This window comes from Sus scrofa, chromosome 12, assembly GCF_000003025.6.
Source record: "Sus scrofa isolate TJ Tabasco breed Duroc chromosome 12, Sscrofa11.1, whole genome shotgun sequence".
NCBI lineage: Eukaryota > Metazoa > Chordata > Mammalia > Artiodactyla > Suidae > Sus > Sus scrofa.
Genome location: NC_010454.4, coordinates 33,355,074 through 33,426,693, shown reverse-complemented (window position 1 = coordinate 33,426,693; position 71,620 = coordinate 33,355,074). Strand labels below are relative to the sequence as shown.

At 49.8% G+C, this 71,620-nt stretch overlaps 1 protein-coding gene and 1 long non-coding RNA gene across 3 annotated transcripts; one reads left to right on the top strand and one right to left on the bottom strand.

The window, feature by feature from the left end:
- Positions 16,299-30,221, bottom strand: AKAP1 (A kinase (PRKA) anchor protein 1). The gene is given in 12 exon segments (NM_001204773.1): positions 16,299-16,373; positions 16,763-16,825; positions 17,058-17,131; positions 18,837-18,904; positions 19,575-19,725; positions 21,030-21,207; positions 23,188-23,315; positions 24,136-24,262; positions 25,999-26,132; positions 28,600-28,785; positions 28,788-29,547; positions 29,550-30,221. Coding segments are annotated over 12 exon segments (2,616 nt in total).
- Positions 50,838-61,396, top strand: LOC110256033. Of its 2 annotated transcripts, none has more exons than XR_002337194.1 (3): positions 50,838-51,895; positions 52,088-52,315; positions 61,335-61,396. It is a non-coding gene; the product is annotated as an uncharacterized LOC110256033 (long non-coding RNA). The 2 variants fall into 2 exon arrangements; XR_002337193.1 differs by lacking the exon at positions 61,335-61,396 and adding an exon at positions 54,647-54,976.

Genomic DNA, 71,620 nt, shown 5'->3' with positions numbered 1-71,620 from the left:
GGAAGGACTACACCTTCTAAAATTCCGCTTCCTTAATTTGTTTAACAAAAGACATCTCCATGCGCTGTGGCCTCTTAATTTCCGCAGATGTTAAAGTGCAGAGAATTAAAGAATCAATGGGCAATTAAGGAGGCACCGGCAGGTTCTGGCCAAGAGCGTATTATTTATTTATTCAGCCAGCCAAGCTCATTTTTAAAGCGCTAACTTTCCATTTTGTTTCTGACATCAAAAATAAATCAAACTAAACTGTACACGTCATTGCTGAAAAAAAAAATTATTTGCGTGATGCATTGCCCCTCGGAAGGCGCAGGAGCCACCTGCAAAAGGAATTTTTGTCTGTGTCAAAAAAAAAAAAAAAGATATGAATTCATTCTGGCACTGGTCTCCCCTTAGGACACAGATAGGATTGAAAAGATAGAAATAAGATTTTAATACACTGCTGATTTTTCCACCTGGTCTCAAGGTTCTTTTCGAATTCTGAGCATCCATCTTCCTGAATTCTCTTGGGAGGGTTGCAAGGTTTTAGTCCATTAACACAGTGGTTGCTTTGGTGAAACCTTAGAATAGGCAGAAGTGAACAGCCAAAGTGGGAACTTGGGCTGGCCAGCCTTTGTGTTTCGGCACCGGGTCCAGGGCCTTTCATCTAAAGTGGGGGTTCCCTAGTGACCCCTCCTTTTCCCTCCATCCAGCTGAGAACATTTGACATGCCTTACCTAAAAAGAAAAATATAAAATTGCCACCTGGTCTCTTGTTCCTTAACTGCTCCCCATTTGGACGAATCCTGTGCAAATACGGACAGTTTGGAAATTGTGCCTGCACCGGGGACCTTCGCTCTCCCGCTTCCCAGCCTTCTTCCCGTCCCCCGCCAGCAAGCCCTCCATCCCTCCATCCCTTCCCTTCTCACGGTAGATTCTAGGACTGGGATTCTCAAACTTAAGCGTGCATCGAACCACCTAGGTGGCATGTTAAAACACCTTCTTATTCAGTAGATCTGGGATAGAGCCTTTGAATTTGCATTTCTAATAAATTCTGAGATAGAGACCGTACTTGGAGGACGCCTGTTCTAAGACAATCCGTTGGTAGAGGGAGGGAATACTTCCAGAAACTTGTGCTATGGCGCCATCTAGTGGTGGCTCCAGGCCACAGTGACAGCAATCTGTGCGCGGCGAATAGTGAACCCTGAAAATGAGCCAAGAAATTCATGGCTTGTGTGGCGTGCATTTCCCTTCGTTATCTCTCCTCCCCCCCCCCCCCCCCTTTTAAGGTAACCTTTTTATTGAAGTTAACTGTTTTTTTTCCCCTCCTCTGAACAACAACAAGGCAGAACTGAGATTGAAGGCTGTCTTTTGAAGCCAGGGGAGTTCCTGTGGTGGCTCAGCGGTAATCTGACTAGTATCTGTGAGGATGTGGGTTCGATCCCTGGTCCTGCTCAGTGGGTTAAGTTGCTGTGACTGTGGTGTAGGCCAGCGGCTGCAGCTCCGACTGGACCCCTATCCTGGGAACTTCCATATGCTGTGGGTTCAGCACTAAAAAGAAGCAACAACAACAAAAAGTTGTTTGAAGCCAGAAACTCAATGGTACAAACAGACTTTTGTGTTTTCCCCCCAGATTCTTCTAACCTAAAGCCTGCCAACCCTTTGTTTGTTTGCCTGGCGGACAGCAAAACAGCCACCCAGATTACACAACAATTAACCCCTAATTTAATTTAATCCCAAATAGTCCTCAACCCTTCCTGGCAGCCAAGTCAAAGTAGGAAATAAGAGTTCCATCTTGTCAAAATCTGAAGCAAGGGAGCATAGCTGTTAAAGAGAAAAATCAATTTGCCCCAAGTTCTAGGAGCAGCAGATCTCAAATTTAAGAGGGCAAGAGTCTAGCTGTGGGGTTTATTGAAAAGCAAATTCCCAGTCCCATTCTTAAGAGTGTCTGGGCAGGAGCCAGCACTTTGCATTTTTAACAGTCATTCTGAGTAAACTTGGAAGCAAATTGTATGAGCCCCTGATTTGTAAAATTTGCTGTCTGAAAGAGTAAGCTGCTATAATAACGTTCCTCTCCCTAGCACCATCTAACAGAAACCTGTGAGAGCCTGAGCAATCTTCATATGTCCACTAGCCACCCTTAAAAAGTACAAAGAAGGAAAAAAAGAAGACAAAAGGAAAAAAATTTTAATTAAAAATTTTAAAAGGAGAGCTCCTCTCTTAGAAGAAAACATAGGCCACTCTCCAGCGTAAACCACAGCGATATCTTCTCAGATCCACCTCCTAGAGTAATGACAATAAAAACAAAAATAAGCAAGTGGGACTTAATTAAATGTAAAAGTTTCTGTACAGCAAAGGAAACCCTACACAAAATAAAGAGACAGCCCACAGAATGGGAGAAAATATCTGCAAATGATGCAACTGACAAAGGATTAACCTCCAAAATTTATAAATACATTCTGTAGCTCAATACCAAAAAACAAACAACCCCATCCAAAAATGGGCAGAAGATCTAAGCAGACGATTCTCCAAAGAAGACATATGGATGGCCAAAAACACATGAAAAGATGTTCAACATCACTCATCATTAGAGAAATGCAAATCAAAACCACCATGAGGTACCACCTTACACCAGCCAGAATGGCCATCATCCAAAAGTCTACAAACAATAAGTGCTGGAGTGGGTGTGGAGAAAAGGGAACCCAACTGCACTATTGGTGGGAATGTAAATTGGTGCAACCACTGTGGAAAAGAGTATGGAGATTCCTCAAAAATTAAAAATAGAATTACCATTTGATCCAGCAGTCCCACTCCTGGGCATCTATCCAGAGAAAAGCATGACTCTAAAAGACACATATACACCGGTGTTCATTGCAGCACTCTATACAATAACCAAGACATGGAAACAACCTAAATGCCCATCGACAGAGGAGTGGATCAAGAAGAGGTGGTACATATATACAATGGAATATTACTCAGCCATTAAATGGAAAGAAATAACGGCATTTGGAGCAACATGGATGGACCTAGAAATTATCATGCTAAGTGAAGTCAGTCAGACAGTGAGACACCAACATCAAATGCTATCACTGACATGTGGAATCTAAAAAAAGGACACAGTGAATTTCTTTGCAGAACAGATACTGACTCACAGACATTGAAAAGCTTATGTTTTCCAAAGGAGACAGGTTGGGGGTGGGGGGGATGGGCTGGGGCTTTGGGATGGAAATGCTATAAAATTGGATTCTGATGATCATTGTACAACTATAAATGTAATAAAATTCACTGAATAATAAAAAATAAACATAAAAAGGAGAGTTCCTGTTGCAGCTCAGTGGTAACGAACCCAACTAGTATCCATGAGGACCTGGGTTTGATCCCTGGCCTTGCTCAGTGAGTTAAGGATCCTGTGTGCTGTGGTGTAGGCCGGCAGCTGCAACTCCAATTCAACCCCTAGCTTGGGACCTTCCATATGCCACAGGTATGGCCCTAAAAAGACAAAAATATATATATATTAAAGAAGAGAAAAAGTGCAACAGGTATGACTGTATTTTCTTTAACCCACTATATCCAAAATATTATTTCAACACAAAATCATTTTTCTCATAAAGTGTATATTTTACTTTGGACAAGTCACCTTTCAAGTGCTCAACAGCCCAGAGTTCCCTTCGTGGCTCAGCAGTTAACAAACCCGACTAGGATCCATGAGGATGCAGGTTCGACCCCTGACTTTGCTCAGTGAGTTAAGGATCCAGCGTTGCCGTGAGCTGTGGGGTAGGTCGCAGATGCAGCTCAGATCCAGTGTTGCTGGGCTCTGGTGTAGGCTGGCAGCTGTAGCTCTGATTCAACCCCTAGCCTGGGAACCTCCATAGGCTGTGGGGGTGGCCCTAAAAAGCAAAAAAAAAAAAAAAAAAAAAAAAAATCTCAATAGACACATTCGCTACCATATTGGACTGTGCCGCTCTTGATGCCACTAAAACACAATCCCGTCAAACGCTGACGTTGGAAATGTTCTCTTATCTGTGTTTAGGCATCATAGGCTGAGCGCTTTCCACCAGTCCCCGTGCTAAGTGCTTTCCATGCTTTGTTCAGCCTCTTGTCAATGCACTGTTAGTGCTCTCGAGACATGGAGGGTGCTGGGAATCCACGGCTGCCATGTCCACATGTTCCAGAGGGTGCAGGGGGCAGAACTGGGTCAACAGGCTGAGCCAGGCTGCTTGCTGCAGGTATTGAGAGCTCCAGCGGGGGCGACGGACACCGGGGTGGAGGCTAGAATCCAATCCACAGGGACGATGGGGAGCAATGTAAACACAGCAGTGGATTCAGGGGTGGGCGGGGAGTTGGGCGGGAAACACATCTGGTTGGACAGCGCTTACAGGGGGCAAGCAACAGAAATGGATTAGGGATTTGTTGGATGGTGTCTGGGGAAACTGAGTACAGCAGGTGGAAGAACTCAACAGCAGGACATCCGAGTCACTTGGTGAGCTTTTTGACATCCACAGATGCCAACAAGGGCTGAAGCTAAACCTATTCCTACCCAATGGCGCAGCTACCCTCCTCTCAGTTTCGGGCCCAAGAGAAATGAATACACACAGCTGCCAAAAACACAAGAATGAATCATTGCAGCTTGATTCATTACAGCCTAAAACTGGAAACCTAGGAGTTCCCGTCGTGGCTCAGCAGGAATGAACCCGACTAGGATCCATGAGGATGCGGGTTTGATCCCTGGCCTTGCTCTGTGGGTTAAGGATCTGGTGTTGCCATGAGCTGTGGTGTAGGTCGAAGACGTGGCTCGGATCCCACGTTGCTGTGGCTGTGGTGTAGGCCAGCAGCTGCAGCTCTGATTCAACCCCTAGCCTGGGAAATTCCATATGCTGCGGGTGTGGCCCTAAAAAGCAAAAAGCAAACAAACCCAGAAAACTAAATGAACCAAAGAATGGTTCAAAAACTTGTGACATTTCCTACGTGGAAGACACACAGCAAGAGAGCGAATGATGCCTCTCCCGTCTCAGACATCATCCGGAGGGGAGGCTGCAAGGTGCTCATGAACTTACTGGGTGATTCCAATCCTAGAAAGTTCTAGAATAGTTGAAACTCATCTTACGGTGATAAAAGAACAATGATTCCCTGGGAAGGGGGCATTGCCTAGAAAACGGCATGAGGGAAACCCCTAGAAATATTCCTCTTTCTTCACTGGATGATGGTCACCCAAGGTGTAATTACAGACAAAAAAAAGAAAAGAGTGTCACATTCTACACTCAAGATTTGTGCACTTATGTACAAGTATTGTGTACATGTTATACTCCAAAGGTAATCATTTTTTAAAATATATCTTGCATTGTAAATCAACGATAATAGAAAAAATAAAAATCTTAAAAACATGTATCTATCTAAATGCCCAGGCTGCAGCCCAGCTCACTTAAACCTGCCTCTCTGGGGGAGCAGGAGTCCTCAGGTATTGGTAGTTTCATTTTTTGTGGGTTTTGTTTGTTTTTTTTCCTTGCTTTTTAGGGCTGCACCTGCGGCATATGGAGGTTCCCAGGCTAGGGGTTGAGTCAGAGCTGCAGCTGCCAGCCTACACCACAGCCATAGCAACGCCAGATCCCAGCTGCATCTGTGACATACACCACAGTTCACAGCAATGCCGGATCCTTAATCCACTGAGCGAGGCCAGGGATCGAACCAGCAACTTCATGGATACTAGTCAGGTTCCGGTTTGTTAACCGCTGAGCCACAAAGGGAAATCCCACAATGGTAGTTTTAGAAGTGATTCCAATATGCTGCTGTTGTTGGATGGGGCCTCCCGGGATCAGTGCCTCTCAAACCCGGATGCTTGTGTGTGTCATGGTGAGTCTTACTAAGATCATGTGGGGTCAGTGAGGGAGGGGCCAAGAGTCTCTCCAGGCGCTGCCAGCCCACTGGGCTTGTGGATCACATTTTGCTGCCCCAACAAGGACCTTCCTGGTTCACCCCGGGGCTCTGGATCCATCATCTGCTCAGGAACGAGACCTTCAGCAGGGGGCAACCTATAAGACCCAGAGCTAGCCCTGCGGAGCATCTCAAGGAAGCTGAAGATTCTGTAATATTCTAAGTCTAAAGAATTCATGGCTGGAAGAGGCAGAATGTATTGATTTTTATTTATTTTTATTTATTTATTTTTTAATTTTTTTGTCTTTTTGCCATTTCTAGGGCCGTTCCCACGGCATATGGAGGTTCCCAGGCTAGGGGTCTAATTGGAGCTGTAGCCACCGGCCTACGCCAGAGCCACAGCAATGCGGGATCCGAGCCGCGTCTGCAAACTACACCACAGCTCACGGCAACGCTGGATCCTTAACCCACTGAGCAAGGCCAGGGATCGAACCCGCAACCTCATGGTTCCTGGTCGGATTCATTAACCACTGAGCCATGATGGGAGCTCCTGTGTTGATTTTTAAATTGCACACGTGTTTGCAGTGAGGGGTCAGCCAACTTCTGCTGTAAAGGACCAGGTATCTGGGGCTTTGCAGGACTGTCTCCTTTGCAGCTCTTGACCCCGGGGCAGCAGCAGACGCAGCCCTGCACTCATGTGTGACACTTGGCGGTTGCTGTGTGTACGTAAAACTGTTTACAAACCCAGGCCTGGTTGGTGAGTGTGGTTTACGTCACACCATCATTCATGCGCGCCCGAGAACCTAATAATAGTCTCTCTAGAGAGGAAATGTGTGCGTCTGGGGAACAGGAAAGGAGGCGGCCTCTCTCTGCTCTTTGTGTGTCTTTGGAACCGTGCATTGTGTATGTTTATCACCTATGAAAAGACAAAAAACAGGCGACACCCTGGACGTATCTGCAGACAGCCTACCGGGAAGACGCGTCTGCTCTCATTCTTACCAGATGCGTTTCCAAGTGCCAGGGAGCCAGACCCACAGGACAAGCCGGTCTCACCCTCTCAACAGGATGAGGCCCTGCTAAGCAGCATCTCCCTTGCTCTTCCCCCACTTCCCTCCGCCTCCTTCAGTGGCGCCTCGGGGGAGCCCACCTCCTGCCAGGAGCCCTCCCAGCAGCACAGGCATGGCCCCTGGCCGACTTGTCCACACGGCTCCTTTGGCTCCATAAAGAGAAGCAGAGGCACCACCTGAAGGGAAAAGCACAATCTGGAGTCTGGAAGGCCCGAGTTCAAGTCTGGCTCTGCGGATCGTGAGCTGCAAGGGCCCACCTCACTCCAGTTGCCAGGATCCCACAGGAAATAAGGGCATCTGAGCCCACCTCCTCAGACTGAGACCAGAGTGGGTCCCATCCTTGCAGCCCCTTAGCAGGATGCTGGGCATACAGTGGGTACTCACTGGAGAGGAAAAGATCAGTGGGAGCAAGCAGAGATCCTGTGGGTCCCCAAGACTGGGGGCGGGGTTGGGGGGGAGACAAGAAACCCACCCCTGGTTAAGGCTTCCCCGCCTCCTCACACTGCATCTGTCCCCTCCGGATGTCCCACGGTCTGTGTCTAGCAACAAACAGGTAACACCTCCCCTAGAGAGGTTGCTTTGCGTTATAAAAATACAAAATAAGCAGCCTTGTTCAGAAGAATCTTTAGGAAGGCCCTGACAGATCAGTCTAAAGTCAAACCTGGCAAATAACCCCCATACTCATCTAATTCGCCCAGCGTTTTACAGATGAGGATTATGGGGGCAGAGAGGACAAGGAATTTGCCCCAAGGCCATGGGCAGAGCTCCGAGGAAAGTCTGGGACCCAGAATGCTGCTGTTGACCAAAACAGGCTAGGATAAGCCACATGTAACCCCTAGACCTCGTGACTCACGACAGATCTGCTTTGCACACTGCACCCCAGGCTTGGGGCGGCTGCAGCTCTGGTCTACACCATCTTCACACCAGGACCCAGGCAGGCGGACTGGTCTCCTCCTGGAACTCGGTGGATCTGGGCCAGAGGGGGCCAGGGAGTCACACACTGGCTCTTGAAGCACCTGCCTTGGGACAAAGGTCACCTCGACCCACTTTTCGCTGGCCATGCTTAAGCACAGCAGTGCCAGGAGGTGCAATCGGACTGCGCAGAGCAGGAGGGAGGGTGAGGTTTGGGGCAAGGAGACGTGCGGTTCAGAGAGATGCTCAGCCTGACCACTGCCAGTGTGTCAGACAAAAAGACAGGTGCCAATCTCTGGGAAACATACAGAACCGGAAGCAGCGTGTGCTTCTCGTCCCTTCTGCGGCCATCGCTGAAGGGCCCAAAGGAAGTTTAATCCCTTTGTGACTGTCCACCCAAGCACGAACCGTGAAAGGCAACCCAGTGCACCCTCCCGCGTGTGTGGAAAGATTATGTCTCCCCCTCTTTCTGAAAAGCTGAGACAGGACTATGTTCTCTCCATGCCCATCTGAAAGGATGATGAAGTTCAGGTTATGCAAGGGCACGACCAAGGGCAGCACATTGGCAAAGTCGTCCAGGTTCACAGGAAGACATATGTCCTCTACATGGAATGAGGGCAGCGGGAGAAGGCTAAAGGCACGACCGTCCATGTGGGCATTCACCCCAGCGAGGTGGTTATCACTAGACTGAAACTGGATAATGACAGCATTCCCATTGTGGCGCAGCAGAAACGCATCCGACTAGTAACCGTCAAGTTGCAAGTTCGATCCCTGGCCTTGCTCAGCGGGTTAAGAATCCGGCATCCCTGTGAGTTATGGTGTAGGTTGCAGACACAGCTCGGATCTGCCGTTCCTGTGGCTGTGGGGTAGGCTGGCAGCTGCAGCTCTGATTCGACCCCGAGCCTGAGAACCTTCATAGGCTGCACCCGCAGCCCTCAAAAGCAGGAAAACAAATAAAAAGAAATAAAAGTGGACAAAGACTGCCGCAAGATGCTCTATTGTAAAGCCAAAGCTCACCAAGTAGGGAAGGAAAAGGGAAAATAAAAGGAAGAAACAATTGAGAAGACGCAGGAATAAAATAATCTTGAATAGAACTTTCATGAAAAACTTGAAAAAAAAAAGACAGGTTCAGATATACAAGGATTCATATGTGTTCTGAAAATAAACAAAAAACTCAGAACAGACCAAAGTGAATCGAAATAAAAAACTAAGAACAGGTATATACAAAACAGGGAGGAGCTCCTGCTGTGGTGCAACAGAATTGGCAGCATCTTGGCAGCATCCTTGGGCCAAAGGTTCAATCCCCTGCCTGGTGCAGAGGATTGAGCATCCAGCATTGCCACAGCCCTGGCTTAGGTTGCAGCTATAGCTCAGGATCTGATCCCTGATCCCTGGGAAATCCAAGTGCCGAGGAGCAGACAAAATAAACAAACAATCAGGGAGCCACAAAGCTCCCTACAGGGAATTATGCAAAATATATATATATATATATATTTTTTTTTGGTCTTTTTGCCATTTCTTGGGCTGCTCCCTCAGCATATGGAGGTTCCCAGGCTAGAGGTCGAATCAGAGCTGTAGCCGCCAGCCTACACCAGAGCCACAGCAACGTGGGATCCGAGCCACGTCTGTGACCTACACCATAGCTCACAGCAATGCCGGATCCTTAACCCACTGAGCAAGGCCAGGGATCGAACCTGCAACCTCATGGTTCCTAGTCGGATTCGTTAACCACTGAGCCACAACTCAGGGGAACTCCAGCAAAAGTCTTTTTTTGGTAACGTGATTGACTAAAGTTCAATGTCACCATGAAAAGATCCTTAAGATAGAGGCATATGTGCAAAGTTTGCAATTCTGGAGTTTCTGTTGTGGCACAGAGGAAAAAATTCCGACTGGTGTCCATGAGGATGCAGGTTTGATCCCTGACCTCGCTAAGTGGGTTGGGGATCCAGCATTGCCGTGAGCTGTGGTGTAGGTTGCAGATGAGCTTGGATCCCACTATTGCATAGTGTGGCTGTGGTGTACGCCGGCAGCTATAGCTCTGATTCGACCCCCAGCCTGGGAACTTCTATATGCCGCAGGTGTGGCCCTGAAAAAAGCAAAAAAGAAAGGAAATTTTGTAATTCTGAACTGTATTCCATGTGATTCCAACAAAACCCAGGGGACCGTGGTATGTGCATATGTGAGCACTTATAGGAAAGGCAGAAATCTGGCATTTGGCTGCGTTTCTTCTTGTTCGGGGAAAAAGAGGATAACAGAAATCCACTTATGATAACACCGAACCAAGAGGTCGAATGCTAAATTTACCACAGGGAAAAATTCTCACCAAGCAAATGATGAAGGCAAAAAGAGAGACAATTAGAAAAACAGAATAGGAAAATGAATTAAATGGCAAATAATAAGTTAAATTCATCGATTGACTTTCCAGATGTCACACACACACACAAAAACAATTCTAGCAAGGGGATGTTTATAACCATCCTGTAAAGTGATGGAGAGAAAAGATATAAGCAGGATATCAAAGATGATGAGAAAATATTGTTCACAAGCTTATGCTTTTTTTTGCCACACCTGCAGCTTATGGAAGTTCCCAGGCCAGGGACTGAATCCAAGCTGCAGCTGTGACACACGCCACAGCAGCAGCAACACTGGATGTTCAGCCCACTGCACCCAGCTGGGGTTCAAACTCACGCCTCTGCAGTGACCCAAGCCACTGCAGTCAGGTTCCTAATGCACTGCACCACAGCGGGAACGCCCATGAGCCTTTTTTTGGTTTTTGTTTGTCTTTTTAGTGCCACACCCGCGGCATATGGAGGTTCCCAGGCTAGGGGTTGAATCGGAGCTACAGCTGCCAGCCTACACCACAGCCACAGCAACATATGAATCCGAACCTGATCTGTGACACCACAGCTCCTGGCAAAGCGGGATCCTTAACCCACTGAGTGAGGCCAGTGATCAAACCCCCGTCTTCACGGATACTAGTCAGGGTTCATTAACTGCTGAGCCATGACGGGAACTCCTCCCACAAGCTTTTTTTTTTTTTTTGCCTTTTCTAGGGCTGCTCCCTCAGCATATGGAGGTTCCCAGGCTAGGGGTCCAATCGGAGCTGTAGCCACCGGCCTACAGCTACAGAGCCACAGCAACTCGGGATCCGAGCCGCATCTGCAACCTACACCACAGCTCACGACAACGCTGGATCCTTAACCCACTGAGCAAGGGCAGGGACTGAACCCGCAACCTCATGGTTCCCAGTCGGATTCGCCAACCACTGCACCACGATGGGAACTCCCCCACAAGCTTTTTTAAAACTAAGTTTCAACCAAAACTTATAAAAAGAAGCTGATGAGGAAACACAGGAAAACGTGCTAAGATCAATACATATGCAACCCTCTAATGTGCTTTTCTTAGAAATGGACAGATAATACAGGCAAATTTTTTAAAAGGTGGAGGGAGGCAGCAAATAAGAAAGACAGAGTTGAATGATTTATAAGTTGAATTTAATAAGGACATAGAACTTTATCCCAAACAACAATATGCATTGTTTTCAAAAATGGGGGAACATTTTCCGTGATCCCCTCCCCTAAAAATCATTTTAAAGTTCATCTAGAGAAATACATGCACAAAAGAACCTAGAACTTTTTGGAGTTCCCGTCGTGGCGCAGTGGAAATGAATCCGACTAGGAACCATGAGGTGGAGGGTTCGATCCCTGGTCTCCCTCAGTGGGCTAAGGATCCGGCATCGCCAGGACCTGCGGTGTAGGTCACAGACACGGCTCAGATCTGGTGTTGCTGTGCTATGGTGTAGACCAGCAGCTACAGCTCCGATTCGACCCCTAGCCTGGGAGCCTCCACATGCTGCTAGTGTGGCCCTAGAAAAGGACAAAAAGACCGAAAAAAAAAAAAAAAAAAAAAGACCCTAGAACTTTTTGAGTAAGACCATATCCATGAGGCTGTTCGTATGGGTACGATGGTGATCAATGGATAGTCCATTCTGGTGCTGTCCAGTATGCAGCCCCCAGCAACTGCTGAGCCCCTACGCTGCAGTCTGAACGGATAGGCTGGAAGTGAAAATACACACACCAGATTCCAAAGACTTAGTATAAAAACACGGTAAAATATCTCAGTATTTCTTGGAGTCCCCTGGTGGCTCAGCAGGTTAAGGATCTGATGTCATTGCTGTGGCGTGGGTTCAAGTCCCTGGCCCGGGAACTTCCAAGCACTGCAGAGTGTGGCCCAAAAAAGGGGAACCAAATAACCTCAACATTTCTAAAGTCCATTACACGTTGAAATCATGGTTAATGACCTATTATGACTTATAATTCATCTGTTTTCCCTTGTATGAGCTTCAGGAATTTCCACTCTACATGTGGCTCCCACTCTTGCCTATTGGATCGCGATGGTCGAGAAATGGGCCTGGGTTTCCAATTTTCTGTTTGTAACTTTAGACATTGTATGGAGCTTATTTTCCTTTAGAGATCACGAGTTAAGTTTACGCTTTGCTAGAGCTGCAGCTTTCTGATTTTTTTACATCAATTTTATTTATTTATTTATGTATTTGCTTTTTGGGGCCACACCTAGAATGGCGTATGGAAGTTCCCAGGCTAGGGGTCCAATCGGAGCTACAGCTGCTGGTCTACACCACAGTCACAGCAATGCCAGATCCGAGCTGTGTCTGCGATCTACACCACAGCTCATGGAAACACTGGATCCCCAATCTTCTGAGCAAGGCCAAGGATCAAACCTGCATCCTCGTGGATGAGTCGGATTCGTTTCTGATGCACCACAATGGGAACGCCATATAAATTTTAATTTTTCAAATAAGCAAAAGAATGGATCTCTGCCGTCGGTGTTTATTTACGAGTCAGGTTTCTAAACTTTCCCGTGGGCTGGTCAGTTAGCCACAGTGGTGTTGGGTGGACAGGGAACGTTGCCACAGAGCTGTGGTTGAGAACCCAGCTTTGGGTCTCAGCTCAGTTCTATCTGCAAACCACTGTCTAGTCCCATCGTCTGTGTCTGGGGTCAGGACCTGCCACAAGGGGTTATCAGTGAAGACTAAACATTACCTGTAAAACGGCATGGCACCTGCCAGGAAGTTCTCCGAAACAAGGTGGACCTTGTTTGATCTTAAGCCCGTGATGGTTAGATGCCACCTCTTAGCTGTACCAGGCGCAGGAATAACCTGCATCCATACTGACACCCCACTAGGTCTGGCCACTCCTCCAGAACCCAGCAGGGCTCCAAGGACAGCAGTGGGTGGGGTGACAGTCCACACAGACACCTGCAGTGAGAACAGCCTGCACCCTCTAGCTTCTGGGCTCAGTCTCCCACAGCTCCCACACTCATCTCTCTTCAGCCCCCGGCTTTTCCAGAGTTTAAGTTCACACTTAAGCTGTCCCTGGATGGCCCACAGGTAATTCAAAGAATGCATTAAAAATGTACTTGCCCAGAGGGCCGCCATCTGGCATGGTGGAGCAAGGACCCCTGTAAATCCACTCCTCAGTAAAAGCAACCAGATTACCAACAAAATTGTCAAAATCAACTTTTTTTTGGGGGGGTGGCATGCCCGTGGCATGCGAAATTTCCCAAGGCCAGGACTGAAGCCATGCCACAGCAGCAACCCAAACTGCTGCAGTGACAACACTGGACCCTTACTGCAACGCGCCACGCGAGAACTCCATCTTTTTCAGAATTCTGGAAATTAATCAAAGGTCCACAGCCAGCTAAGAAATATGTATTCAGTGAATACATGCCCTTCAACTTCCACATCACTTTTCCTCCGATATTCCAACCCTGAAAGCTGAGCCCCAAGACACCAACCACAGCCCACTTCCTCACCCCTCCACGGCTTGGCCTCCCCTTCCCCCCAAACTGGGGCTTTCCCCAAGGATCCTGACCCCATCACTTGCCACCCCAAGAGCCATCCCAAAGGAAGCATGTCTCTTGCTGGACCACCGTGGCTTTGGTCTCTCTCCGCTCCTCCACCTCCCCCACCCTCTCCCTGCACCACAATCACGTGGTTCCCAAAGAGAATGCCAAACCTGCGTGCCAGGCTTTGTAAGCTCACCCCAAACTAGCCTGAAGGCTCCCTGACACCCTTATCCCAGGCCAACGATGTAAGTTGTAGAGAAAAAGCTTCAACCTGAATATAGGCCGGCTTGGCCAAAGTCACACTGTTGCTGGGGGGTGGCGGAGATGGGGGGGGAGACTTAGGGCTGCAGGCAATTAAGACTGCATGAGAGCTAGCTGTGAGCCAAGCTCTGTACAAGCAGGGATATTTCCATGTCATTGCTTTATGAGGTTGGTACCATCATCTGACCCTACAGAGGGAAACTGAGGCTTTTATTTTAACCACTTAGTACCCACAGCCAAGGAGAGAGGCAGCAGCTCAGTGGGAGATGCTTTCAGTGGAAGGACCCTCGGGCTATCTCAGCTCTTAGGAGACCCCTGGAGGGGTGGGCAACCCAAAGAATTGAGAGGCTTATGCTCCCAAGGGCCTGAGCCTACTTTTAATAGAAGATCAAAACTTAGTTCTGCTTTTGCCATGTAAATGTAGGTATTTTTAATGTCTCTCTTAGCACTCCAGCACATTAAATAACCTCACAGATCCATTAAGAATACACAAAGGTGAAGGGGGGTCCCTTTGTGGCTGGGAGTTCCTATTGGGGCTCAATGGAAACAAATCCCACTAGTAACCATGAGGTTGTGGGTTCAATTCCAGGCCTTGCTCAGTGGTTTAACGGTCTAGGATTGCCCCTTGAGCTGTGGTGTAGGTCGCAGACACGGCCCGTATCTGGCGTTGCTGTGGCTGTGGTGTAGGCCAATGGCTACAGCTCCAATTGAACCCCTAGCCTGGAAACCTCCATATGCCCTGCATGTGTCCCTAAAAATACAAAACAAACAAACAAAAAACCAAAGAATTGGGGAAACTTGTGCTTTAACTCAAGCCTGGTTTTTTGAGACCATCTTTGGAGGAAGTCAAGAGGCTTGGCTGCCACCTTGTGGAGCAAAGGAGGGGAAAACGCCAGATGGAAATTTCTAGCTAAATCATCTTCTAAGAGCCAAGGGTCTCCTAATTTTTCGTTGTTGTCTTTTTAGGGCCGAACCCACAGCATATGAAGATTCCCAGGACTGGGGTCAAATCAGAGCTGTAGCCACTGGCCTATACCACAGCCATAGCAACGCCAGAGCCAAGCCGTGTCTGCGACCCACACCACAACTCACAGCAACACCTTAACCCACTGAGCGAGGTCAGGGATGGAACCCGCATCCTCATGGCTACTAGTCAGATTCATTCCTGCTGTGCCACGACAGGAAGTCCACGGGTATCCTGATTTAGATGGGACCCTACAGCCCACCACACTCACAACCACCCCTCTTGACTCCCCAGTCTTTTTCACCATGGAAAAAAAATGGACTCAAAGCTACAGCGTATACAATTTGAAATTTATATTAAGTTACTTAAATTGTACAATGCTGAAGTCAATCTATAAAAGGTGAAGTCAGTCTATAAAAGAATCAAACACACACCACTGCAGATAATTCAATGAGTTGCTTTTTTCTTTTTTTTTTTTTAACAAATTTGTACAGAAAAAAAAAAAAAAAAAATCCCCGGTTCACAACCTATACCGTACAGGCACCCTGTCCAGTACACAGGAAGGGATGGGAGGTGGGACAGGCAGTGGTACCCAGAACAAGGAGCCTCTGCTCACAGATGACTTGGGGTGTGGGAAAAGTCGTGAGTTCCCTTTGTTCTCCAGTGTATCTTGTACAAAATATTACAATTTTAAACATATTTACAGAGTTTGCACAAATAGAAAATGGTTACAAAGTACAATCAGGCTTGGCGAGATAACAGCTCCCCCCCGCCCCACGGACTGAGGCGGGAGGTGTGATTGCTTCGTATGTACATACATGTGCATTAAAAAGTCTGCCTTCTTAAGACACCTAGATGGAGTTTATAAAAAAGGGTTCAACAACATAAATTCATTCATAAGTTATGCAAGCGATTGATGCCAATCGGTCAGTTCATGTCTTGCTCCCTGAAGAAAGATCCAGAAGGTAAAAAAAAAAAAAAACGTCCCTGAAGCAAGCAACACAGCCAGTGGCCTGTCTTCTTCAGGGGTCTGGGTCTGGGTCTGGGTCTGGGTTTAGGAAGGGAAGAGAAGAAGGGAGGAACGAATGGAGGGGAAGCAGGACAACCTAGTTGAGAGTGTTCTTCCATTTTTTTTTTAAACAGCTTGCAACCGGGTTAAGCCGACTGGCCTGTTAGAGACCACCCCATGGCTTTGAAAAGAACCCGCAGGTCCTTCCTTGTCTCAGGGACGAAACAGCTCGACAGGACGACAGTAGAGAAAGAAAGGACTCTCTGGGGAGGACAATGTTTGATGTACATTAATTCTGATGTAACGTCTTCGCCTTGAGTGCCAAGCCCAAATTCAACAGTGCAAAAAAACTCTCCAGAGGTGGCGTGGGGACGGGGTCAGAGGCTCGCATAGTAGCTGTCCACCCACTGAGCAAGTCCTCGCTCCACCAGCGACCGGTTTATCAACACCACCTAGGAGAGAAAGTTCCCGAGAGAGCTTGGCCACAGCCACCAGGGGCCACTTCTCAGGCTGGCATGGGCTCCCGGGGCTGAGGGTCAGGATGGGCATGACTCATCTTCTGGGCCAACAGGGAGGGGATTTACTTACAGGCACTGCTGGCATGGAAACAGGCTTTTCAATACACTGAGGTCATCTACGCTTTAGTACCATGAGATGGAGGAGAAAAGCCAAATGGACCATGTCCAGGAAGGCCCACAGACTTTCTATTGTGGGGACTGTCACGTGCCCTGTAGGATGTTTAGCAGCCTCTACCCACTAGGTGCCACTAGCGTTATCACCCCCGACTACGGCCACCCAAAGCGTCTCCGGACATTAGAAGGGAAAGGAGGACAGAACTCACTTCATCTCCAATCACACTCCAGAGCTGAATCAGAGGAAGGCCAGTTGGGCTGTAACTCGTCACCTGAAAACACACACACCCACCCAAAGAAAACCCCCCACCATTATTGAAAAGCTTCCCCTTGCACCTGCCCCCTTAAAGACTGCCGGCCGACCCGGGGTGTGAGCCCCAGGAAGGCGGGCCCTGAAGGTCAGGTCCCAAGAAGCCCGGAGAGGTGAGCAAGGCCGTGTGGGGGGATGCCAGGTGGGGGGGGGGCTGCTCAGGGGGACCCCTGCCTCCCAGCCCGGCCGCACACCTGAGCCAGCAGTGCTGTGTTTCCTGTCATCTCGCTCATAGCTGCATCCGCTTCGGGGGAGAAGTGGTCATCATCTTTAGGGGAAGGAAAAGCAGCGTTTAGCCTCTGACGGCGGCCAGGCGCTCCTGCCACGCACACCACTTGCAGGTGCCTTCTGAGTAGAAGACGTCGCGCGCTGCCCTGGACTTCACTTCACAGGCACAGAGCCCCCACCTGTGCCAGGTTCAGAGCCGCAGGCCTCCCGGGGACCCCAAGCGGGTATGTTCAGGGTGCCTGCTGCCTGCCAGCCATGGGGGGGTGGAGGGTGGAAGGGACAGGAAGCCTGCCTGGGGTGGAGCTATCACCGCCAGCACCTGTCTGGTGGCCGAAGGGGCCGAGCCCATCGTGGGCGTTCGCGCACTGCATCAGGATCATAGCCTCACGGGTGAGACCACGGAGACGCGGACTGACGGCCGAAGGTCAACCAAGTCCCAGAGGGATGGAGGTGGAACTCAGCTCCAGGCAGCAGGCCACACAGCCCAATCTGGACAGTGACTAAGTGGGCCGGGCACGTGGACCACATTCTTTGTCAGATCACACAAGTCACGTACCAAGAGGGACCCAAGCAGAGAGACAGTGGGGGGGGCGGGACCTAAGGTCTGAGAACACCTTATGGAGGCCCCCCTGCTGGGCCTGGACAGTCTGCTGAGAAGGACACGACCAGAGAGGGAGGCCTGGCAAGGGCAATAAGGGACAACAAAACGAAGCCTGGGCCCAGGCGCCGGCCAACAGGACTCTGGCTCCACCACGGTGCTTTTAAAGCATCCCCGCGCTGTGGTCAAGTAAGAACAAGGTCAGGGAGGGCGAACCGGGCAAGGGAGGAGCGTGGCCCGGGCCCTACAAATACACCCTAGGAGCAGGCCGTATGCAGCTGCTACCTGACCATCATCCTCAGACCAGTTCCTGGGTGTATGGAATTCCCTTGGCCTGAAAGAAGGCGCTACCCCGTTTTCCAGAGGCCAGGGTGGGGCAGTGAAGCTAAGTCACTAGCTCAGGGTCACGTGCCAGTCCCCTTCCCTCGGGAGGTATGATCACTACAGTCTAAGACCCCACGCAGGTGAGTGAGTGTGTGGTCCCCACAGCCCCGGGGGCCTCAGTATCTGCGCTCGACCCTGGATCTCAACGTTGTTCTAGGAGGTGCCTCTATTGGAAGCCACTCAAAGTCGGAGGCCCGCGTAGAGTCTAGAGCATTGGCCTCACTAGAGAACTAGTTAGAAATGCAAATTCTAGGGCCTCAGCCCAGACCTATCCCATCAGAAGTGGAGTGGCAGCAATCTGTTCGCTTAAGCCCTGTAGGCAAGAATGAGGATCCCAAAGAGAAAGACCTACTTCGGGGACTTCCTTTCGTGGCTCAGCAGCTAACAATCCCAACTAGGATCCATGAGGATACGGGTTCGACCCCTGGCCTGGCTCAGTGGGTTAAGGATCCAGCATTGCCGTGAGCTGTGGTGTAGGTCACAGATGCAGCTCGGATCTGGCATTGCTGTAGCTCTGGTGAAGGCCGGCAGCTACAGCTCCGATTGGACCCCTGGCCTGGGAACTTCCATATGCCACGTACACGGCCCTAAAAAGCAAAAAAAAAAAAAAAAAAAAAAAAAAAGAATCTGAGAACTTGAAAACAGATTGACAGAGATTATGAAAGCTGAAGAACAGAAAGAAACAAACAAACAAAAAGAACTACTTTCGACACTTGCGTACATCCCCAAAGCCAGAGGGCCCCCCACCCTACCCTGCCGTTACCTGACAGGGGCATCACGCTGTCCAGAAGGACCTCTGCTCCCTGGAACGGCAGGGTCACAAAGTCAGACTAGAAAGGAAAGCAAGGCACAAGCTGAACATAGACCCCAAGGCCAACGCACCCCAGACTGATGTTCGCCTTCTTCTTAGCGCCCCGACCCCGCAACCCAGGGTGAAGCCACTCACGGGCACACGGCAGGCTGGAACTCCCGGCTTGCCTAAACCCAGCACCCGGTCTTGCCACGAGGTGGCTTCAGAGGTGCTGCTTGCACCCAAATCCCAAAGGGGAAGCCTGCCACACTTCTGCTAAATGACCCTTGGGGAAATTCCTCCACCAGACAGGCCTTTCCAGCTCTGTTTGACTGAGGCAAGCATGGAGTTTGTTTGTTTCTTTTTTAGGGCTGCACCTGTGGCATAGGGAAGTTCCCAGGCTAGAGGCTGAATCGGAGCTGCAGCTGCTGGCCTACACCACAGATGCAGCAACACCGGATCAGAGCCGAGTCTGCGACCTACCACCACGGCTCATGGCAACGCCAGATCCTTAACCCACTAAGCAAGCCAGGGATCAAACCCTCGTCCTCACAGACACTATGTCAGGTTCTTTACCCGCTGAGTCTCAACGGGAACTCCGAGGTTGCTGACATCATACTCTGCTCAAACAGAGTAGGCAGCAGCAAGGCAGAATTAACCCTCGTTCCAGGCTGCAGCTCTGCAGCGGTCACACCCCAAGCGCCGACTCACCGAATCTGCCGGAGCACATCTACTTTCACTCTCTTGTATCCACCGTAGTCAACGTAGCGAATCTCCACTTCGTTGGTCTCCTCGTAGGAGGCCACCACTTGGGCTCGCCACCAGGCACCGTCCACGCCCGGGGCAGCACAAATGACCGTTACTGCGGGGCAGGAAGAGAGCATGTGCAAAGGCCTGGCCAGGGCAGGGCAACAGCGAGCAAGTCCCCGATGCCTCCCCAGAGCTCAAGACTGACCAAGGGAAGGACCTGGACAGCCTGGCGTGTGTGCTGCCCAAAAAAGCCATCCAGAGCAAAAATTATTCGCCCAGCTCTGTTCATACTCTGAGAGTTCCTAAAGCCACAGGTGGACACAGAGAAACTAGAATAAACCAAGGAAATTCCAAAATTCATGGAATAGACCACCAGCCCGTGCTTTATATTCTTAAGGGAAAGTGCCAGAAAGCACTGGGAACCTCCAAGAGCCGCAGATCCCAGTGACTGGTGCCTAAGGACCTGCTCTGGCCCATGACAACTCAGTTCGAGGCTGGTTAGAAGGCACCCCAAATCCCACTTCTCTGGCCTTTACTTCAGGAAGGTGCTGAGAGCACTAAAGCCCAGGGCAGCCAACCGGGCCAGAGAGCAAGTGTCCCTGGAGTCACCAAACCCTCCCTGGGGCAGCAGGATGGGGGCCTGTGGCACAGGTGGCAACACCATGTCCTGACTCTTAAAAGGCAGCCCTGGTGCTGTCACCTCCTGGCTTCCAGTTTGGTCTCTACTGCGGGGTTGAAGCGATGTCAGAGAAGCTCACAAAAAAAGAAGTCCTCAGTCCTCCAAAAGAAAACCCATACCAAATTCAACAGGCATTTGAAAGGTTTTCCTCATGCCTTGAAGCCCACCGGGGGCTCCAGGTTAGGAGTCCCTGATGGAGGGGGGGATAGAGGGTAAGGGAGACGTTCTGACATTTGATTCCCAACACAGGTAAACAACAGGGAACACGTGGACAAGTCACTGACTTGAGTCTCAGTTTTCTCATCTGTCAGCTGGAGATGATTCAACCCACCCCAGGACTTGGTGGCCTTTCGGGCTCTGCTATGGGATCTGCACCCGCACCAGGTACCGTATATGTAACACATAACTGTAGCCAAGCCTAATTCCTAGATCAAGGGGGCACCAACCCCATTCAACCCCCTAAGTAGTGAGTCAGGACCTGAATCCAGGTGTACAAACTCTGAGACCTCCTCCCTCTGTTGCCAATGGAAACGCCTGCTTGCGCTAGCCAGGATTCAGCCAGTGCACGCTGTGCCAACAGCAAGAACTCAGGGAGGCTGTTCCCATGAAGGGCTCCAGAACAGCCTCCTCTGGGTCAAGACCAAGGGCAGAACAGCAGGGAATCCCCGCTCCAAAGTCCACCCCCAGCCTGGCCAGAGCTCAGGCTTCTTCCCTTTGACCCTCAGGGCACGACTTACTTTCTACTGGGGTGGGCAAGGTAGGGATCCCAGGCTGGGAGTAGCAGAGGTACATCTGCTGGTCCAGGCTGCGCAGAGCATGGAAGGTGGGATGCGTGTGCTGCTGCACAAACAGGTGCCCGGCATTGACCTGGTTGACCACGATCACCTCCACGGTGATGCCATCCGGGAGCATGAGCTGTATAAAGGGGAGGGGCAGCAGGCATTGGAGCAACCCTTCTTGGGCCTGGGATAAGAGACCTGGGGCGAGTCTCTGAACCGGCACATCTCTGAGAAAGCCACAACAACCTAAAGCCTCATGGCAACCAGATGGCAGAGGTTCAAGGAAAACTATTTCAGCAGTGGAAAGGGTTCGGCCCCACTGTGGTCCTTGCCCTGCAATACCACCGGTAACCACTAGAGGCAGCCTCAGCTCAGGGTGGGCACGGCTCCCAGGAGCTGTGATGTAGCGTCCAGCCTCCCACTGGCTTGGGCAGAGCCTCCCTCCCCTACTTCTTTTGAACAGTCAATCTGTAAGACCCAGGACAGGCAAACAGGAATAAGGTGGCCACTGAGAGCAAGAATAAGAGGTAGTCAGGCCCTTAGGACCCCCAGTCAGCTCCTTTGGCCCTGCAGCTGACCCCAAGAGCTACGGTTTGACAGCCATCTCTCTGCTCTGTCTTCTCACCAGCAAGCAGCAGCCTCAAGTCAGGTCCACTGTCAAAGGCCACAGAGTCTGAGTCACCTGCTTTCTCTATGCTCCTCCCAATTCATTCCCACTCTGGGATTTGGAACAGGTAGGTTTGCTCAGGACCAGGTTCCACACTAAAGACTGGTCCTTGGAATGCCCGTCATGGCTCAGTGAGTTAAGAACCCGATTAGTATCCCTGAGGACGTGGGTTTGATCCCTGGCCTTGTTCAGGGGGTTAAGGATCCAGCATTGCTGTAAGCGGCAGTGTAGGTGGTAGATGTGGCTCGGATCCAGGGTTCGTCATGGCTGTGGCGTAGGCTCCAACTGGACCCATAGCCTGGGAACTTCCATATGCCACAGATGCAGCCGTAAAATGGAGGGGAAAAAAAAGAACTGTACTTAAACATGCCAGTTTCCTGGATGCTAAGGCAACATCCAGGTGCTCTGGACACAGGAGGGCCTCTACTCCACCTCCCAGCCAGGTGGCCGCAAGGGGCCTCTGGCTGAGTCCTCCCCAGGCCCGCTGGGCTGCACAGGGTACATGGGGAGGAAGCCTACCCACCACTCAATTACTTAGAGACAAGTGGCTCCAGGACTAAGACTCATGGGCAAAACCCTACGATTCAGAAGTGAAGCAGCCCTCTCTCAAAACATCCACGGGAAAGGCAAGGGACGCCCACCTCTTCCCCCAGGACACAAGGGTCTTCTTTGTGGGGAGGAAGATACGGAACCAAAAGGCCAAGCGCCCTAAACAAAGTCCAGGGAGGCCTTCTTCCTGGAGCAGCACATGTGAAATGCCGTGTTCTTAGTTGAGCACCCTCTATTCCCAGTGAGGTGAGGCTCAAATAGAGCTGGAGGCACACAGCTCCTGGGACCCTGCAGCCCCAGCACACAGGGCCCCCGAACTGTCAGCTCCTCCTCCTGCCAGACTCCGGGGCTTTCAGGGATGGGTGCGTGATTCTTCTCCTTTCTAACCAAGCCCCCCACCCCCCACCCCATATCCCATGAAGAGAGAAGGGGAAGGGCTCTATCGCCAGGGCCACCACTAGATCTGGCCTAACAAGGAGGACATAGCAAGGTCACAGGAAGAGCCCATCCAAGCCCACAATGCCAGGACCTACTCAGGCCTCAGAGATGCTGGGCTGTGACCCCACACACAGCACCTGCTTTACGGAGTCCCAAGCCAGCCTGCACACACCTTGTCTGAACAGACTGTAAGCCTTTCTAGGCAAATGCCTTCAAAACACAAAGGGTGTCCAGGTGGCAGAGCCAGGGCAAAGTGGTCCTTCCAAGCAAGGACCCAGAGGCCTCTGGCTTCCTGCCAGCACTCCAGCCCCCAACCCAACCCAACCCAACCCCAGAGAACACAGGCTAGAAGCAGAACTCGTGCTCCTGGCTGTCCTGTTCCACGATCCTGGGAGTGTCCTGTAGGGGTAGGTTGGGGAAAAGAGGCACAAAGTGGCCCTGGCCCCCGGGGGGAGTGCTCACCCAGGAAGTCATTGGAAGAGAAGGCAGTGCCAGTGAGGGCAGTGGGGGGGCATAGATGTTGGTGAGGTTCAGTTCCTTGAACTTCTTCCCAATCAAGTTCAGCGCCTTGTCTACGTGATGCTGAGAACCTAAATGGGGATGGAAGCAGGACGGTCACGGGGAGTGAGACAAACAGCAAAACCAAACTCACGCACACAATGCATAAGACTTTAGTTCGACTGCATCAATAAGGTGCCAAAATGCCAAACACCGCCTTAGGACGAAAGGCTTCTAAAGAAGCTCAAAGCCTACTGACCTTTCAGATGAGACCTTGGAGTTCCCGTTGTGGCTCAGCAAAAACGAACCCACTAGTACCACGAGGACACAGGTTCGATCCCTGGCCTCGCTCAGTGGGTTAAGGATCCGGCGCTGCCGTGAGCTGTGGTATAAACTGTAGACACAACTCAGATCCTGCGTTGCTGTGGCTGTGGCGTAGGCCGGCAACTGCAGCTCCAATTCAAACCCTACCTGGGAACTTCTGGCGGATGTGGCCCGAAAAAGACAATCAATCAATAATAAATAAAAATAGAGAGACCAATTTTTGTAACTAGCCTCCTGAAGGCCACAGGAGCCTGCCAACAGGGAGGCCCGGCCTTCGTCCACCAAGGGGAACCTCACTTCCTCTGTGAGGGAGCCCAGGGGCGGCGGCACCACCAACCCAGGACCCCTGACCTGCCAAGTACCAACACTTTTCCAGGCCAGATGTGGGGAGACCCAGTCCCCCCCTCAAGCTCCAGAAGTGGAGATGAGGGTAAAGGGAAGATGCAGCCACCCCTTCACCTGGGGCGAGAAGCGGGGCTTTCTATTCAGACTTAGATTCCAAAAAGGGAGCACCGGGGACTCAACCTGCTTCAGGTTACTAACATTTCAGGGAAGACAGCTCAACACAGGGCAGCAGGTGCCACTGACCTTCTATGTGGCAGATCTGGATGTTCTGGGTGTAAGGCAGGGTGGAGATGTAGATCTTGGCACCAGACGTCTGCTTCAGGAAACTCACATACCGTCCCTGCTTGCCAATCAGCCGACCAACGAGGTGCTTCCAGGGAGAAAGACAGACAGGCACCTTAATGGGAAACCAGGTCCCTGCATCCCCAAGACGCGCTTTTGTTTCACACCAGGTCAGGCTCAAACGTGCCGCCAGGCACTGTTTTAAGCACTCACATGTACTCAGAGTAAATGCATGAAACCAACAGCATCTGTTGATACAGCCAGGGAACAGGCCCAGAGAGGCTAAGTGACTCGCCCGAGCTCACACAGCTACTAAGCGAGTGACTGGGCAGCATGGCTCCAGGACCTGGCAGTCCCCATTTCATCCCTGACAGCGGAGCCCCAAACGAAAAGCTGCCAAGGCAGTCGTTTCTCCTGCCAGATCCACATCATGAGATGTTTCATTAGCACAAGGTTCAATTTATGAGTCCTCCACCTCTCCAAGTCTTCTCAGGTCTGAAGATAAACGAGCTCGATTTGAAAATAAAGGACTCTCTGCTGTGGCACAGTGGGTTAAGAACCTGACTGCAGCAGCCTGGGTCGCTGCAGGGGCGCAGGTTCAATCCCCAGCCCAGTGCAGTGGGTTAAAGGATTCTGAGTTGCCGCAGCCGTGCCTCAGATGCACTCCCTGGCCCGGGAACGCCCAGATGCCGCAGGTGCAGCCATAAAAAAGAAAAGGAAAAGGTCTTAGAAAGAACCCCTGAGCGCCTGCTGCCAACTCCAGAACACAGACGCCCCGCAGGCCAGCCAGGTGGAGCCAAACTTCGCCACAATGTAGGGCAACCTTTGAGACAACTTCCAATGACCCCACCCATCGGGCTCCTAGGGACAAGGTCCTTTGGCCCCAGAACTGCCTGGATGTGCCCTTTGCAACCACTGAAGAAGAGGCCAGGGCTGCCAGCAGGTCCCTGGGGGAGGCAACAACTGAGGGAGCTGGCAGCCCGGGTCAGAGCAGCCTGCCTGACCCCGAGTTCAAACCCAGCCAAGTCTCCACCGAGGCAGGAGGCTAAGAGCTCTGGGAGAATGCAGTGGGCCAATTATTTCTGAGCTCCAAAGATAAACATCAAGATCAAGCTAATAAGATGCAAGTTCGAAAAGCAAGAAGCTAGAAACCGCGTCAAGCGCCCTGGAATTGGGGGAAACTGAAGTAAATTGACATTCGCACAATGCATAATGCAGCTAAGATTACATTTTCAAAGAATAACACAGGAAAATTAAGTTGTTAAATATTTAAAAGCATTAATTAAAGCAACATAATCTCAGTTTTGTTTAAAAACCACAGGGTGCAAGATGAGAAGGAAATAAAAGTCTTCCCAGTCACTCTCGGGGGTAGGATTAGAGCGGATTTTTTTATTTTCTTCATACATCACTGTACTTCTCAAGCTCTCTACCACACGGATTTATGCTGTGCTCAATTATAAGACACACTCTGTGCTGGTGAGCATGAGCAGAGCAGTGAGGGAACGCCTGGCCGGCCCCTATCCTCAGCCAAGTTTTGCCAGCATCCCCAAACAGATCTGAGCACCACAAAAAAAAAAAAAAAAAAAGCCCCAGAGGAGGGGAGTCCGGCTGGGGCTTTGAGAAGGACTCTCCTGAGGGAGCTGGAGGAATTGTCTTCGGCAGGGGGGCTCTCTGGACCTTGGCAAAGTTGAGCACTCCCTGCCCTCCAGCCTCTGGCTCCCTGACGGGGCAGCTTCTGGGTTTCCGGTGCCTTCTTCGGAACCCCCCCCCCCCAACAAGCCTGGTGACCCCAGGCCTGGGGACATTTCAGCCCGCAGCCCTTACCTTTGGCACCTCGATCTCCCAGATGATGAGGTCGACCTTCTTGGGATTGGAGCCCGCCTGGGCATTCTGGAAACCGTCGGGCTTCCGGGGGCCACAGCAGCCGTCCACCGAATCCATGCTGTTCCCGTCCGAACCTGCAGGGGAGGAAGCAGCGCGCACAGACACCGGCCCAGGGCAGTTAATAACGCACGACTTCCAAACTCACATTCCCGGGAGGCCCCTGCCCCACGCCCCCCTCCTCAGGCTTGGCAGGTGACTGTCCACTCACAGTCTAGAAGGAGCAGAGCAGCCCCACCGACAGGAGGACTGGGGGTGTAGCTACACCTAATTTTAGCCCGTCATTTACAGTCCCACTTGCTTTAATTGGCAGCCGCGCCCAGCACAGCTGCTGGAGCAGAGACAAGTGGTGAACTGGGAAGAAAGAGGCGCTGGCCCAGGAAGCGGGAGTGGGGGGGGGGTCCGTGGGGTGGGGGAGGGGACAGGCCAGCTGGTCCCGTGACCTCAGTGCCCGCTCTTAGGTGTGCAGGGCTCCATGGAGACCAAACGGCCTCAGCTGGTCTACACCCTTCCAACTATGCGGCCCCTCGGACGAAGGGCCCCTGGTCCCCAAGGCCCAGGCCCAGGCTCACAGGCGGTGGCTGCCCGCCAGACAGAGCCGAGAGCCCTCCCTCGCTCTCATCCCGGACCAGGCCCTGCCGAAGTGGGGGAAGGAAGGAGGCCCCCTTCCCTCTGCTGAGGCCTGACCGTGCACCGCTTGAAGGCTCTTCTGGGCTCACCGCAGGGCTTTAATCCCTGCTCCGAACTGAGTAAAAGCCGCTCCACTCCCACGCGGGGTTTGCCAAGTGGACTGGCACAGAAAAACAGGGGCCAGACCAGCTTGAGAGAGGTGGCTCTGGCTTAACCATGGACGACAACTCAATTGCCAGGACAAGATCACTCCTGAGAGCCTACCAATGAGATTATCTTCCACATGGTTTCGCCAAACCCTGGCCATAATCCTCGGCCAAGTAATCCATGTTCTGCCGGGATGCAGAGGCAGCAGGCTTTACCTCCTGCTGAGGAAGAGTCACCTCAACGCGACCTCCTCCCGCAGTACCAGGGGCTCAGGTGGGCTTCTTGCAGGGAAAACCACCCCTCTGGAGAGAAGCCTGCTTCCACCTGCCAGAACCAGAAGCAGGTTGACGTGACCCCCTCACCCCTGTCGGAACAAGGACAGAACAGGGCGGGCCTGTCATCCCGTTAACACTTAGACCCCACCAAGACTCCAGCAGGCTGCACTCCATGGCCAACTCCTGCACTCCACGGCCAGCTCCACTCAGCTGCGTGGTCCCTGGGCCACTCTAAGCTTCGACGTCCTCACACACAAGGCAGGGCTCCCAAGAGGACGTGTGGAACCTGGCACAGGTGAGTGCCGGGCGGCTGGCTCTCCCAGGCTTCCACCTGTCAGCCCTGCATCTCCCACCCACCACCATGGCTCTTGTCGCTGCAGCCTGAACACACCTGAGGAGCTACTACAATCGAAGTGGAGTTGGCGTGATGAGACTGAGGGGCAAGAGGCTAAGGGAAACGCTTTATGCGTAAAATGATTTTAAGATGCTTTAAAATAATTTTAAAGATATACACACATCCCTGAAGTTGGGTGCATCTCTGGCTTTCTACACTCATGATCAGCATTTTTTTTTTTCTCTTAGAGGTACACACAAAACAGTGGTGTCTTAATAGCATCTTACAGGTGACAAAATGTAGCGTGTGGTACATGCCAAATGCTGCCGAAAATAATAAAATTTCCAAGGGAGAGTCCCAGCCTTCCTGGAGCAGAAATGGTTACAGAATGGCTTCAGGACAAGCAGGCTGGAGACCCACAGAGGGCATCCATGGCCTCTTTCCATGAGATACATAAAAATACCCCAGGGAAGCTGCAAAACCAGGGTCAGGAGTTGCTGACCTGTGAGTTAGCGGTCTGAACTGTCTACGCTGGGGTCAGCACTCGAAAAACCCAGTGGACACTTCGTTACCAAAGTGCCCCTTTCCCGGGGGTGGAACCGCAGCTGCACAGAAAGGAAATGGCTGAGGCTCTCTGCGAAGGATTAGGTGACAACAACGCGCAGGAAGGCGCGAGCCAGGGCTGTGGCCATTCTCTGGGCACTTACCCCGAAAGAGCTTCTGGAGAAGGAAAGCAGGTGGTGAAGACATGGGAACAAGCATATGATTAAAAGGAAATAAACCATGAAAAACGCTTTCACCCATTCTTGGGATTCAAGGGAATTTAAGCTAAGGAGGCCTCTCCCTTAAAAATTAAAAAACAAAAAACACCTATTGAGAGGTCAGTGTTCGAGAGAAAGGCCCACTCAGGTTAATGGGTAAACCCAACTTTGAGCTGGTCCTTGGGAAGGGAGCAAGTTACGGCTCTTGTGGCTTTGGGGTTTGGGGCAGCTGAACTTCTCAGGGACTCACCAGCTCTACGCTGTACCCTGACTTTCTGCAGGGCGCCGGGACATGGCCTTGAGGAGAACCATCACTGCAGAAGCCGCAGCAGGAGAGGCAGCCCAGCAGCCTTTCCCAACCCCCTGGTCCTCTGAGGGACACCCCAGGCCCTCCTACCTCCCGAATGATCTGCTTCCACGTCCACGGTCCATCCATCCTCAGTCCCCAAGTCCGACAGCTCCCCCTTCAGCACCCCATTGCTGAAGGGCATAGCACTTTCTGGCAGCGGCGGGGTGAGGGCCTTGTCCCTGGGGCTGGAGGTGGTCTCTGGACAAGAGTCTTCGAGCCCCGACATGCTGATTGATCTGAGCACTGCCCAGAGGAGGCCACTGAGGGGACACCCTGGCTGGTGTTGGACACGCAGGTGACACAGGCGGCATCTTCCCCCAGGACGCCTGCCTCGTCCGGCGCCTCTCCGAGGGGGGCGGCCGGTGGGGGACAGGGGGCCAGGGACATGTGGTACGCGGAGTTCTTTGGTTTCCTGTCCTTGGTGGGGCTGGACAGAGGGCTGGTCAGGCAGCTCACATAGGTCTTTGGTGGTGGCAAGTCTCCTGCCGGCAGGTCTGCGGCGGGGAGGACGGCGTCTGCCCGGCCCACAGCTGCCTCCGCTGCGGCCAGAGCGGGCTCCGAGGCATCGTGGCCCCGCGCAGTTTTCTGGCTGGCCAGGGCACAGCTCTCCTCCTCCTTCTTCTGGAGCTGACCTGCCGAGGCCTGATAGATTCGATCGGTGATCCTGCCCATCGTGGTGGCCAGCACCTCCTCGGTGGCTTCCAAGATCACTTTGGAGATGATCTGGAAGGCGGCCTGCTCGATCTTCTCGTTTCTGTCCAGGGTCTCTTCTCGGCCGAGCTCCCGCGGGACATCTCCATGGCAGGCTCTGCCGCCTCGGACCCGGGGTGCCGCGGGCCCGTCGGCCGTGGCCAGCTCCACATGGGCGGACTCCACGAAGCCACTCAGCAACTTCCCCACAGCCTCCTGGTCCACCGCCGCCGGCGGGCTGCTCCTCCCCCGCTCTCCGCCTCCTCCCAAGGGAGCCAGGCCAGGTGCCCTGCTGCTCTGCAGCTCGGGCCCGGCTCCTGGGACAACGAACCTTCTTCCAGCCTATTTTCTCCCAGCACCGCGTCGCCAGTGCCCTCGGCCCCGCCCATCTCCCTGGCCTTCTCCCCAGGGCTGGGTGGCTCCACGGGGGCCGCGGACTGGCCCTGCTGGCCCTGCCCCACCGTCCTGGCCAGCTCCGACTCTTGCTTACACTCCTCAACCGCCTCGTGGGGAAACGGGACGCCCTTTGGGGATGGCAGGGGACACTCTAGGGGAACAGGCTTGGCTTCGTCGCCTGCCAGGGCTAGCTCCACCCTTGCACTGTCCTCTTTAAGTGCTCCTGGTCGAAATCTCGTGTCCGTGCTGTTCAGAAGGCTGCCAGAGGACTCTGATCTCCGGCGGGCGGCATGAGCCCGCAGCAGGGCTGACGGCTCCACGGAGGGCTTGCTGGCGGGGGTCGGCTCCTTTTCCGGTGGCTGGGTGAGGCCAGGGGGCATGGCCGCGACTCCAGGACAGGTGTCCTCCCTAGGGAGCGGTTCCTCGGTGGCAGGGCTGGCCCTCAGCTCCACGGTGCTGGCCTCCATCTGTTTGTCGTGGCTGCCGATGGGGTCTTTTTTACGAGAGAAAAACCACCACCAACCGAGGAGGGCCAGCATTCCGGGCAGTGCCAAGGGGAAAAGTGAACGGAATTGGATCGCCATCCTGGAGGCTTGAAGTAATTAGACCTAGGAGAACAGGGGAGAGAGAAGGAGATGCTATGAGAGCCCCGCGGGAAGATCCTGGGCAACTGCAACCAGTCATGGCAGAGCCTCTGCCCCCCTTTCCCTGCCCCTGGAAGGAGCACCCCTCCCCGGGCACACCCATGACTCTGGGTGACCCATGGAGGTGGGTGGACAGAAAGAGAAACCACCTTTTCTGCTCCCTCATCCATGCACACTCCCCTGAAACAAGCCGAGCCTTCTCTTGAAGCCAGATCCCTTCCTGCATCTCTCCTTGATGCCAAATTCTCCCTGTTTCCCCCAAAGGACTAGTTATGTTTAGTTCTTGAAACTCTCAGAACACTTGTCTGCTCAAGTGGTGTTGGAGCATTTTTAAACACCCGAGGAATCCACATGTACATATTATTATGTCCCTCACGTGTGCCCCAAGACCATGAGTCAACGAAATGGCAGTTACCCAGCAAGAGAGTCAGAAGATGAGAAGATTTTTTAAAGGACAGGGGATGCTCCAAGGGGAGGGACCAGCAAAACACACAGTGGCAGGGAGATTCGTGTCATGTTTGAGAATCAAATTATTTAGCGGACTAGATGAGGGTCGTGCACCCCCGGCAGAGTCTGGACTTTTTCCCATGGACAACACAGAATCTGCTTAGGTCTGCAAGGTATACACACCAAACTGTGTTTCCAACTTATTCTCAGAGCAGGACAAACAGTATTATCAAATGGAAGAGCCTGAAGATCAAGTCCTTTGGATCCAGACAAGGAGAAATAAGGGCCTGGAAAAAGGTGGAGACACATAAAGCAGACAGGAAAGTCAGTTCTCTTCACCTGTAAGATGGAGACACACCTGGTGAAAGATGGCTCGGTATAGGATGAGTTGAGATAAAAAGGCTTGCAAAGCAGAGTTAGCTCTCATTAGAAGTATGCAACCAACCTATTCTAGAATACACACTTGTTTTTTTGTTTTTGTTTTTTTGTCTTTTTGCTATTTCTTTGGGCCGCTCCCGTGGCATATGGAGTTTCCCAGGCTAGGGGTCGAATTGGAGCCGTAGCCACCGGCCTACACCAGAGCCACAGCACGCGGGATCCAAGCCGCGTCTGCAACCTACACCACAGCTCACGGCAACGCCGGATCGTCAACCCACTGAGCAAGGGCAGGGACTGAACCTGCAACCTCATGGTTCCTAGTCGGATTCGTTAACCACTGCGCCACGACAGGAACTCCTAGAATACACACTTGTATTCCGTGCCTTCCCCACCAGCAAATTTTATCCTGTCTGCAAAAACTATGCCTTCTTAAAACCAAAAGCCGGGAGTTCCCGCTGCGGTTCAGCAGGTCATGAACCCAACTAATATCCATGAGGATAGGGGTTTGATCCCTGGCCTTGTTCAGTGGGTTAAGGATCTAGCATTGCCATGGGCTGCGGTGTAAGTCGAAGACACGGCTGGGTCCGGTGTGGCTGTGGCGGTGGTGTAGGCTGGCAGCTACAGCTCCAATCTGACTCCTAGCCTGAGAACTTCCATATGTCACAGGTGCAGCCCTAAAAAGCAATAAATAAATAAATCAAAAAAACCCTTCCAAAACCCTCCACTGATATGGTGAATTACTCCTTAATTTAGTTTGTGCTTTGCTGCAGAGATATGTGTAAATGCTTTAACAGCTCTTACTAGTTTACTTATATCAACGTTCTCCAGAAAAACCACAGCATAAGGTTTCCCAAGTGGTTCCACAGTTCAGGTGAGGCTAGAAACTACCACCAAAAAAAAAAAAAAAAAAAAAAATCCTGGAGACTGTGTTTCTCAAAGTAGAGCCTGTGGATTAGAAGCGCTGAGCGTCACCTGAGAACTTGCTAGAAGTACAGTATCCCAGCCCCATCTCAGACCTACGTAATCACAAGCTGCCATTTAGTAAGACCAGTGAATTTACAAGGATGTGACAGCTTGTGAGAGAGCCCAGAAAAAGTGCTGTGCCCCAAAGTGAGGATGTGGGGAGGTGTCATCGCCAGAAAGTCCCTCATCTGTAAAGAGAAATCTTTTCGCTAATACCTTTTTTTTAGGCAAGAAATAGATTTACTAAGATAGGACGCTTGTTGGAGTTCCCGTCATGGCTCAGTGGTTAACGAATCTGACTAGGAACCATGGAGGCTTTGGGTTCGATCCCTGGCCTTGCTCAGTGGGTTAAGGATCCGGCGTTGCCGTGAGCTGTGGTGTAGGTTGCAGACTCAGCTCGGATCCCGCATTGCTGTGGTTGTGGTCTAGGCTGGCAACTACGGCTCCGATTAGACCCCTGGCCTGGGAACCTCCCTATGCCATGGGTGTGGCCCTAGAAAAGGCAAAAAGACAAAAAAAAAAAGATAGGATGCTTGTGAGAGATGCAAGCGGGACGGCAAGGAGGCTCTGCCTGCTCCCTAATGTCTGAGGATGAAGCAATGGGACTGGAAAATACAAAGTGGAGCTCAGGAGGGGCTGGGGCTCAGAAGACGTTGTATTAATAATCCCTTCAGCTATCTTAGAGCTCCAGCTTCCAACACGGAACCTCACTAGATACTTTCTGTTTCATCACTTAATCCTCAACCACTTGGTTGGGAATATGTATTACCATTCTAAAGGTTAAAACAACTCAAGGCCACAGAGCCAAGGATATTAAATCTGGAACACACATTAATGGGTCCATGTAGACGAGGCATTGCACAGGCCAATCAAAGAATTTTGTACTTCTCTTAAGACATTATTACCAGGAGTTGCCATTGTGGTTCAGTGGGTTAAGGAACTGACGCTGACTCTGTGAGAATGCAGGTTTGCTCCCTGGCCTTGCTTAGTGGGTTAAGGACCTGGCGTCACTGTGGCTGTGGTGTAGGCTGCAGCTGCAGCTCTGATTCAACCTCTAGCCCAGGAACTTCCATATGCTGCAGGTGTGACCATAAAAGAACAAAACAAAAACAAAAAACTTTATGACTATACCCTATGATCCCCAAATTCCCCATCTGGAATCTTTCCTTAAAAGAAACTACAGGCAGGAGTTCCCGTTGCGATTCAGCAGTTAAAGAACCTGACTAGGATCCACGAGGATGCAGGTTCAATCCCTGGCCTCGCTCAGTGGGTTAAGGATCCAGCATTCCCTTGAGCTGTGGTGTAGGTCAAAGACGAGGCTCAGATCCAGCACTGCTGTAGCTGTGGTGTAGGCCGGCAGCTGCAGCTGTGATTAGACCCCTAGCCTGGGAACTTCCACATGCCATGAGCGTGGCCCTAAAAAGCAAAAAAAAAAAAAAAAAAAAAATTGAGAGGGACAAAAGATTACAGGGGAAGGGTGCTCTCAGGATAAGGCAGTGTGATCAAGTCCCACCCAAGAGGTCACACGCAACAGGAAGTGGGGCTGCGGGGGTAGGATTTGAACCCAGGTTTTCTTCTAACTTTGTATCTAATTCTTTATTAACTAGGCAATTCCATTTCAACTGGTTTATTTTTTATTTATTTATTTATTTATTTTTTGTCTTTTTGCTATTTCTTTGGGCCGCTCCCGCGGCATATGGAGGTTCCCAGGCTAGGGGTCCAATCGGAGTTGTAGCCACTGGCCTACGCCAGAGCCACAGCAACGCAGGATCCGAGCCGCGTCTGCAATCTACACCACAGCTCACGGCAACGCCGGATCGTCAACCCACTGAGCAAGGGCAGGGACCGAACCCGCAACCTCATGGTTCCTAGTCGGATTCGTTAACCACTGCGCCACGACGGGAACTCCTCAACTGGTTTATAGTTGGGATTCCCATAGTACTGTAGCACTTCTCTGCTCTCAGGTAGAAGTTTAAATGGAATGGGGTGGAGAGGAAGAAAAAGAATCCTATGTCTTAACAACCCACAGGGAGCAGTCTCCCCATTTTACACACCAAGGGCCCAAGGCTACAGACTTACACTGGTGCAACCACTATGGAGAACACTATAGAGGTTCCTCTAAAAACTAAATATAGAACTATCATAAGATCCAGCAATCCCACTCCTGGGCATCTATCTGGAGAAAACCAGAATTCCAAAAGATGCACGCACCCCAATGTTCACTGTAGCACTGTTTACTGTAGCCAAGACATAGAAGCAACCTAAATGTCCATTGATAGAGGAGTGGATAAAGACAAGTGGTACATATACACAATGGAATATTACCAGCCATGAAAAATGCCACTTGCAGCAACAGGGATGGACCGAGAGATCATCATGTAAGTGAAGTTAGAGAAGGACAGATATCATGAGATCACTTATAATGTAGAATCTCAGAAAAAATGATACAAAGGAATTTATAAACAGAGACAAACTTGGGTTTCGAAATCAAACTTGTGGTTACCAAAGGGGAAATGTTGGGGGGAGGGATAAATTAGGAGGATGAGATTAACCTATACACACTATTATATATACAATAGATTCAGTAACAAGGACCTACTGTATAGCACAGGGAAATCTATTTGATGTTCTGTAATAACCCATACGGGAAAAGAATCTGAAAAAGAATGGGTGCATCTATGTATAAGTGAATCACTTTGCTGTACACCTGAAACTAACAAAACATTGTAAGTCAACTGTACTCCAATAAAATTAAAAACAAAAAAACAGCTGGGAGAAGCCCTCCAATCCCTTTGAAACTAAAAGTTGCCCCCAGGGGGTCTGCTCTCCAGCAGTTGCCCCTGAGATCTCAGAGGTTGGCTACACTGCAATAAGGCAGAGGCCCACACAAAGCACCAGCCTAGCTTTAGTTCTGCACCCTAGGAGACCCACACTGCAAGCCAGAGCCTGGCCCACCAATCCCAGGCCTCCTGGGCCACCTCTTATGTTGCTCCCTGTCCCAGTTCAGACTGAACACACAGAATCAGCCGCCTGGTGCCACGACTTATGCTCCGTCAGTTGCTCAGGAGCACCTCTGCCCCTCACCCACCTAATCCAGCCCAGCCCAGCTGGGTCCCCAGAGACTGAGGCTCAAGCCCCCAAATCCATGCCTACAGCTCCACCCCACCCCCAACAGGCCGCCCAACCAATTACAGCTCAGGAAACACTTCCTGCATTTCCAAGCCAGACAAATACCCCTGCGTTGCTGGGCCAGAAGGACCTCTTAGAAGGGGGCTGATTTAATACTGCAGCGTCACCCACCCCATCCACGGGATCCTGAAGATCCCCACCTGATGCCAGGGGCCCACCACTCCACTGGGACTAGAACTGAGGTACCGGGAGCCTCTGCTTCTCCGTGGGGAGGGTGGTCCCCCCTTCTCTCCAGAGGCCACAGGACAGGAACTGCCTTTGGCTCCAGGCACTGGAGAAGAGATCTGAGATCCCAGACAGGAAGGGAACACAGGGCTCAGCCGTCTTTTCCTCGAAACCAGAGGACTGAGACGACTGACAGGAGCCAGCCCCCCTGAGAACAGAGCCAAGAGCTCCCCTGCCCCTCCCAATCAGCTTCCACCCCACCCAAAGGGTGTGCTCAGGCTAGTGGTCTCCACTAAGGGCACGTCCCAGGGAAGAAAAGTCCTCACCTCCTTGGCCCTCCAACTTAGAAGGGTCCCACCGCCTCCGATCTCACCTAGAGAAGACTTGCTGTGAATTGCGAAGGTGCTGTTTACCCTGCTTTATGTGGTCTGATAAGCCCGCACAGGTGGTGCAGGGTGCACCCACCTTTCCTGGATCCCGACAGGGCCACCTTCACACACACCCACAACCTCAGCGTCACGAGGCTCATGGTACCTTCCTCGTCTGGGCACAGACTCAGGAGTTGCTCTCTTTGCCCTGGCATTGGGTGTATATGGCTTTTTTTAAAAAAAAAACAAAAAACAAAAAACTTGAACCTCTGAAGAGAGAAGTGCTATTTAACACTGTAGGTCTAACAACCTCCACACTCACCTGCTAATCACCCTGGGACATCCTACCAGAGGCCCAGGGCACTCCAGGCGGGCCTGCCTCCCGCTGGGCAAAGCCTGGCACAAGAATGCAGAGCCCGCCCTTGCACTGGTGGGGAGGAGACCTGGCTATTTTGAATCTGCTGGAACTGAATAGCTGCCTGCTTATTTTTAGCAGGTCCATTTGCTCGGGAAGACATGCAGGCTGGCTGGCTGCCCGGCGGTCACAGAGTGCCAGAGATCTGGGGGCAGGCACGTGCCATGGCCCCACAAGGCCGCAGCCTTCCCCTGGTCCCTCTAGGTTCTGAGGATGTCCTCCTTCTCCCAGAGGAACCTGCAGCTCCTCAGAACAGCTCACCTCTGGAGAAGTAATGGTCTCACTCCCAAGCCTGAGGGCCGGGCCCGTCACCGCCGTCTAGAGCCTTCTGCCCAACAAGAAAACAAATCTCTGGGAGATTTGCTAAACAAGAAAACCAAGAGTAGTGGTTCCAATGACTCAATCAATTTGGCTGTGGTTACTGTGGAAAAAGAGCTGCATGAGATTAACTGACTGGGGTGGGGGTGGGGGGTCGTGGGGATCGATCAGAAAGCAAAAGCTCAGGGAGCCAAAAACCTCACAAGCCAGGGTGGGCTGGGGACTGGCCAGTGAAGCCACATCTACTCCATGTTCTAAAGGGACTTTTATACCCTCTCCAAAGTGAAATCTGACTCTCTCTTCCATTACTCCAGCGATATATATATATGCATTCACTTTGCTGAAGAGGGCCCTGGGTGTTCACCAACAGGGGGCGCAAGACATCCCATCTCTAGCATGCCTGACACATCAAATTCTAGCTAAGGGGGGGGGCTTCTAAGGACGGGGACCAGCTCCATGACCCAGAACCTAAAGGCCAGCCCTTGCTGCCACTGCGTGCAGAGTCTAACAGCAGGCTGCCCATGTTCCTGGGTGCCCCCCCACAACCCCCCAAGCTTGCTGGGAGGAGGGCCACGCGCACACAGATCTTGGTCAAAGACTGCCAGGTACAAGGGTGCCTCCGGGTCTGCACAGGATGCATTTAACTTAACTCCTCATCAAGAGGAGGCTATGCTCATACATTCGAATACATTTAAGTCCCTGCAAGAAAAAGCTTCTGGCCACCAGAAGCTCACAATCCCCATGGAAGAATCTCTGTGTGCAGCTCAAACACCTGCACCAAGCCGAGCCCAATTTCAGAAGCGGGCAGAGAATTCAAGGAGGCTGCCTCAAAGACCAGGATTTCCTCAGGTTAATGCTGGGTGGGCTTAAGATATAAACTAAGGTTCTACACCCAAGATGGCTTGCAGGGTGGAGGAGGCAGCAGGTCCCAGAATAGAGCAGAATGAGTCCTGAGAGTCGAAGCCAACACGAACTGGCAGGACCAGACAAAAGGAGCCTGACCTTTCGGTCAAGACACGGCCAAAGCAGAGCAGGTCACAAGAGGCAAATGCAGTCCAGTACTGGCAGCCACTTAAGTCACAGGGGGCAGTATACTGTGCACTTGAAACGTGACCAGAGTCACTGAGGAAATGAATCTTAAAAAAAAAAAAAATTGGGGGGGGGCCTTATCCAAGGCATGTGAAAGTTCCAGGGCCTGGGAACGAACCTGCGCCATAGCAGTGACCCAAGACGCTGCAATAACAACACCAGATCCTTAACCCACTGCACCATGAGGGAACTCCCTGAATCTTAAATGTTATTTGATATTAATTTAAATCCAAATAGCCACATACAGCTGGTGGGTACCCAGTGGACAGTGCACTGCTAGAGGGTGTCCCCAACGAGCTGAAAGGCAACACGAGAGCTGGATAAACACTGCAACGGCCAACACCTACCTTGCTGGGCAGAGTTTGGTCCTGCCACCGAGGGTGGGGGACGATGTTGAGCCAGGCCACTCACCCTCAGCAGCATGGCTGGGGCCCAGGAATCAGAGTGCAGGGGCCATGCCTCAGGAGTGTTGGTCTTGCCCAGCCTGTGTTCACAGGGTTGTTACTTTCATCCTTCAGGGCCTTGAGTGGGCTGTGACTCATGCTGGCACCCTCAAGATTCCAAATTAGTTCACAGTGGGGACTGTCCCCCACACCCTCCATTGTGATGGCCCTGCCGAGCAGCCAGAGGAGCTGGCATGGCCAGACTAGCCACACTGCCTGTTCTGGGTGGACCAGCTGTCCAACAAAAGCCACAGAACACTTCCTGGTTGCCCTCCAGGAGACCAGAGGCTTCGCCCAGTAACACCTGGGTGGGGGTACCTGCTCAGTGAAGTTTTCTCCAGCCAAAGTGGAAACTTGGGGTCCAAAACAGGAGCCCCAGGTAAGGGGAATCAGAGGTGAAAAAAATCCCATCTGGACATGGGTCTCAAATTTAAGAGCTCTTCCTCCTCCAGCTCCATGAAAAATTAAACTTCCCAGTTGGGAAAACTTGAGAAAACAGGAACCCATGCAAGGTGACCTGCCCACCTGCTTCCCACTTCCTCTGACCAAACCCAGTCTTACTAGGCTTCAGATGATTCAGGAAAATCAGCATCTCCTACAAAGAGCTTCCCATTGCTCCCCCTGGGGACAGGGATGTGGCTTTAAAAAACAGCTGGAGTTCCCATTGTGGCTCAGTGGAAAGGAATCTGACTAGCATCCATGAGGACACAGGTTCAATTCCTGGCCTCACTCAGTGGGTTAAGGATCCGGTGTTGCTGTGAGCTGTAGGGCAGGTCACTGACTTGGCTCAGATGTGGCATTGCTGCGCCTGCAGCGTAGGCTGGCGGCTGCAACTCCAATTCAATCCCTAGCCTGAGAACTTCCAAATGCCAAAAAAAAAAAAAAAAAAAAAAAAAAAAGGCAGCTTAAACAACTATGTCATATCCATCCTGCCCCTCATCCCTGACTCTTGGCAACCTTCTGGCTTTATTTTTTTTTTATTATTATTATTATTATTATTATTTTTGCTATTTCTTTGGGCCGCTTCCACGGCATATGGAGGTTCCCAGGCTAATTGGAGCTGTAGCCGCAGGCCTACACCAGAGCCACAGCAACACCAGATCTGAGCTGCGTCTGCAACCTACACCACAGCTCACGGCAACGCTGGATCCTTAACCCACTGAGCAAGGGCAGGGACCGAACCCGCAACCTCATGGTTCCCAGTCGGATTCGTTAACCACTGCGCCACGACGGGAACTCCCCTTCTGGCTTTAGAAGTGAATTCTGACAGGTTTCTGAGGGCAGTCAAGCAGATGCCAAGAAGGCATTCCTGGGCACATGGAGTTCCCGGCCATGACCACCGAACACAAGACTGCCCAGGAGGTATGAAGGTGTGCTCTGACAACAAGCTCACAGGAAAGAGAAGAAGAACGCCATGTGCTAGAGTTCCCTTCGTGGCTCAGCTGTTAATGAACCCAACTAGGATCCATGAGGATGCGGGTTCGATCCCTTGCAGACTTGGCGCGGATCCCGAGGTGCTGTGGCTGTGGCTGGCAGCTGCAGCTCTGATTTGACCCCTAGCCTGGGAACTTCCATATACTGTAGGTACGGCCCTAAAAAGCAGGAAAAAAAAAAAAAAAAGAATGGCACGTGCCTTCAAAAGGCATCAGAAAAGATGCTGGCGTGAGGGAAAAGACCCTTCCCACCACCACCTCCAGTGGGAAAAGCAAAGATGTCAGACACTGACTTTTCAAATGGCAGACAGGGCAACACACCAACTCAGAAAAGCCCAGAAAAGGCAACTTCTATTCAGCAAATAGTTATTGGTACCGACAGCTCGGTGGGATACACACATGAATCAGACAAACGCGCTAGCCTCTTTCAAGCCTTTCAGATTCTTTGGAGGCAACCCCCCCCCCACCAAGGCCACTTCTCCAAAGGCCAGGTACCTGCCACCCTCTGCCACTGATCAACTGACAAGTTCAGCCAAGAGGCAGGCAAGTGTCCTGGCCGGAGGGGGACCAAACAGGAATCAGGCTGCCAGCCTCCCCATATTAGAATGTTTGAATGTCCTGGGGTGAGAGGTGGAAGGCATTAGCCTGAATGGCAGCACTGGGGGAGCCCAGGGGGGTTGGGGGTGCCCCACCCCGCATGCAGACTTTCATTTTCACCACTACCTGGTACTTGAACCCAGATCCGCTCTTATTTCAACTTCTCCTAAAGTAAAGCCGGGTCTTCCGCTGGTGTGGCAGGAGGGATCTGGGGGCCTGGTTGTCTTTGCCGACTTTCCACCAAACCCCCCAATCCCTGTAGGTCTTCAGGGGCACAGCCCCAACCCTGCACCTTCAAAGGGTTTTGTCCTCTGTGCAGGGATCAGCTTGCTTCTGGTTGGCCGCACAGCCTCGCACACTTTCTCATCAAGACAAGGGAGTAAAGCAAGAAAGGAGGAGGCTTGGATCCAAGAAGCAACACAAGAGGATAGGAGGAGGCCCCAAGATGCAGGGGAAGCAGAACCAGGGGACCTAACGGCTTAGGTTACAACTGTGGCTGGGATTCAATCCCTGACCCCGGAACTCCATATGTCACGGGGCAGCCAAAAAAGAAAAAAAAAAAAAGAAGAAAGTCAAAACATTCTGAAGGATTAAGTACAGTGGATGCTCTATTACCATACAGAGGCAGCATCCCAGGAGCAGCATGGGACTGCTGAGTATGTGTTGTGTTCAAGCAAGAAAGCAGCTTCCTGCCAAAGACAGGAGCTTGACCACAGAGGCAGAGGCCCAGGGGAGAGCCAGAGAACCGCCAGAGATGCAAAGACTAAACTAAAGAAACAAAGGAAATTAACCAGGAAAAGCAAGAGGAGAGGGGCAGACAGACAAGAAAGGAAACATGGAGAACTTAGAACTTTGCAGCCACAGCAGTATTTACATCCCAACACTACTGAGAGGATGAGGCGGAACGTGTAGCAATGAGCCAAGTCCTTATCTTCCAGAGGAGAAAAATAAATCACATAATATTTTTTAAAAGGAAGAAAGGAAGACATTATTTGGAAATACAGCCAGCCCCTCCGTCTCCGTGGACGCAGAACTTGAGGCCACACAGCCGACTGTAAGGGACTTGAGCATCCACAGCTTTTGGTATCTGCAGGGGCTCCTGGAATCAATCTCCCAGGAGATGGAGCGATGCCTGTCGAAAGGCACATGACAGGGAGGACAGCTGGCTCTAGAAGAGAGCAGGACAGGTGGGGCACCACTCAGGGCAAAGGACTGTTCTTTCAAACCTCAGCAGAGTAAAAACTCAAATCTTTCTACAAACAACGCTTTGATAAAAAGTTAATACAGGCATTCCCATCACGGCTCCACGGAAATGAATCTGACTGGTCTTCATAAGGACGCGGGTTCGATCCCTGGCCTCCCTCAGTGGGTTAAGGATCTAGCATTGCCGTGAGCTGTGGTGTAGGCTGCAGACATGGCTTGGATCTGGCGTTGCCGTGACTGTGGCACAGGCCGGCAGCTACAGCGCCAATTCGACCCCTAGTCTAGGAACCTCCACATGCTGTGGATGTGGCCCGAAAAAGACAAAAAAAAAAGTTAACACACTCTTGGAGTTCCCACTGTGACACAGTGGGATTGGCAGCATCTTGGGAGCGCTAGGATGCAGGTTGGATCCCCCGCCTGGCACAGTGGGTTCATGATCTGGAGTTGCTGCGGCTGTGGCCTAGGTTACCACTGTGGCTCGGATTCAATCCCTGGCCCCAGAACTCCATATGCCACGGGGCAGCCAAAAAAGAAAAAAAAAAAAAGAAGGAAGTCAATCCATTCCTAAAGATTAAGCACAGTGGATGCTCTCTTACAGAGAGCCATCATCATAAACATGTATTAGCATCAGTTCATTTATGCATAAATGTAATGCTTCATTTTTCCCATTATAACTGGTATCAATCTTGTTTCAGAGACCCCCACGTGCTTACTGACACATGGTAAGTAACCATCACAAAGAGATGCCTACTGACAGCTAGACCCTTCAGAGACAAGGCATTTGTTCTCCCTGCCCGCCCCCCCGAGGTCTAGACAGCTTCCAGTCTCAGGACCCATCAGGGATGGCCACTTAATAAAGATTTTTCATGCCCACGGTGAGCCAGGGTGCACTGGAGATGGGGGCGGGAGGTGGGGCGGAAGTCCTCAGGGCAAAGGTGGAGGGAGGAGTAGGGAGCAATTTCAGATAACAAGACAGGACTGGGAAGATGCAGCAACCAATGCAATAAACCTGCAGCCTCTCTCAGCAGGTTCAGAGGGCTGCGTTCTGAGCATCCCCTGTAAGGAACGAATTAATGATACTCCCGTGCTTCCAGAATAGCACTAGTTGGTAGAGTTGAGAAAGTCCCTTGGTCACTTTGGGCGCTGGGTAGTTTAAAGGAGGAATCTAGGCTGAGAAAGGCTGGGTAGAGTGTGCCTGGGAGAGGGGAGAGCTTTAGCAGAACGGTCAGAGCAGGCTTCTCTGAAGAGGTGGCGGCAGAGGGAACAGTGAAGAGCAGCTGTGCCAAGATCAGGGCGGACAGGGAAAGGAGACGGGGAGAAAGTTCCAGCAGGGAGAAGATGAGCCAGAGTCCTGCGGCAGGAACAAGCCCAGCTGACTCAAGGGACAGAAGGGGAAGCAAAGATGAGGCTGGAGGGCTGCTGCCAGAGAAACCACTCCCCAGCATCACTGGGCAGGAACCAGGTGCTAAAGGCTAAGAACCTGGAGGAACAAACAGGTTCACCCACACTGGGGGGGTGGGGGTAGGGGGAGACGGAGGACAGACACACACAGTCCCACAGAAGCCCTTGTCACCTCTTTGAATCAGACTTTGCAAAAACAACCTTGCTCTCTAGCCAACATAAACCATAGGCCACAGAGGACCTTATATGGCTCGAAGCTTTCTTAATCAGAAACAGAGAGATGGGCTGGAGTAGGCAGCTCCAAGTGAGAGGAAAGAAGGAACAAAAAAAAGGGGGCGGGGGAGAAAAGATGCTGGTGAGGGTGAGGAACAGAGCTTGTCAATCTCCTTTTTCATCCCCTCACCCTCAGGGCTCCTGGGTACGAATTCCCACGGGGTGCCAGGGTGTGCCTCCTCCCAAGGTTTTATCTTGGCTTAAGCTAGAAGTTAGCAGGCTGCCAAGGATCCACGGTTTGACAGAGATTTTAGGGGCCTACCCTCAGGCGGGCTGACTTCCCATGAAAGTGGGATGATGCGATTTCCTGAGAAACTGGCTGCCGGGTCGCCCACTGCCGGGTCGCCCTTGCCTAGGACAGCAGTCCCGACCTAGGAGTGCCCGCTCCCTGGGCGGCCTTGGTCACACGCCTGGCTGGCCCAGGAGGCTGGGCTGGGCCCCTGCGGCAGGGCCCGATAGAAAAGGCAGTCCCCAGGGACCTCTCAGGCGGCCACTCACACCACATGACAATCTCTACAGTGGCTTTATCCTCCTTCCTCCCCTGATTAGGAGATGCAACAGCTTCGGCACCAGGCCCTGCCCTGTACACTGAAGCCGCTCGAACTTGGCCCTCCTAAAGGATCCTACCTGCTAAAAATAGCATGACAGCACATGCTTGGCCGGGAGGGCCCCACCAAAGTCAAAGGACAAAGCAAGGAGGTTATTCTCAGCACGGCCTCTTCTCACTAGAGACACAGCTCAGGCCCATCCCAGGGCACGCCTCCTTCCTTCCAAGGCACCCTTCTCTCTGGAGGGAAAGGAGAGGGCTGGTGAGGAGGAGACTGTGGTCCCAGCCAAGGCTGGAGGGAAGGGGTGGGGGCGGGAGAGGCTGAGGGCTGGGCTTGAAAGGATCCTGCTGCCCCCCCACCCCCAACAGGGACCAAGCCACTCTCTGCTGAGGGCCAGGGGACAGTCTCATGACCCCTGCATGAGGTCTGACAGCCCACACTATTATTAGCCAGGAAAGGAGTGAGGGACTCCAAGGCTGCCTTTTCAGCCAGGTGACCAAGTTAAGTCAAACTATCTTCAGAGCAGTTTTCCAGGCCTTAAGGCATGGCTACTAACTAGTCTAGCAGGCTGTCTCTTAGTCACATTCCTTACTAGCACAGCTCGCTCGAAGGCACTGGATTGGTGGCATAATTCTGAGGATTAAACACTGCAAAGATAAGGGCACGAAGGAGCAAGATCCTTAACTTCTGTTTCCTGTAAAATGACACCATCCTAAGAAATGGGATATAAATACTTCCCTCCTAGGGCTGAATGAGGCTGGAATGACTGAACAGCCTGACTCAGTTTGTGGGATTTATGCTTTTACGCTTTAAAAAAACAAAAACAAAAACCCAGTTTCACTTTCTGGATGAGCAGAAGGGCTAATGGGGCAGTAAACAGACTGCCTCTAGGCATGGAACTAAAGATCCCAAACCCTGATCTAGGTCCCAAGCCAGCCCAGCCCTGTGTCCTGGGATCAGCTTACCTTCCTCAGGGCCTCAGCTTCCACAGTACAAACTATAAATTTTTAATCTCATAGGGTTAGGAGAGAATAAAAAGGGAACAATGTGAAAAAACCTCCTAAGTTATCAGGTATACAAAAGGTGCTCAGAAGTGTGTTATGCATCTGCTGCTGTCGCACTCCCAGAAATGAGAGTTCATGTGTATGCCAAAGGTCAGTCTAGCAGGGTTCGAACTAAGCACACCCAGGACTAGATGAGAGGGACATCTGAAAATAAAGCCAGCAACCCAGAGCCAGCCCCACCCCCAACACTCCAGGATCCCCACTGTGGCCCAACTCTCCCAAGGCCTTTTAACACCGGGATGTCCAAGAACGGCAGAATAAAAATGACATCTGGAGTTCCCGTGGTGCAGTGGTTAACGAATCCGACTAGGAACCATGAGGTTGCGGGTTCGATCCCTGGCCTTGCTCAGTGGGTTAGGGATCCAGTGTTGCCATGAGCTGTGGTGTAGGTTGCAGATGCGGCTCAGATCCCACGTTGCTGTGGCTCTGCTGTAGGCAGGTGGCTACAGCTCTGATTCAACCCTTAGCCTGGGAACCTCCATATGCTGCAGGAAGCGGCCCTAGAAAAGGCAGAGACAAAAAAAAAAAAAAAAAAGACACTTGTTAGGGTGTCTGCAACCTAGCAGAGGGCCCTCATGGGGATCCTGGAGCAAGTCAAGTGAGTAGAAGGACCAAAGAGCTGACATGGTGACCCAGGCCCGTGAGCACAGGCCTCGGAGAACGTGCCAGACCTTTACCTGAATAAACGGGCTCTCAAGCCCAAAGGGCTTTGCCATGGCTTAGCATCCGGCCCCCCTGTTTCCTGCTCCCAGCCCCAGGCCCCCTTACCACCACCCTCTCTCAAACTGTTTCATAACTGACCACTGCCCTCCAAGCTGGCTGAACAGAACTTGCTTCTTCACAGGCCAAGGAGAGAACTGAGAAACCACTCGTCACCAAAGTTGTTGGGTTTGTGGAATTCTAAAAACCAAGCCCAAACACATGATGCTTTACAAAGCGAGGCCAATGAAGCTTTCGCGTTGGGCAAAGAACTAAGACCAGTGCTGTCCAACGGAGCTTTCTGCGATGACGACAACGTTCTAGACCCATACTGTCCAGTAGTGCAGATACCGGCCACATGAAGCTACTGAGGACCTAAAACGTGATTACGCAATCAATATATATATGTGTATATATATTTTCAGCTGCACCCTTGGCATGTGAAAGTTCCTGGGCCAGGGAACAAACCCACACCACAACGGTGACCACAGCCACAGAAGTGACAAGGCTAGATCCTTAACCCACTGTGCCACAAGGGAACTCTACCAAGGAACCCATTTAAAAATTGTACATAATGCTTTTTAGGGTTTACATTTAACTATTGACACATGCCAAGTAGCTACCCCACAGGACAAGGCAGCTCTAGACCCTCACCCCTAAGGCTAGATCTAGGAGATGAGAACAGAGATACCCTAAAGAAAAACATTTAGTACAGAAGCACCTCAGGCCTAAGTGAATTCAAATGTACTAAAACTACAGACTGTTGTTATTTTGTTTTTCGTTTGTACTATCCACTGAACCAAGCATCCCCAGCCCAAACACCCCTCCCTCCCCAGCCGGGCCAACAACCCTGCAGGCAACTCCACCTCCGGCAGCCCTGAGGGGCTGATTTCAGGGCTCCCAGGAGCACAACCTGAATGTTTTGACAGAGACCAACCTCTTCTCAACAGCTGAAGAAACAGACCTCAGAGGGCAGACAGACAGACCAGCCTGGAACCACCGCCAGAGTTTCAGCCCTGAAAGCTGCACCAAGACCCCATCCCACCCACGATCCAAGGCGCTTGCTACCTAAGCCTAAGGTGAATGAAACCAGCCTTATCAGCCCACAGCGCTCACTGCCTTTACTTCCAGACCTCTCCTGGGGCTCTGCTTTGTTCCCAAGTACATGGGCCTTGGTGAGGACTGACGACGTGAAGGCAGCAGCCAGCCGGTCCCTACCAGATGGGGACAGAATGTTTACTATCAGCTGCTGCAAACTCTCCGAACGAGCTGTAGAAACAGTCAGATGGCAATGATCTGGACAGATCGGAGACCACTCAGTAGAGCCATTGGAAAGAGGGAAAGAAAGTTAAGGAGAAGGACACCTTGAAAGCGGCTTATTTCTGATAGTCCTCAGAATGCTGAATGATAACAGATAACCCACACTCTGCTGCAAGCACCTGCTTGGAAAGCAACAGAAAGATTAGGTGGAAAAACCCATGGACTTTGACGACTCTTTGTTCTCACAAAAGCCCTCCAGAGGACTTCGTTCAAGTCCAAGCCCACACGTGTCAGTTTCCTGAGCCCTCAGTTTGTATTTTTATTAGCCACTGAAACACTCTCCTGAATGACCTCCGGCCTCACCCCGCCCAACTGTACTCAGAGGTGTGAGGATTAAAGGCTCAGAGAGGCAAAGTTTGCAAGTAACTCACCTCGAAGCCTGTCAAGGAAAAGGCATCTCCTAAATTTCAGTTCCCATGTCTCCATCAGCTACTTCTCCAGCCACTCCGTCCTACTCAAAACACTGGCGCTGTTTTGCGCAGCCCAAGTTTAAAAGTTAGGCACTAGGGCCAGTAGGTTTGCTCAGTAGAGTGCCACATACCATGGGTACTTGGTGTGAAACGATTAAAGGTGGAACCTGTGAAAGGCATTATACCAATAAGGGCTGTGGAAGAGAAAGAACTTGCCCTGGGAAGCAAGGTTTAGGATTAAAATATATCCTGCACAGATTAGCAACTCAAATAGTATGAGATGATTTCAGTGGGATAAGAGGCCCCTAAGGACCTAGCACCTCCCCAGCCCAGAAGGAAACTCCCCAGAAGGACAAGCTGAGGGAATTAACTCACACCCAAAACTGTCCACTTCCTTGTAACAGCACAACAGACCAAACTCCAGAGACATCCCCTCGTTCTAGACTCAGAGGGAAGGTTAGAAAGGAGAAGCCTGGGGAAAAGGGGCTGGCTGGCAAAGTGTGGGGAAACCAATTTGTTTTCCTCCTCCTTCCAACCAAGGTTCCAGGTCAGAGGTTGGGGGTGAGGTACTTTGATTAAAATCCAAGTCACTCAACAGACTGAAGAGAAACTTAGTCTCAGAATCTTTAGGAAAAAAAAAAAAAAAAAAGGAGTTCCCGTCGTGGCGCAGTGGTTAACGAATCTGACTAGGAACCATGAGGTTGCGGGTTCGGTCCCTGCCCTTGCTCAGTGGGTTAACGATCCGGCGTTGCCGTGAGCTGTGGTGTAGGTTGCAGACGCGGCTCGGATCCCGAGTTGCTGTGGCTCTGGCGTAGGCCGGTGGCTACAGCTCCGATTAGACCCCTAGCCTGGGAACCTCCATATGCCGAGGGTGCGGCCCAAGAAATAGCAACAACAACAACAAAAAGACAAAAAAAAAAAAAAAAAAAGAATCTTTAGGAGAGGGGGGAAAAAAACTCAACCAACGCCTGAGCATCCATCATGTACAAGGCCCAGGGCTGCACCCCACCAAGATCTCGATTTGTCTTTAGGATGAGTGAGAACACTGTAAAGCCTAAAACTAGATTTCACCCACAAATGATGGTCTGGGTTCAAAGCCCAAGAATAATTTGGGTTATCAGGCAGAGCAAAACAAATTACTTTAAAATACTGATGCTGAGCAACCTTACACTTGAGACACATCCAACCTGGTACCTGAGCAGTCATAACAGACACCTCCACGAATTCCCCGTCATGGCACAAAGGAAATGAATCCGACTAGGAACCAGGAGGTTGCAGGTTCGATCCCTGGCCTTGCTCAGTGGGTTAAGAATCTGGTGTTGTCTTGAGCTGCGGTGTAGGTCGCAGACGCGGCTCAGATCCTGCATTGTTGTGGCTGTGGTGTAGGCTGGCAGCTGTAGCTCCAATTAGACTGCGAGCCTGGGAACCTCCACATGCTGCTGGTGCAGCCCTAAAAAGTGAAATAAACAAAACAAACAAAAAAACAGACACCTTCACTGTCACCCAGCAGTGGCCAAGTACTAGTGCATTTCCTAGAAACAGCTGGCAGGAGGAAACTGAAATTCACACAAAAGGCTGCAGCTAGACAGCAGACCAGTCTCACTCACAGGGTAGGAGGGGATCAGTTACCTGCAGATTCAGGGCCATTACCAGACAATAAGTACGACAATAGAGCCTGTTTAATCCAGGTAGGCACCCTAGGGCCATTCTTCAACTGAGCCTAGACCCAGGAATTAGCACCCAGAACCCACAAAGCTAGTTTAGAAGTTAAAGAGGAAAGGTTCAACATGAGTAAAAAGCTCCCCCCAAATTACTTCCCTTGTTTCCAGTGCTGGGAAAGCTTAAATATTCAGCAGGTGAACCACTTGAACTCCAAGAATTGAGGGATCAGACAAATGAGCAAATCTTGCTTCCCGCTCACATTTCAAAGATGCTCTGTACCCTTAAGAGCAAAGGGGATGTATGCCGCTTACTAAGGGCCCAAGCTTCCAAAGAGAATTTTTAAAAATCATAATTTGAGAATGACTTAGTCACAAGAATAGGTTGAAAGAGTAAGGTTACTCGTTGTCAGAATAAATAGCTTTTTGTGAACGGTGTTTCTGATCAATAATTTAGATAAGGGGGGGAGGCATTGGACAGCAAACCAACCCCAGATATGACTGTACCAAGTGTCCAGCAACCCAGATTTCCCTGCAGGAGATAAATTTAAACACCAAGCAGCCTGTACTTCAGTGAGGGAAAGACAGCTAGTTTAACCTAATTGCACTCCCTACTCGGCTTGAGAGGCCGCTCCTCACACCTGGACTTAAATGCACCGGGTTTGTGTTAGCGGGTCTGTGTCAGCGGCGGCCGAGGGGCAGGAAAACGCCCGCCAACTTGGGCATCTCCGGAGGGGAGGAAGACGGCGAAATGGCCAGGTCTTCCAAGCAGTCCCGGGTCAATCTGGCACCACCCACCACCAAAGGCTCCTTTCAGGGTAAATGGGAGGAACCGTACCCAAGGGCACAAAACAGTAAAACTGGTGAAAGCGTTGCCCCCCCCCCCCGCAAGGCGTCCAGACCGAGGCCTGTCCAGGCACATTTTGACCTGTCACCCCAAAACTGGCATGGACCCTCCGCGTCAGCGGCAAGAGGTAGGTGCAGGCGGAGCGTGACCCACGCGCCCCCGGGCATGAAGCCAGCGGGCGCACGGGGCAGGACAGACTCCGCCTCGCCAGACACCCTTTAAGGGGCTGCAAAAGTAACCTTCCGGTCAAGCCTTTGACATCGGGATCCTAACTATATTCAAAAGGTCCCCCCGCCCGCAACAGAGTTCCAACTAGGACCAGTCTCCCAGTTCATCCTCGCAGTTCCGCAAACCGAGCCCTTTCCCCTGGTTCGCCGCACTAAACTCCCAAGCGCTGGGCTACCTGCTCGGGTTTGCCACCGCCAGGCCTCGGTGGAGAGCAAGCTCAAGGAGCCTGAAAAGTTGGGTGAGGTCCCTAAAGTGACCGTTTCAACTCCCATTCCTCAGGAGAGGGAAAGGGATGCCCGAGGACCTTGGGACACCTCCTCGCCCTTGTGACCACCCGGCCCTGCCCAGAGCCCGCCCGCCGCCGCCTCTCCCATCTCAGACTGGGTACACACGACCTTTGAAAAGTAAACGCGTGTGGGGTTGGGCGACCTTGGGTGGGACGCGCTCGGGTCTGTCTCTGGGAAGGGTGTGCGCGCTCGGGGAAAGTTAAGCCGCAGGGGGGTGCCCCTGGCGTCGCGTCCTCGCCTCCTGACGAGGATGGCGACACGCGTGGGGAACACCGCGCGGCTACAGAGCGCGGCCCCAGCCATGCACACATGATCTGTCAGCAAGAGCCGGGCATGAGAAGACGAGGGGGCGCACAGACGATGAAAGGGAAAGGGCCTGCTTGACAGCAAGCGACAGACTGGAGCTCCTCTGCACGCGCTCGGCGTCGGGAGCCTTGCATCCCGAGACTCCTGGAGCGCGCTATGCACCCGGCACCAGCGCCCTAGGTTCACCATCACACCGACGGCGTCGCCCTCACAGCCCCGGCAGGTGGCCCCCGGTACAGCCGCTCTCAGCGGCCCCAACTTACCAGTTCCTCGGCGACTGTCGGGATGCGGAGTCCTCGCGCAGCCGCCGCCTCCCCCCGACCCCCAGCCCCCGCCTTTGCCCTGCGGCCCAGCCCAGCCGCGCTCCAGCCGCTCCCCCACGTGCTCGCCGAGGCGAGTGGAACACAGAGATATTAAATACTGAGGACGCGCAGCGACGTGCCCGCGGCGCGACGTAAGGCCCCGCCTCCCGCCCTCGTGCCCCCGCGCCGGCCCAGCTCACCTGCGCGTGCGCGCCGCCGGCCGCTCCCGCCTGTTCTTCTCCCAGCTGCGCCAGAGGGGGCGCGGTCTAGAGCTCCCTGCCAACATCCCGCTGCCGCCTTCTGCAGCCAGGAGTTGCTTGTGCTCTCGCGAGATGAGCTGTAATCTCGGCAAAGCTCGGGAAGGAGGCCTGGCTGGAGCCTTCAGAACGCCTACTCGCCTTCCTTCTTTCTCCCCTGCGCGGAACATCGAAGTTCTGCTCCCAGGCCTGCGCGGGTTCGCCAACCTCCGCTGCGGGCGGTCTCGGGGGGCCAGTTAGACCATCTACCTGCATCTGTACGGAGAGGCCCTTGGAAAAGGCAGAGGGGCCGGTAATGAGCCGGGCTCCCTTTGCCTTGCCTTAAGTGGATGTATACGGTGTAATTCATCATGACATTGTAAGCGTAGGTGGCCATTAATAATTGCATAATAATAACTGTGTAATGGGAGTCCCTGGCACCACTCAAATGCAGCATTTGTGCCCATTTTCACAAGTCGGTGATGTCCAAGTGAAACTTTCCTCTCATCATTCCTGCCAAGAGTTAGTCATCATGTCACTGACTCCACGACGAAACTTGGGAAAATAAATTGTCCCCCTACAAGTGGACAGAGTGGGGTTCCAGCTGGCCAGGGACATAGGGACTTCAAGTGAACATTTGTTTGGGCGAGGTATACAAAAGAGATTATGCTAAGAACTGTTACTTGGAACATGGTTAATCTTCACTAGTGATCAAATGCAAATTTAAATGATGATGCGATACCATTTAGTTGTTGAGTTTAAATATAAATTCGTATATATATGAAGCCCTGTTGCATGGTGTGATGAGTGCCACGAAGAAATCCATTAGGAAAGAAATAACAAGAAGAGACCTACTGTAGTTTCTGTGGTTCCGAAAGGCCTAAGGTGAAATTTAAACTGAAACCTACTTAATGAGAAGCTGGCCTTGCCAATCGTTATTTGAGCACAAGGATTGGGGAGCATTCCAGCAGAGGCAACAGGACACCGCCTGTGTTGCAGGAAGCAGTTCCTGGTGACTTGAAGAGTGGTAGGGATGGAATATGGTGATGTGGCGAGAGTGCTGGGAGAGAAGGTTGAGGGGGTTGGAGACTGTAAAAGGAGGAGGGGGTTTTTTTTTGGTGGGGGTGCACGGTGGGGGGGAAATGGTGGTGAGAGAACTGGGCCACTTTACAAACCGCAGTAAAGCTTAGATTCTTAGATTTTGTTCTACTCTGTTCAGCCTCCAGGCAAGCGTCCACCATGGGGCTGAGGAAGTGGCCCCAGTGTCAGGGCAGTTCAAAGGTCACAGGTTGATTCCAGTATAAGATTAGAAGGTGGAAGCATGAGAAAGGAGTTGAGGATGGAATGTGATCCTAAGAACTTGGCCACGAGGCAAAAAGGACTCCAGTTGTCAGCTTCCACATGTGCTCGCAATCGGCAAAAGGCTGAGTAAGGCAGGAATTTTAAGGTAGGTTGCACAAAACAGCCTCTGGACATCCATGAACTTCCTGAAATTGCACACATGTTTTTATAAGTATGGCATTTTCTGAGGAAATAGTTAGTTATGGAGACCTTCTATCAGATTCTCTGATCTTGATGCTAAAAAAAGAAAAAAAAGTAAGAAATCTGGTACATAGAGCAAGATTGAAGTTAAGGCTGTGTGTGTGTGTGTGTGTGTGTGTGTGTGTGTGTGTGTGTGTGTTGTGTGTGTGTGTGTATGAATATCTGTCAGAAGAAGTAGGTGAAAAATAAAGCACCCAAAGGAGACAAAAAAGAAGTGGCCAATGCCCATCTGAAGAAGAAGGAATCCAAGCTGATCTATCAAGCAGCTGCCCTCTGCGAGTGGAAATGGTTAGATCAGCGACTGATAGGATTATTCATTTAGATCCTGTAACTCAAGGGAGTTCCCGTTGTGCCCAGTGGAAACGAATCAGACTAGTATCCATGAAGATGTGGGTTCTATCCGTGGCCTTGCTCATTGGGTCGGACCCATAGTTGCTGTGAGCTCTGATGTAGGTTGCAGATGCATATTGGATCCTGTGTTGCTGTAGCTCTGGTGTAGGCAGTTGCAGCTCTGATTCAACCCCTGGCTCAGGAACGTCCTTATGCTCCAGGTGCAGCCCTAAAAGCGCAAAAAAAAAAAAAATCCTGTAATTCCATCTTCCTTCCTTCCTTCTTTCCTTCCTTCCTTTAGTATGAACCTACAGCATATGGAAGTTCTCAGGCCAGGAGTTGAATCCTAGCCACAGCTGTGACTTGAGCTGCAGCTGTGATCTATGCTGGGTCCTTTAACCCACTGCACGGGGCTGGGGATCAAACCCATGTTTCCACAGTAACCCGAGATACTGCAGTGGGATTCTTAACCCACTGCACCACAGCAGGAACTCCTCAGGCTCTTCATTCTGACTCACCCAGAAAGCAACCTTATGGTAATTCTTTCCAAGGAGAGAAGCTGTGGTTGGACCAATGGAAGGCACTGGTCCACCAGACAGGCAATTTTTGTCGTTGTAAACTGTGTATGTGGTCCTCTGGCTTTCTACAACTTGCATATCTTGAGAATATTTTTTTGCTTGACCCAGCTTTAAGTTCTGGGATTGGAACATGGTGACATTTCTGAGTCTGTTGTAAAGCTGAGTTAGGGCTTAATATAGGACTTGGGGAATTTTATCCAAACACCATCTCAGGAGCTCTCTTCAAAAGTCGGCCAGTTGGAGTTCCCGTCGTGGTGCAGTGGAAACAAATATGGCTAGGAACCATGAGGTTGTGGGTTCAATCCCTGATCTTGCTCTGTGGGTTAAGGATCCGGCAATGAGGTGAGCTATGGTGTAGGTCACAGACACGGCTCGGATCTGGTGTTGCTGTGACTGTGGTGTAGGCTGACAGCTGTATCTCCAATTTGACCCCTAGCCTGGGAACCTCCATGTGCCGTGGGTGTGCCCCCCCGCAAAAAAAAGCCAAAAAAAAAAAAAAACAAATCAGCCAGTTGACTTCTCCCAGCAACCCCCTCCATATTTGAGAAACGACTTACCTTTCCTACTGGAAGCATCTGTAGACGGAACTGTTTCAGCGCTAACAAATATGAACTGTCTCCTTTATGGCTAGTACAGTGAAGGAGTGTCTTTCGTCCTTAGGTTTAACTGAATATGCAAGTAAAACTAAACTTCTCTTCCTCTCCAACCCACCTCCCTATTCCCTTAAGCCGTGGAAGTGTTTGGTTTTGCCCCAAGACTGTGCGTGTCTTCAGGGAAGAAAAAATGATTTCTCTCTGACGAAGTCAATGGTGAGGTCCTGCTGTATCGTACAGAGAACTATATCCAGGCTCTCGGGATAGGACCCAATAGAAGATAATATAAGAAAGGGATTGTGGGAGTTCCCGTCAGTGGAAATGTATTCACCTAGGAACCATGAGGTTTCGGGTTCAATCTTGGGGAGGTGGGTGTTGGGGGTTTTGTGTTTTCTTTGTTTTTTGTTTTTTTGGCCTCGTCTATGGCATGCAGAAGTTTCTGGGCCAGGGATCAAACCTACACCACAGAGGTGGCCCAAGCCATAGCAGTGACAACACTGGATCCTTAACCTGCTAGCCACCAGGGACCTCCAAGGGAGCAATTTTATACAGGAACGAGTCTGCTGTAGATTGACACAGGCCCCCCTCAAAAGAGATGTGAGGAAGTCTTAACCCCCCATACCTCAGAATATGACTTTATTTGGAAATAGGGCGGTTACAGATGTAATTAGTTGAGCTGAGGTCATACTGGAGTAGCTTGGACCCCTAATGCAATATGACTGGTATTCTTCTAAGATCACAGTGTGAAGACAGAGGAACAAGAGAACAATGCCTGATGACAGTAGATTGGATTTTTGCATCTAGGAGTCAAGGACTGCCAAAGATGGCCAGCAAACTGCCAGAAGCAAGGAAGAGCCAAGGAAGGATTCCCCTGCAGGATTCCGAGGGGGCAGAGCCCTGATGACATCCGATGTTGGGCTCATCCCTCCAGTCCCATCAGACAATACATTTCTATTATTGTAAGTCACCCAGTTGGTGGTACTTTGTCACAGTAGCCCTAAGAAACTGTTACAGTGACCTTCATTCTTTTTTTCTTTTTAGGGCCAAACCCACAGCCTATGGAAGTTCCCCGGGGTCAGGGGTCTAATCAGAGCTGCAGTGCTGGCCTATGCCACAGCCACGGCAATGAAGGATCCAAGCTGCATCTTTGACCTGTGACCACAACTTGTGGCAATGCTGGATCCTGAACCCACTGAGCGAGGCCAGGGATCAAACCCACATCCTCATGAATACTAGTCAGGTTCTTAAACTGCTGAGCCACAGTTGGAACTCCAGTGACCTTCATTCTTGAACCCACGGATGCCAGATAGTACAGGGAAGTGGAGTCATTCAGCAGGTGATAAAAGGAGCTGTCCCCTTCCTCCTATCTGGACCCAGGCACTGTGGCTTCACAGGGCGGAGGCCTCATCCAAGTGGCTATGATGAAAGGGCCTCAAATAGGCACTCCCCAGGCGCTGACACTAGCACCACTGCATACTTCTTGGGAATTTTCCAGTTAGCTTAAGATCTTAATTCTGGCTCTCTTCAGTGGGTGTCTGGCAGGTGTTCCCAGAGCCCCCTCCAATCTTCCCAGCTTCTTCCAGTGGCAGTTAGTTTGAAGGGGAGCCTGAGAAACTTTGCAAACTGCTTCAGATGGGGTGAAATTCTACCTTAGACCAATTTAGGTCCTTCAGTCATAGCCAAGCTTGTGCACATGGCGAAGCAATTAAACCATCAGAGGCTGTGACCTCCCTCATTTTATTCCATGAGCATCTCTTCTGGGCCAACTCTTGGGATCCTCCCAGGAGGCCACACATGCTGGGTGCTGTCTGGATGTTTGAATTGCTTGGACTTTATATGAAAATTGCAGGGAGTTCCCGTTGTGGTGCAGCAGAAACGAATCCAACTAGGAACCATGTGGTTGCAGGTTCAACCCCTGGCCTTGCTCAGTAGGTTAAGGATCCGGCATTGCCATGAGCTGTGGTGTAGGTTGCAGTCAAGGCTTGGATCTAACGATGTGGCTGTGGCTGTGGCTGGCTGTGGCGTAGGCCACACCAATTCAACCCCTAGCCTGGGAACCTCCATATGCCACAGGTGCAGCCCTAAAAAACAAAAACAAAAATGCAGTGAGCCCTCTCTGGTAAGGTTTATAAGCTTTATGAAATATTTTTGTTAGTGTCAGCCCTTTCCATGTACTATTGCAGCTGGGGTGGTCTGAACAGCAGGATCTGGAAGCCTCAAATACCTGCAGGGGGACCAGTGCTTCCTTGGGGATGAGACATTTAGCCAGGGGGACTCACCTAGGAGGGGTGGGCAGAGCACATAGCAATAGGGGAGCTCAGACCCCGCACCCAAATTTTCCATTTACCCCCAACCTCACACACCCTCTGCATTCTCTGAAACGACTTCCTTGCTCTATCCATTCTAAAATGGATATGTTTCTCAGTAACCTCTGCCTTCTGTTTGCTCAGGCATTCCAGTTTCCCATAAACTGATACCTTCTACCCAGGACTTCCACTTGCCCCATAGTGACATTGTGCAGATTAGGTAACAAGTGTCCCTTCCCCGAGGTAGACAGCTCTGTGCCAGTCACCATGGTGAGCCGAGTGCCATAGCACAGCCTAGATTTCAGTCCCCCTTACCCTTGGGCTGGATGCCCTTGTGCAGAACTTGACCTGCACAACCTTCCATGACGTTCCTGCAGTTGGGAGGCAGCCCTCACAGAGCGAGTGCTCTCTGCCATGACACAGGCGTCCAACCAGGTGTCTAGGAGTTTGGGGCACCACAATAAAGTGGCTTCATTCGTCTAATTGCTGCCAAAGCCTAAAGCATTGCCAGGGTCAATGCCCCTCCTCAGCCCTGAAGCAGCTGTGAAGATGGATTGCTTTCCATAAAAATATGGGAGTAGGAGTTCCTGTTGTGGCTAAGTGGTTAACAAATCCAACTAGGGACCATGAGGTTGCAGGTTCGATCCCTGGCCTTGCTCAGTGGGTTAAGGGTCTGGCGTTGCTGTGAGCTGTGGTGTAGGCTGCAGACTACATTGCTATGGCTCTGGTGTAGGCTGGTGGCTACAGCTCCGATTAGACTGCTAGCCTGGGAACCTCCATATGCCGTGGGTGCGGCCCTAGAAAATGCAAAAAAGACAAAAAAATATATACATATATATATACATGGGAGTAAAACCTCTGAAAGGGGAATGAAATAGGAGGGAAGGGGGCAGGACACACCCTTTTAAAAAATGACTTAGCCATTGAGGTCACGACAAAAACTGGTTAGAACCAATAAGGCCCAAGAAGGTGGAAAGTTTGACTTCCGGTGGCCCTTGAGCCTCATTATCCGCTCACTGTAATTCATTAGCAGCTAAATGATGTGCCCACAGGTGCTATGACAGTTCCAGGGGCCGACCATAAAAGGCCAAAAAGTGAGAGGTGGCCCAATTCCTGGAAATCTCGGCACCTTCCTTCCCCCTGAAAAGGTTGGAGTAATCTTCCCACTTATTACCCTATAAAATTACCCAGCCCATAAAAACTCACCACCCCATATTTCGGGACCACTTTCTTGCCATTTGGGACAGACCAAGTTCTGTCTATGGAATGTCTATCTTCCAGGCTGTTCTCACCTTCGGAGATGGCCCACACCCTTGTCTACCTCTATCAATAAATCTACTTCTTACCTATCAAAAAAAAAAAAAAGTATTGCCTTGCTCAGCACAGGGACTTAAAAACACTTACAAAACCTCAAGTAACTCTGCCTAGCCTCTCAATTTTCTCAACCGTAAAATGAAAGTAGTCCTGCTTTGTAGCACTGGAAACTATGTCTAGTCACTTATGATGGAGCATGATAATGTGAGAAAAAAGAATGTATGTATGTGTGTGTAACTGGGTCACCACTCCGTGCAGTAGAAAATTGATAGAACCCTGTAAACCAGCTATAATGGGAAAAAATAAAAATCATTATACAAACTAAAAAAATAAAATGAAGATAATAAGACCTACTTCATGGGATTGTTGTGAAGATTAAACAGACAATCCACATAAAATACTTTTGCACAAGGCTGAGCCCAAGAAACAAAGCTAGTATTTCATCTCAACTGCTTTCGTCAGTCAAGCAAGAGCAAGTCAAGTTTTATTCAACAAATATTTTATTTTATTTCATTATTTTTTTTTTTAGGGCTGCACCTGTGGCATATGGAGTTTCCCAGGCTAAGGGTCCAATCACAGCTACAGCTGCTGGCCTACGCCAGAACCACAGCAGCGCAGGATCTGAGCCTCATCTGCCACCTACACCACAGCTCATGGCAATGCCAGATCCTTGATCCACTGAGCAAGGCCAGGGATCGAACCCACAACCTCATGGTTCCCAGTCGGATTCACTTCCATTGCGCCACGATGGAAACTCCAACAAATATTTTATTAACAACTATGTTGTGCCAGGCCTTGTGTAAGGTGTTGCGGCTCCCAAGATGAATACCCCCAATCTGGAAGGGAAGGTGGCTGTGAATGTACACGCAAGGGGTCAGGGACAGGGGGCAGGGATCCGTACAGAGGCGGGATGAGAGGTGGTAAATATCGACGATTTTCATTCTGTTGGTATCACAGTTGAAGCTCGACTGTGTCACGGGTACTTCTTCATCTGACATTCACCAAAATCAAATGTACTGCTTCCGTCCTGCTGTTGCAGATCCATCCACCCCTAAAACCGAAATGGCTTAAAACAACCACCGATTGTCAGCTCATTGGGAGGGTCTGTTTCTGCTCCACATGCTGTTGGCTGGATGACGTGACTGACATAGAGAATCCAAGATGGCATCACTTGCATGGCTGGTGCCTCAGCGGCGCTGTCTGGAACAGCTGCGTTGGCCTTTATCTCTCCCTTCTTATGGTCTCTCTCCAGCAAGAAACCTGAACCTGTCTACACAGTGGCTTGGGGTTCCAAGAGGCTAAGGTTGAATCTGCCAGGTGCTAGGTATCTTAAAACCTAGGTCCAGGAGAGTTCCCATCGTGGCTCAATGGTTAACAAATCCGACTAGGAACCATGAGGTTTCGGGTTCGATCCCTGGCCTTGCTCAGTGGGTTAAGGATCCGGCGTTGCCGTGAGCTGTGGTGTAGGTTGCAGACACGGCTCAGATCCCGAGTTGCTGTGGCTCTGGCATAGGCTGGCAGCTGTAGCTCTGAATAGACCCCTAGCCTGGAACCTCCATATGCCGAGGGTTCAGCCCTAGAAAAGACAAAAACAAAACAAAGAAAACCTAGGTCCAGACCTAGGCAGCAGCATCAATTGTGCCACATTTTTTCTTTCTTTTTTTTTTTTTTAACGACCACAGCCACAGCATATGGAAGATTCAAGGCCAGGGGTCAAATGGGAGCTGTAGCTGAGGCCACAGCCACAGCAACACTGGGTCTGAGCCCTATCTGTGACCTGTGCTGCAGCTTGTGACAATGCCAGATGCCTAACCCACTGAGCAAGGCCAGGGATCAAACCTACATCCTCACAGAGACAATGCTGGGTCCTTAACCCACTGAGCCACAATGGGAACTCCACTTGTGCTGTATTCTATTGGTCAAAAGAAGTCCCCAGACCAGCTCAGGTTCAAGGGGCTATTCCAATAGTTTCCACCTGTAGGTGGGAGATGAGGCAAGGAATTATGAACATGTTTAACCTACCACATCTGTTATGTCATGTTCCATTTTTAGCCAATTTATGACTTAGGAGGTATCTAACTGGTGAGATTCCCTGGCTGCTTCAGAAATCAGTAGTCTGAAATGCAGCTTGGTATAGCAATGATAAATTTCACATGTTTCACTTCCTCATTTCAGTACTAACCTGCTTGTAACCCTTGGGTAGGCTATGAAACCTCTCCATGCTTTCCCCACCTATAAAACGAGGGGCAGTAAGATCCAATTTGCTGGGTTATTTTGAGAATTAGAATGCATGAAAAATGCGGGTACCTGGTAGATGCAATAGCTGATCAGTTCTGTAATACTGTTGTTATTATGTTTCTTGCCTTTCTTCTTCTTTTTTTGTCTTTTTGTCTTTTCTAGGGCTACACCCGCAGCGTGTGGAGGTTCCCAGGCTAGGGGTCTAATCAGAGCTCTAGCTGCCGGCCTACTCCAGAGCCACAGCAATGCCGGATCCTTAACCCACTGAGCGAGGCCAGGGATCGAACCCGCAACCTCATGATTCCTAGTCGGATTCGTTAACCACTGAGCCACAACAGAAACTCCCTGCCTTTCTTCTTAAGTAAGGTAATAGGACTGGTAATGGAGTGGTTTCTTCTACCTGTTGGGGGAACACCCAACAGACCTCTAGTATTGCTGCCCTTCCCTAAAAACCTCAGCAGTTATGCAGTGGAGTTGGAGCATGGCCTCGTGAATTTGTTCAATCTTTTGGAAAGCAATTTAGTAATCATTAACAAGAGTCATAAAAAAACGTTTATATCCTTTGACCCATTAACCAGATTTCAAGGAAATCATCCCTAGGGAACCGATGGAAAAGAAAAGAAAAGCAAAATCCACACATATGAAGTTATTATTATTATTATTATTATTTTTATTTATTTATTTATTTTTTTTTTTGCTTTTTAGGACCATAGCCAGAGCACATGGAGGTTCCCAGGCTAGGGGTCAAATGGGAGCTACAGCTGCGTGCCTACGCCACAGCCACAACAATGCAGGATCTGAGCCACATCTGTGACCTACACCACAGCTCAGGGCAACGCCAGATCCTTAACCCACTGAGTAAGGCCAGGGATTGAATTTGAATCTTCATGGATACTAGTTGGATTCGTTTCTGCTGAGCCACGATGGGAACTCGCACACATCAAGTTCTTCATTGCCGTTTTCTCTAGAGTAACTAAAAATGGAGAAACAGCTTAAATATCCAATAATAAGGGAGTGGTTAGCTAAATTATAATATAAATAAATACTTGTTGGAATATTAATGATTCCTAGAGTGACAATTATCATCACTACATGAAAGCATGGAGAGAATTTTAAATAAGGATCAAAGTGATGGATTCAGAATTCAGAAATTTTTCTACATGAACAACTAGAGCCTGACAAGGAAAAAAAACTAAGAATGTTTGTTAGTGTTTGGAAAGTGGGTTTTGTTTTTGTTTTTGTTTTTGCCAAACTAACAGCATGTACAGGCTCCCAGGCCAGAGATCAAACCCACACCACAGCAGTGACAACACTGGATCCTTAACCCACTGAGCCACGAGGGAACTCCAGGAAGTGGTTTCGAAATGGATTTATTTTCTTTAAAGTTATCCTTTAGTATTTTACATCAAAATCAGAAGAAAAATTTAGAAGGGCCATATGGGGAAATGGTTTATTAAAAAAAGAAAGCCTTAAAGACTTAAATATAAGACAAGACACCATCAAACTCCTGGAAGAGAACATAGGTAAAACATTCTCTGACATCAACCTTATGAATATTTTCTCAGGTCAGACTCCCAAAGCAACAGAAATAAGAGCAAGAATAAACCAGTGGGACCTGATCAAACTGACAAGCCTTTGCACAGCAAAGGAAACCAAAAAGAAAACAAAAAGACAACTTACAGAATGGGAGAAAACAGTTTCAAATGATACAACTGACAAGAGCTTCATCTCTAGAATATACAAGCAACTTATACAACTCAGCAGCAAAAATGCCAACAACCCAATTGAAAAATAGACATTTTTCCAAGGAAGATGTGCAGATGGCCAACAAGCACATGAAAAAAATGCTCAACATCACTGATTATTGGAGAAATGCAAATCAAAACTACCACGAGATACCACCTCACACCAGTCAGATTGGCCATCATTAATAAGTCCACAAATAACAAATGCTGGAGGGGTTGTGGAGAAAAGGGAACCCTCCTGCACTGTTGGTGGGAATGTAAGCTGGTACAACCACTATGGAGATCAGTACAGAGATACCTTAGAAATCTATACATAGAACTTCAATATGACCCAGCAGTCCCACTCTTGGGCATATATCTGGACAAAACTTTCCTTAAAAAAGACACATGCACCCACATGTTCATTGCAGCATTATTCACAATAGCCAAGACATGGAAACAACCCAAATGTCCATCGACAGATGACTGGATTAGGAAGATGTGGTATATATACAATGAATACTATTCAGCCATAAAAAAGAACGAAATAATGCCATTTGCAGCAACGTGGATGGAACTAGAGACTCTCATACTGAGTGAAGCAAGTCAGAAAGAGAAAGACAATACCATATCATATCACTTATATCTGGAATCTAATATATGGTACAAATTAACCTTTCCACAGAAAAGAAAATCATGGACTTGGAGAATAGACTTGTGGTTGCCAAGGGGGCAGGGGAAGTGGGGTGGTTGGGGAGCTTGGGGTTAATAGATACAAACTGTTGCCTTTGGAATGGATTAGCAATGAGATCCTGCTGTGTAGCACTGAGAACTATGTCCAGTCACTTATGATGGAGCCTGATAATGTGCGAAAATAGAATGTGTACATGTATGTGTAACTGGGTCACCATGCTGTGGTAGAAAAAAAATTGTACTGGGAAAAATTTTTTCTTAATTCTGAAAGCAAAAAATAAATAAATAAAAAATAAATAAAAATAAAAAAGAAAGCCTGTAATAACCTATAAAGAAAAGAATTTGAAAAATTACATATATATATATAACTGAATCACTATGCTGTACACCTGAAATTAACACAATGTTGTAAATAAACTATACTTCCATTTAAAAAAATAATAAAAATTAAAAATTAAAAAAGCCGGAGTTCCCGTCGTGGCGCAGTGGTTAACGAATCGCCTAGGAACCGTGAGGTTGTGGGTTCGGTCCCTGCCCTTGCTCAGTGGGTTAACGATCCGGCATTGCCGTGAGCTGTGGTATAGGTTGCAGACGCGGCTTGGATCCCGCGTTGCTGTGGCTCTGGTGTAGGCCAGTGGCTACAGCTCTGATTGGACCCCTAGCCTGGGAATCTCCATATGCCATGGGAGTGGCCCAAGAAATAACAAAAAAAAACAAAACAAAACAACAACAAAAAAAGCCACATAATGCCAGAGAATAAATTGCAGCGCTTTTAAAAATACAAACGCTTAAGGTGCTCCTTGGAGATTCTAATTCAGAAGGTCCCAGATAAGGCCCAATTATTTATATTCTTCAGAGCTACACAAATGATTTTTTTTTCTTTTTATATTTTCTTTTCTTTTCTTTTTTTAAGAGCCACACCAGTGGCATATGAAAATTCCCAGGCTAGGGGTCCTACTGGAGCTGCAGCTGCTGGCCTACACCACAGCCACAGCAACTTGGGAATCTGAGCTGTGTCTGCGACCTACACCACTGCTCATGGCAATGCCAGATTCCCCTACCCACTGAGCGAGGCCAGGGTTTGAACCAAATGCTCATGGCTTCTAGTTGGGTTTGTTAACTGCTATGCCATGAAGGGAACGCCACAAATGATTTTGTTATACACAAGGGTGAGACTCACCATTATCCTTTTAAATGATCTAATAAACACTCCGATCAGAAATAGCAATTCAAGGAAAACCTACACAAGTAGAACTCTTTTTCCATACTAAAATTTGTTCTTATTTGGGGGCCTTTTCCGGTGCCATGTATGTAGCTGTACTATGATAAAGTTGTGGCCTTTGTACATAATCCAGAACGCAGAAAGGACGGCTTTCCGTAGACATGCACGGTGCTGTGCAGTGTGAGGATAAAACATGCCATAAGAACTGATGGCCTGGGGTTTAGCAGGAAGAGTAACAGCAGCAGCAGCAAAAAAAAAAAAAAAAAAAAAAAAATCTCATCTCCATATCAGTCCAAAGATATTAACAGAATTTCAAGGACAGTCTCTCCACTGTGACCAGCTGTGGCCTTTTCCTGAGGATCAGAAAAAGTGGGTAGTCTCATGAAAATTAATACACATATTTTCTTGCTTTTTGTAATGCTGGCACTAACCCATAGGGAGTTATTATTAAAGACCTAAGAGTGGGTACAGAAAAAGCCAAGTAGAGCCCTGCTCTACCCAGCTTAACTTCCACAGAATATGGTAAAAGAGACAGTAGATTCTTCGGGAAAATTTGAGAGTTAACCAATTTTCTTAATAACTGTTTCCTGAGTTCATTTCCCAAAGTAGTTTCTCAGAAGGCTGAAAGGTAATCCTTGAAAAGGGGTTCCATGATGAAATAAGTTTGGAATGTGGGATAACTAAGTTATTGGGGGTTTTTTTTTGCAGGACTTCTCAGAGCCTTTGTGAATCTCTGAGAAAGGGTTATAGTATGAAATATGAAAACCTCCTCTTGGCTGATAAGACATGCTTTGCAAAACACTTCCATAGACAGTATGATTTCTGGTAAGAGCTAAATAAATGTTAGATGTTAAATCAAGGAAAATTAATATGGGGTATTACGGTCCTAGGTTTACATTACAACTTTGCATATTTCACCTAAGGAAAATTAACTTTTGCGTGAAAATTAGGAGACAATATATCTAGAAAATTCAAGAGCCTTTCCAGACAAGTCCTTTGAACTAATGAAAAAAAAAAAATTCCAGACACCTGCAGAAAAAGAAGTAAACAATTTGAAAATTTAATTTTATTATTATTATTATTATTTTGTCTTTTTTTGCTATTTCTTGGGCCACTCCGTGGCATATGGAGGTTCCCAGGCTAGGGGTCTAATTGGAGCCGTAGCCACCAGCCTACGCCAGAGCCACAGCAACGCAGGATCTGAGCCGCGTCTGCAACCTACACCACAGCTAACGGCAACGCCAGATCGTTAACCCACTGAGCAAGGGCAGGGACCGAACCCGCAACCTCATGGTTCTAGTCAGATTCGTTAACCACTGCACCACGACGGGAACTCCGAAAATTTAATTTTAAATACATCATTCATAAAAGGACCAAAATCTATAAGCTATATAGGAATAAGTCATAAAATACGGTCAAACTTCTATGGAAAAAAATTTAAGCCTTATTAAAAGACTTAAAAGGATTCCTAAACAAATGGAAAGGGAGTTCCCATCATGGCACAGTGGAAACAAATCTGAGCAGGAACCATGAGGTTGCAGGTTTGATCCCTGGCCTTGCTCAGTAGGTTAAGGATGTAGTGTTGCCGTGAGCTGTGGTGTAGGTCGTAGACATGGCTCAGATCCCGAGTTGCTGTGACTGTGGCACAGGCTGGTAGCTGTAGCTCCGATTTGACCCTTAGCCTGGGAACCTCGATATGCCTCGGGCACAGCCCTAAAAAGCAAAAAAAAAAAAAAAGCACAAATGGGGAGATCATAGCATGTTTGTAGGTGGGGAGACTCAAGGCGGTAAAAATGTAGTAGTTCCCCATTTTTTACTTCCTTTGCTTCCTAATCAAGACTTTTTCTTCCCTCCTCATCCTTTCATCTCTTGTTTCTTATAATGTCCAAACATGAGGAAGGTAGCAGCTCTTTCATTGTCAGAATATCTTCTGTCCATCTTAGTAAGCCTCGAGTGAGACACATTTGTTTTGTTTTGTTTTTGTCTTTTTACGGCCGCATCCAAAGCATACGGAGGTTCCCAGGCTAGGGGTTGAATCGGAGCTGCAGCTCCTGGCCTACACCACAGCCACAGCAACGCCAGATCTGACCTACATCTGCGGACTACACCACAGCTCATGGCAACCCTAGATCCTTAACCCACTGAGCGAGGCCAAGGATTGAACCTGCATCCTCATGGATGTTAGATTTTTTTCTGCTGAGCCATTACAGGAACACCAATGAGACACATTTTAGAACTCCACCTAAAGATGCCCAGTGAAGAGTTCCCACTGTAGTGCAATGGAATTGGTGGTGTCTTGGGAGCACTGGGACCCAGGTTAGATCCTTGGTCTGGCACAGTGGATTAAGGATCCAGTGTTGCCACAGCTGCAGCATAAGTTGCAACTGCAACACAGTACCTGGCTTGGGCCATGGGGCAGCCAAAAAAGAAAAATAAATAAATAAATTAGGATGCCTGGTGATATCCTGGTGGTTGTTTTAAAGTTTCCAGTGGAGGGTACAAGGTCTAAAAACATATCCATGCAATATCAGATTCTATGAGGGGTCTGGGCAATTAATTTGTATTTTCCAACCTCTAGATAGCTCTTTGGATACCTTAGCTAGAAAGGGCTTTTCTTGTCTTCAAAATTGCTAAAATGATCCAAGCCACATCTGTGACCTACACCACAGCTCACAGCAATGCCAGATCCTTAACCTACTGAGCAAGGCCGGGGATCGAACATGTGTCCTCATGGATGCTAGTTAGATTCCTTTCCACTGAGCCATGATGGGAACCCCTACCTGGGTCAACTATAACGCCTCGCTCCTCGGGCCTGTAACTGGGCCAATGGTGGACACATGACCCAAGCTGGGCTGACCGGTCTTTCTCGATGGAGGAAAGGATAAAGCTAACAGGAAAAGAACAGAAGAGATAAGAGACTGATAGTTTTTGAACCCCTGGGCCCAGCCATCCCTGTTCTTTTACGGGTTGAGGATATTAGCCAGAAAAGATCCCTCTCTTGCTTTAGTTCAGTAAGTCGGTTCTGTCTCTTGCAACCAAAGAACCTTCACAATCAGTAAATAGACAGAAGCTTCCATGCGTCAATTTCCCAGAGGTCTCCACAGCCTCCTAGTAGAGCAGTCAGAGGTTCTTCAGGGTGGCAGAAATGCTCCAAGTTATGGGATAAGGAATTTATTAGAGGAAGGAGACTTATGAAATGGTAGGAGGAACTGGGGGAGGGAAGGACCGGGAGAAAAGCTGCGGATCAGAGAAGAGGTCACTGTTTGGTTACTCTGAGAAGCGAAGCACATCCAACACCAAAATGAGACAGCAAAGCCAAGGCTCCTGAGAAGTCAGGGGGAAGCTGTGCCTCTGGGGGAGTGACTGCCTTTGGGGAGCATCAGAAAGCATCTTGTGGTGTCAGGGGCCCCAGTCGGTCAATAGGGTCAGCAGTTGGTAAGAAGAGGCAAATCCAGAGCAGAGGAGAATAAGGATGAGAGGAACCCGAGGGCCATCTCCATCTATCTGTAACCACTTCTGACCACGACAACCTGCGGAGGGAGATGGCTTCCCCTCCACCTTCCAGATCTCATGCAAATTCCCTTTTCGCCAACTCCTACCTGTAAGTGTGCAGAGGAGGGGATACTGGGAAATGTACATCCCAACTTAAACTGATACAGCACAATTATCCTAACCTTTGTTTAGGGGTCACACAGTACGAACGTCCTGAGAAGGTTCTCCAGTGAGAAGGACAACCACATGCCACAGCACTGGATTTGCATGGACTCTGCAACAGGCTGACCCTGAGCCACCAGTTCTTGCTGGGCAGTTCTTCTTACCCCCTTCCAGGTTCCTAGCTCTGCAGCCCCCGTCTCATACCTAAGAGGCTTTGATCCTCCTCTCAAATCTGTTGGCTCAGCCCTGTCACAATTTCTAGGACTAATTCTCACTTTAGAATAGCGACCCCAGATCTGAGCTGCCTCTGTGACCCACACCACAGCTCATGGCAATGCCAGATCCTTAAGCCACTGAGCAAGGCCAGGGATGGAACCCATGTCCTCATGGATACGAGTTGGATTCTTCTAAGTAAGTTGTACCTGATTTCTTCTCTTACTTTAAAACACATTAAATCAATAATCTAATTTTGAGTTCTCATTTTTTTCTTCTTCTTTTTTTTTTTTTTTTTTTTTTTTGGCCATGCCTGGACCAGGATCAAATCTGTATCACAGCCGTGACAACTCTAGATCTTTAACCAGCTGAGCCACCAGGGAATTCCCAGTTGTCCATTCTATGTACTGGTCATCAGATACATATTTTTAACCTGTAATACATGCTGAACATTTTTTTCTTTTTTTTTGGTTGTTTTTTCTTTTTTACTTTTTCTTTTTCTTTACTCAAATTTTGCATCACATTTTTAAAAATTCCCATCAAATGGAAAGTTTCCATTGTTTTCTGACTGCTGAGCCACAATAGGAATGCCTCTCTTCACTATTTATTTATTTCTTCATTTAGTCTTTTTTAGGGCTGCACCCACAGCATATAGATGTTCCCAGGCTAGGGGGTCAAATCAGAGCTACAGTTGCCAGTCTATACCACAGCCACAGCAACACAGGATCCCTGACCCACTGAGCAAGGCCAGGGATTGAACCCACATCCTCACGGATATTAGTCGGGTTCATTACACTGAGCCTTGAAGGGAACTTCCTCTCTTCACTTTTTTTTTCTTTTTAAATCTTTTTAGGGTCACACCCGAGGCACATGGAGGTTCCCAGACTAGGGGTCCAATCAGAGCCGTAGCTGCTGGCTTACCCCACAGCTGCAGCAACGCAGGATCCAAGCCATGTCTGCAAACTACACCATAGTTAAGGCAATGCTGGATCCTTAACCCACTGACCAAGGCCAGGGATCAAACCCGTGTCCTCATGGATACTAGTCGGGTTCGTTAACTGCTGAGCCATGATGGGAACTCATCCCTCTCTTCACTTTAATACCAGCATCGGCATCTGACGTTCTCTTCCAAAGAAAAGACCATGGGGCTTACTGTTATTTTTAAATTACCTAAGAAAAGTTTCTGTATACCCAGCCATGAGCAAAGAATCAGTGTCATGGTGAGATGGAAAACCGGTCATTTGCTCAATTAATTCCCACGTGCTCAAGTGTTTTAAAGCCTGTCCTGGCAAAATGGTAAATGGCTGCATGCCATGGATCATTGGGACCACTCAAAGTATTTTAAATGGTGACTGTGACATCCAGCATGGCCGAGGTGTTAATTTTTTAACCTGCTCTGTTGCCACCTCCTAGCCAGCTCTTGTCACATCAGATGACCCTGGATGCCACCTATTTTACTAAATAACTGTTTGTCATTGATTGCCCTGCTCCCCAGCTTCCACGTTCTGCCTGGCAAACTGGAAAGCCTCCCAGCACCCACACCGGTGGCATATTCTGCGTGGGTGTGTCAAGTGCCAGGTCCCCACCTCTTCTGGTGCATCTTGTGCCTTCAATACTCTGGATCAGACTGGCAGTGACAGGTGCCATCACCAATAACACATTGAACAGTAGATGTACTGATGATGGAAATGGGTTTAGATATCACTGCTGGCTCCAGGAAGCATAGCGAGAGAAAACAAAGGCATCTGTAAGATAGCTTAGATCATTAAATCACCTCTTACGAGCCATCTAAACACTAACTACTTTTGCAAGATGAGCAATGACCACTTTACAGCCATCATATTGGGCTCTAGTTCACATGTATGATCCAAGGTCATTTTTATGCACTTACAGCTCATGGGTTTTCTTGCGTAATCACTGTGTAGCTATATTTAAGTCGTGTTTTATAGACGGTGTAGCAGCACACTTTTATTGTTCTAGGTAATTACAGATTTTATAATCCTTTTTCCTAGGATGTATTTTTGACCACATCTTTGACTTATTCTGTGCTGAGTCCTTGGTTGGGAGCCCACTGTCCATTTTAACAGTATTCTTTTTTTTTTTTTTTGTCTTTTTGCTTTTTCTAGGGCCGCTCCCGTGGCATATGGAGGTTCCCAGCTAGGGATCTAATCGGAGCTACAGCTGCCGGCCTATGACACAGCCACAGCCATAGCAACGTGGGATCCGAGCCGCGTCTGCAACCTACACCACAGCTCACAGCAACTCCAGACCCTTAACCCACTGAGCAAGGCCAGGGATCGAACCTGCAACCTCATGGTTCCTAGTCGGATTCGATAACCACTGTGCCATGACAGGAAGTCCAATTTTAACAGTATTCCTATGAGAAAATGAAATACATATTTTTTTCATTCAGTGAATGTTTTGATTTTTAAATGATCCATCCACCACTGAACACATCTTGAGAGGTCTGCCTCTGATTCGTGCCCTGTGTATGTATGTGTGTCCCTGAGGAGGGGTGTGGAGGAGCGTGGAATGGATATGATCCTTGGAGAAGAAGCTCTGTTCTAGGACTGATAACTGTGACTCCGAATTTCCCAAATGGCCAAAAAAAGTCAGGAGCCTACAGGTTGGCATGACCATGAGCCAGGTTCCCCCAAGGATTCCACATTTTCAGCTCCCCCTAATTTTTCTCCTGTGGAATTTCTGTTCACTTTTGCTCTTTCTCTGGGCAAAATGGAGCCATTCCTCCTCTTCCAGACCCCCCTTTGGCTGGAGGTCCGAGTATTTTTCCTTGAAGCCTCAGCCTCTCCAAAGCACCTGCAGTCAGCCAATAATGCTGTCCACATCTTAATCCCCAGAAGATGCAAACACGTTTTGCATGGAAAGGGGACTTGGCACACGTTGTTAAGTGAAGGATCTTGAGATGAGGAGTCTGTCCAACACAGTCACAATGTTTTTTTTTTTTTTTTTTTTTATTTTGCTTTTTTGGACCGCATTTGCGGCATATGGAAGTTCCCAGGCTAGGGAAGTTCCCAGGCTAGGGGCTGAATCAGAGCTGCAGCTGCCAGCCTACATCACAGCTCATGGCAATGCTGGATCATTAACCCACTGAGCAAGGCCAGGGACGAACCTGCATCCTCATGGTTATTAGTCAGATTTGTTTCTGCTGCACCACAATGGGAACTCCCTCCATCATGGTTTCCATCACTGCTCCTTTCTATAATCACAGATCCTTCAGTGTAGCTGCACCAAGAAGAATTTAGTGGCAAGCTGTGCCCACATCCAGATAAGCAGCAGACTGCTCCAGGATCCTTGATTGATGCCCCAGGATAGCCTCTTATCTGTTTGGTGGGATTTCTCTGACAGCAGTGCTTATATTCATCAAAGACAGACTGAGAGAGTGAAAAAACAAATTAAAAAACAAAAAAACAAAGAACAGGAGTTCCCATCTTGGCTTAGTGATTGGCGAACCTGACTAGCATCCATGAGGACATGGATTCAATCCCTGGCCTCGCTCAGTGGGTTAAGGATCCAGTGTTGCCGTGAGCTGTGGTGTAGGTAGGTCGCAGACGGGGCTCGGATCTGGTGTTGCTGTGGCTGTGGTGTAGGCCAGTGGCTACAGCTCCGATTCGACCCCTAGCTTGGAAACCTCCATATGCCACTGATGCAGCCCTAAAATACAAAAAGACAAAAAACGAACAAACAAAGAAACACCAAAAAACATAGGACAACAGTAACCTGCCAAGATAGGCTGGTACTTTATCCAGGTACTAGGTATTCCATTTGGTCATGCACCTTTGCTAAGTCTTCAGAAAAATCACCTACTGTTTCTCTTTCTTTTATAGTGACATGTTTTCATTTTTGTTTTCATTGCTTTTTAGGGCTGCACCCGTGGTATGTGGAGGTTCCCACACTAGGGATCAAATCGGAGCTACTGCTGCCAGCCACAGCTACAGCCATAGCAACGCCAGATCTGAGCCGTGTCTGCAATCTACACCACAGCTCAAGGCAACGTCGGATCCTTAACCCAGTGAGAGAGGCCAGGGATCAAACCTGAAACTTCATGGTTCCTAGTTGGATTTGTTTCTGCTGTGCCAAGACGGACACTCTGTGACTTTTTTTTAATTATTCCGTGAGCGGTAACTACATATTGTACAAACTAAAGGAATTACAGAGAGGCAAAACAGTATACTGCAAACTGCATCTGAGCAATAAAACAGGAGTTCCCTGGTGGTGCAGCAAGTTAAGGATCCAGCATCGTCACTGCTGTGGCTCCAGTCACAGATGTAGTGCAAATTTTTGATCCCTGGCCTCAGAAATTCTGCATGCTGTGGCGTGGACAGAA